General features: G+C 30.0%; 7 protein-coding genes across 8 annotated transcripts; 3 read left to right on the top strand and 4 right to left on the bottom strand.

The window, feature by feature from the left end:
- Nucleotides 1–2,680: 2,680 nt before the first annotated feature.
- Nucleotides 2,681–23,756, bottom strand: LOC123306018 (serine/threonine-protein phosphatase 1 regulatory subunit 10). Of its 2 annotated transcripts, none has more exons than XM_044887881.1 (6): nt 23,538–23,756; nt 22,847–22,890; nt 22,671–22,768; nt 21,999–22,273; nt 16,964–18,184; nt 2,681–4,378 (listed from the first exon to the last, which is right to left on the bottom strand). In XM_044887881.1, the coding sequence occupies exons 2-6, from the start codon at nt 22,847–22,849 to the stop codon at nt 2,805–2,807; spliced, it is 3,171 nt and encodes a 1,056-aa protein (XP_044743816.1). In that variant the 5' UTR covers nt 22,850–22,890; nt 23,538–23,756; the 3' UTR covers nt 2,681–2,804. The 2 variants fall into 2 exon arrangements, with proteins under 2 accessions (XP_044743816.1, XP_044743817.1); XM_044887882.1 differs by lacking the exon at nt 23,538–23,756 and adding an exon at nt 22,981–23,082.
- A 1,306-nt stretch (nt 23,757–25,062) lies between these two features.
- LOC123306020 (kinesin-like protein KIF14) lies at nt 25,063–27,376 on the bottom strand. Its single transcript, XM_044887883.1, has one exon. The coding sequence runs from the start codon at nt 27,226–27,228 to the stop codon at nt 25,135–25,137; it is 2,094 nt and encodes a 697-aa protein (XP_044743818.1). The 5' UTR covers nt 27,229–27,376; the 3' UTR covers nt 25,063–25,134.
- Nucleotides 27,377–29,376: 2,000 nt separating this feature from the next.
- LOC123306021 (protein catecholamines up-like) lies at nt 29,377–30,789 on the top strand. Its single transcript, XM_044887884.1, has one exon. The coding sequence runs from the start codon at nt 29,458–29,460 to the stop codon at nt 30,733–30,735; it is 1,278 nt and encodes a 425-aa protein (XP_044743819.1). The 5' UTR covers nt 29,377–29,457; the 3' UTR covers nt 30,736–30,789.
- A 4,051-nt stretch (nt 30,790–34,840) lies between these two features.
- On the bottom strand, nt 34,841–37,333 carry LOC123305560 (tetratricopeptide repeat protein 19 homolog, mitochondrial-like; the record flags this gene model as incomplete). Its single annotated transcript, XM_044887315.1, has 2 exons — nt 34,841–35,496; nt 36,869–37,333. Coding segments are annotated over 2 exons (1,017 nt in total), but the record flags the coding sequence as incomplete, so codon positions are not given.
- A 113-nt stretch (nt 37,334–37,446) lies between these two features.
- On the bottom strand, nt 37,447–40,165 carry LOC123302343. Its single transcript, XM_044885240.1, has 3 exons — nt 39,853–40,165; nt 38,186–38,454; nt 37,447–37,737 (listed from the first exon to the last, which is right to left on the bottom strand). The coding sequence occupies exons 1-3, from the start codon at nt 40,123–40,125 to the stop codon at nt 37,488–37,490; spliced, it is 792 nt and encodes a 263-aa protein (XP_044741175.1). The 5' UTR covers nt 40,126–40,165; the 3' UTR covers nt 37,447–37,487.
- Nucleotides 40,166–41,658: 1,493 nt separating this feature from the next.
- On the top strand, nt 41,659–47,485 carry LOC123302327 (kinesin-like protein Klp61F). The gene is made up of 7 exons (XM_044885216.1): nt 41,659–41,864; nt 41,945–42,083; nt 42,326–42,481; nt 42,675–42,982; nt 43,580–44,009; nt 44,608–46,542; nt 47,239–47,485. The coding sequence occupies exons 1-7, from the start codon at nt 41,806–41,808 to the stop codon at nt 47,374–47,376; spliced, it is 3,165 nt and encodes a 1,054-aa protein (XP_044741151.1). The 5' UTR covers nt 41,659–41,805; the 3' UTR covers nt 47,377–47,485.
- Nucleotides 47,486–49,115: 1,630 nt separating this feature from the next.
- LOC123302335 (WD repeat domain-containing protein 83) lies at nt 49,116–53,494 on the top strand. The gene is made up of 6 exons (XM_044885227.1): nt 49,116–49,234; nt 50,288–50,532; nt 51,797–52,022; nt 52,086–52,194; nt 53,064–53,222; nt 53,325–53,494. Exons 1-6 carry the CDS (start codon nt 49,168–49,170, stop codon nt 53,443–53,445), a joined length of 927 nt encoding a protein of 308 aa, XP_044741162.1. The 5' UTR covers nt 49,116–49,167; the 3' UTR covers nt 53,446–53,494.
- The last annotated feature ends 7,985 nt before the right edge of the window (nt 53,495–61,479 follow it).

Raw genomic sequence — 61,479 nt, 5'->3', positions numbered from 1 at the left:
TAATATTGTAATATGAGGGGAAATGAGTAATAGAATACGTCGAAAATTATTGATTTTTGTAACATTTCTTTCTCATGATTAGAAATTTTATTTATAACATTTAATTTCATATTTCTATTATGCTATCATGAAAAATATTATAACACACAATTTAATGCTAGACCATATTTTTGGCTATTGATATATGAAATATATCAAGGTATACTAAGTTTAGTCCCAAGTTTGTAAGGCTTAAAAAAATTAATGCTCCTAACAAAATTTTGGTATAGGTGTTCATAAAATCACTTAATCAGTCTATTTTCGGTTGCCTGTCCGTCCGTCTGAAGACAAGATAACTCAAAAACGAAAATATATATCAAGTTGAAATTTTTACAGTGGGCTAAGGACGCAAAAAGGCTAGCCGAATACGTAAATGAGCAAGATAGGTCAAGGTCTGGGGTCCGTAAAATCCATCTTGTAAAAAATGTTCCCTATAATAAACAACTTTTGTTTGAAACATTTTTTTGTAAACATCACTGTTTATCCGTGGGGGCGCAAATTAGGCGCAAATTGAATAGTTTGTATTATATGGGAATATCAGTTATGTATGTGTGACATGTGTGCATGTGAAAAATGACAGTGTAATCAACACTGCCTGTACATAGTATTTCAACAATTAACTCAGTCAATTGTTTGTTTTCACTCAGAATTTACGAAGTTTTTACTGGAAAACTGGAGGGTTTAGAGAAAAATGTTTAACTTATAAGTTAAAAATGTTTAGCTTTTACGTTCAGGAGCATTTTTTAAACGGAACCCTGCAAAAATTTTTCATTCGAAAATTACTCATGCTCAATGATGGATTTTACCGAGTCTATATAATTCTAATATAATATTCTATAGAAATTAATTCAGTAATTAATTGAACTATAAGTAGCTAACACATTTTAAAGGATAAATTCAAGAATAACAATTTTCTAATGTCTTCGCACGATATGTGTTAATGTTAGTCTATTTACAAAATAATTATTTGACCATTAGAGGTGCTAATAACAATAAAATTTAATTTTTATGAAAACAATGTTTATTTTTATGATAAAAATTGGTTGTAAACAACTTTCAGCCTCTATAGTTATTCATTTTACTAGAGCCAGACAAAAATATCAAAAATATTTTTGATATTTCTCCCTTTTTGAAACATTTTTTCCCTGTACGTTTAAACTTACACTAACAAATTAAGAATTTTGTGTAATATTTTATTATAGTTTGAATTTTAAGACCGCTTATACCTCCCAATACTTCAGCTGGGGAAAAAATTTTATAATTAAAAAAAGTTAAACCAGGGACCTACACACTCGATTGGTCTATGAACAAATTTTTCCTCTTGTGTTTATTTTTAAATACTTATATTGTTACTGACACGTACCAATATCTAAAAGTAATTTTTTTGGAATCAGTAAATTTTAAAGCACAAGAACCGTTGAAAACTCTTCAATGATTTTTCGAATGGAAAACATCTCGTTTATATTGCTACTTAAGTTCATAGAAAAAAAATTTTAATATTTTTTTACAATATTTTTTATAATAAGATGCAACACATAATACAGTTAAGCTAAACAAGTTGCATACTAAAATATTCAAAGTAAGAGAAGTCATTACACTAGGGTTTTTTATTCGAAACTTTCGTCTAATTCACGATGTTGTCGATGTATCTTTCTTATATTATTAGTATAGATTTTGTTAATACTACCTTTTTTATCATTTACACCATGGCAAAACTTCTTTATGACAAAAAGAACTTACCTATTAACTTATCACATACGAACTTTGTTGGCGGTTACAAATCAATAATTCCAATTCAAAACAATTCCAAACGTACAATGGAGTACGCTATCGCCCTTCTCCTAATTAAACAATATGAAGATATATTTTATCTTTCATGAATACGTATACATTCGACCAAAAGACCTTCTCATTTTAAAAAATGATTACCTTTTGTTTCGGACAATTTGCTAAAAAAACTTATATGATAAAATGAATAACAATTATCTCGTATCTTTGTCTAACTTATTACTGTCTGTATTAAACAATGAATCGTAATTGAAATGAAAAGGTCCCATGTGGTAATTTGATAGTTGGGAATTTCAATCTTTTAAAATAATGTTAAAATAGAAATGTTTACCTACTAAATTTTTTTATCACTCCAGGTGAAGATTTCTCACTGGATGGAAAGAAAAGTGAAGTCGATTTTTGAATTTGATTTGATTTTTTTGATGTCATTGGCCGGTATCCCGGTAGAAAATACATATAAAACTTTTTGCTAAAAGGAGATGGGACAACAATCTTTGAATGTTGTCAATCAACACAATCTGTATCAATTTTAATTTCACTTTCAAATTTTGTTATTGAATTAAGTCTAGTTTTACATTTTTATGGGTAATATTGCAAATGTGACATCAGGCAACAAGCGTATTAGTTCACATTTCAAATATCTCGAAATTCCTCGACAATTCCATGTTTTCAAATCATGTGAAATATATAATTAGAATTTATTAAAGGATCATAAAATTACGACAAACAAAAACACAAAAATAATTTTTTATAAATTGTATTAACTCTTTTATAAATTTTTAAATAGCGTTTTATAAAAACATTAAATATAGTATTTATGCATATACAATAAATTTTAGACAAATATTTACAATGACCGAGAATATAAAATATTTTATATACAACCGATTCTTCATATTTACATAACTTTTCTGTAATTACAAAATTTTATTTACACCCAATATACACTATTTTACAAAGAAAGTTCACAAGCAGTCTTAAAATGGCGGACAGTTTACACCAGGATGTAAGAATTGACACTTATCACCTTGTCTACAATAACCACCTTTTTGAAAATGTTTACATATTCCACGATTCATCCAATTTTTACCACCTCCTCCACCGCCTTTCCAATTATTTGGTGGTCCATTATTAAACCGATCAAAACCACCTCGACCTCTTCCACGCATATTACCACCACCTCTTCCTTGAAAACCACTATCGTTAAACATGCCAGGTCCTGGACCAGGTCCCCCTTGAAAGTTAACAGGCGGTCCTGGTGGGAATGGACCGTTCATGTTATTCAGATTCGGTATCATATTGAAACCATCTGGACCTGGACCATGGAACATATTTGGAGGTGGCATACCACCCATTGGAGGTCCAAACATATTTGGTGGTGGAGGTCCCATAGGACCCATATCATTTGGCACGGGACCCATTACTCGGCCATCACCAGTTCGCCAATCTCCGCCGCCAGTACCACCCCCGCCACCCATCATTGGTGGTTCTATGAAATTAGCTTGATTTGCAAATGGTGGGAATGCATTTGGTCCGCCCACATTCATAAAGTTTGGTTGTATAGGTGGAAACGGTGCAACTGGAGGTGGTGCCTGTGCTCGTGGTAATTCACCTTTAGATTCTGGCCATGGGGTTGATGTAAAATCTTTAATATTGTCAGGATTTCCAGCAACATCATCTAAAGGAATTATAACTGGATCTTCCATAGGATGATGTTCAACATCAGGTTCAGTCGGTGAATCAGGTATCATAGACTTATGAAAGTATAATGCCTGCAAAATAACTTTTTCACGAGCATATTGAATATCCTTTTCTTTACTTTTCTTCCCAAGTACCGCTAGATCTGGTGCAAGGTCAATTGGAATTAGCGGTCGCCACCGTGTACGCTCATCCATCAAATCTTCATTTGGTAATTTTCTAGACATTTGTAAGGCCTCGCGTTCACCCGACATTTCTATTTGTTTCATGTCCGTAAATGTTTTTGTTACATTCACTCGTTCCGTTTCATCCAATTCGAAGTACTGAATTTGTTCCAAACAAGCATCTTCTTTCCATTTAACACTCTTTTTAGGACCAGATTTCTTATGATAAACTAACACGCCACCAGGTATTTTAAATTCGTCCTTCATTTTACTAAAGGAAGTGTCTAATAACTCTTCTTCAATTTTAATGTCAGGACTACTAACAAATGCATCAACAACTTTTTCACTTTTATCACTCTCTTCTTTCTCCTTGTCTTTATTATCAGCTTTTTCTGTTTTGATTTCAACCGAACTATCACTTTTGTCTTCCTTATTTTCAGATTTAACTTCAGGCTCATCTTCTAGCGTATCTTTATAAAATTTAGGTGCAGTGGGTTGCAATTGAGTTGGTGATGTTGGAGGTTTTTCAGTTTTTGTTGTAGGAGAATTAGGTGGTGAATTAGTCTTGCCTCCTGGAGCCCCATCCTCTTTCGTAACACTCATCCGCCGTTTTCTTTTCTTAGGTTCTTTTTTGGTTGAAGCTGCTACCATAGCATCCATAAACAATCCACATTCTTGAAGACCAACAGCTGTAACAAAAAGAAACAAAATTTGAAATTGGATTCAATTAAACAGTTTTATAAGTAAAAAGAAAATTTGTTAAAATCAATAAAATTCATGGTCAGCGAAATATGGAAGTGTTATAAATTCTTAACATGTAAACATTGTAAACCTTTATATAAAACCTTTAATTAAAATTACACACAGGTATATTTCAATTTGTTGCAAAACTTAATTATTCTATTACCAGTGACGAATAGTGGGAAGTATTGTTCTAAAATTCTTCCTTTTATTAAATATTTTATTTAAAAAAATGAGTCCACGATTGTAAAGATGCACAAATTTTCAAAACAAGCCTTACTAAAAACATGGAACTATAGGTAAACAAATATTTGTGGTCATATTTTTTTACTTTTTCCACTGCTTCTATTAAATTATATCTGCTTAATGTAAGCCTGCGTAAATTAATTTGACTTTTTCATTTGAATAAATACCTAATTTTAAGATATTAAAATTTCAAAATGCCTCAGGGACGAATAAAATTCCGCAAATCGAATAATTCGATAGACACCAAGACTTTTCGGTTAAACTTTTGATTTTTATATTCAGACACTACAAAAGAAACATTTCATCGCATTTCCACGACGCGACGCCTGATAAACTTTCTTAAAAGATTTAACAATCTCCTACCAAAACCCTCTATTTGTGACTTATAAGTAAAATCTTGAAGCGCCTAACTCAAATTTTAAGGAAGATAATGGTTTAACTTAAGGGGAAAACAATTTTAAGTTCATTAAAATTTATTTTCTAGCCCATGCTTGCAATTAAGTTTTTTTTTACTTAAAATATTTTGTAAAGATTGGAAAACAATTCATTTTCCTATGCTTCCACCATTAACATATTCTTGTTATTATCACCGTAATTCTATTTCAGAGCGTTTTTCGATTTCTCTAGATCATGTTGAACTAGTTGAAATAATTTCGTCCAATTCGGTGCCCTACTTAAAGCGCATTATACTAGTCACTCATCAAGCTTTGTTGTAAACTAAGTAACTGTCGGTCTAATAACGATTTTGAAGTTAACATATTGGTTTGATATTCTTTTTGAATTCATTTTTTAATAATAGCGAAGTCACGTTCGGAAATTTCAACATCAAGACTAAATACACGCATATTGCAACGCTCCATTATCATAATTAATCAAGTCTATACAGTAAACACATCCGTTTACTTAACTTTTAACTCCGTCTCCAGGCCTCAATTTTGTGTAACTCTGAGACCAATCGATTTTATGGTTTTGCAAGAGAGCGCGAGTGTTAAACGCAAAGAATGGCGAAAATGCAGGGTCGGGCATTTGTAAGAATGGACAATCAATAATCATAGAAATTTTTGTGTTTACTTGAGCTCGCTTAGTATTCTCAAATATTGGGATAATTTTTTCATTCGATTAATTGATATCCCAAAAATTAATCAATCCATCTCTGCAAAAGAAATTTCAATTCAACTTAAACAAAAAGGTCGACCCCTATAGTGTTTATTCTACGAGTCCATATTTTGAATATATTAAAATAATTGAGTTAATTGTTTCAATACTCAGTAAAGACTGCATAGAGATATGATTATATCAGTGTCTAAGTTACATAATTATTTATAGGTTTTTTTTTACCATAAATGTTCAAAGTGATACTAAGGAAATTCGATAAGTTATTAAAAAAGTTATTAAGGTAGTTCCAGCATGAAATCACTTTTCGACAGATTTGGCCGAATTTTTTTTCTCGGGTTTATAATAGCTTTATTTATGAATTCCTAAAATTTCATAATTTTTGGCCGTTTAGATCGCGAGATATTTAAAGACAAAGTTCGCGATTTTGAGGGTCATGTCCCATTTAAAGCATGTAAAATGTCCGGTCTCTCCAACTATTTTTTATGATATTATTATATATTGAAGAAAAAGTAGAAAAAAATGTTTATACAATAAAATTCTAAAAAAAAAATTTAGAAATTAATTTTCACTTTCGAGATATTAATTTTGACGTAAATTGATCGAAATTGGGACGTTGGCATAATTATTTCCCATTTTAAACGGTCAAAATTTCTGAAACTTTGGGAATTAATAGTAAGCATTATTAAATTCTTAAATTTAATTTTTCGTTAAATTATGTCGAAAAAAATTTTAACCATAGCTTTAGCATAGGAACTGCAGATACCATGCTGGAAATACCTTAAGATATAGCTCTGACTAAACTTAATATGTATACCCTTGCAGTTTTTGATGATATGCACCACGGATTAAGGATAAAATAGACCGACACAAATCATCATCAAAGTTAAAAATAAGGTACAAATAATTTCAACCACAAGCCTAAACTACCTTTGGCACTCGTACTACCTTAATGGTTTATTATTAGAAATTAATTTTATTTATATTAAAATCAATAAATTATTAATTTTCGAATGTTAAATATTATATAATTATGATTAAAGATATCATAATAATAACTTAAGTAAACTTACAGACAGGCCAGTTATAGTATATCGCACCGGGTATTCATGAAGCAACGATATCTACATTTATTACTATACATAGTAACAGAATAGTTACCGCTAGTATATTTATACGTACATTTATGGGCAATGAAATTCCTGTGTAGCGAGAGTGGAGTTATAAAAAGACTTGGTTTTATTTTAAAGGAGTAGAAACTTATGTTTTTTCCCTAGCATACAGTTAGTTATAATGTGGCAGCACCCCCACATAGATACGTAATGCGTATTGAAGTTTTTTTAAAGACTATTTTTGTAAAGATGTATCCCAACTTTAAAAAGGACCACAACGCATACCAAAAAAACGTTAATTGCCTTAGTGGATATAAAATCATGATTTCGAGCCCCGCGGCTAGTTGGAATGAAGTGCAAATTGAAAGTCGAATTTACGACCACATTATCGAACTGATAATACTTCAGTTTGTCCAATATTTGTGGTAAGTGTGGTTTACCGGCATAGACTTACAACTACAGATATATCTCCCCCACCCCTCACAATAAATTATTTACCAGTGTGAGATTGTGGCCACAAACATCACACAACACGTAACCAACATGGACCCAACAAACAGGTTTAGCAAGTCACTTACTAGGCCGTATTATTTCAAAACTTGTACTAAATCGTCTATTTAAATTAATGAAATTAAAATATAATGTTAAAGTAGGTAAATTTTATTTGTAAAAGAAAAGAATTTTTTCTAGCGATTGTGAAGCGAGATATTCAATTAAGTGCATATAATCCGAGTGAGTAAGTGCACTAGTATCTTAAAAACAGTTTTTAGGAGGCATGCTCAAAAAAACTAATATTTAAGAAGACAGAGTTAGAAAAAAAAATTATTTATAAATATGCAGCTGTTTGTGTATATTGAGTACGTGTATACACACTACGTCTAAGTATTATGTACAGTAACATGACTATCCCAGGGGAAAAACTGTTCCTACTTTTTAAATCATTAAAATTAAAAGATTGTCTCTCGGAACGAACTTTTTAACGAATTTTTTTTTTTAATTTACTAAAAATTATAGCAAACAAGCTCTCAGGGCAAAGAATTGGTTTCGGTTATTATTACCAATATTACCCCCTAGAAACCTTGAAGCTTTAAGATGAAAAAATTTTCCCCATCTTGATTAGTTTCCGAAAAACTGGACAAATTAAAATGGGGCACCCTATATAATCAAAATTGATATAAATTTTTTTAATGAATAATAAGCATACTTATGTTAATTTGACAGAATAAGAAATAAGCAATAGGTATATTATGTATCTACTTTATATCATTAAAAGACGATGCATTGCGTTTAATGATTTTTAGCGAAAAAAAATTTTTTTCATTAAAAATTATCAATAATTTTGCGCAAAACTATTATTAATAATAAGGCTTTAATAATATATTGAAAATATCAAATGAATTTGTTATTATAGGTAAGTTCTTAGAAATACATGATGACTGTTCTTGGAAATGCATGTTATATAATCCTATATAATTTAGCAGGGATGGCGAACCAATGGCACGAGTTAAATATTTTGAGCACGCTACAGATGACCAAGTTCATTATGAAGGCATAAAGCATTTAATTGCGAAGGAACAAAGTGATTTTATTCTAATAAATTGACATTAACTTCGTTCCTTTTATACCGCTATGTTTTGACGCAAGCACTGACGTCACTAAAACTGCACGTTTAGCTCTTGATATTGCTTTTGAAACAGTTAATTGCGATAACATCGTTACTAACAACTACAAAGGATACAAATATTAGTACGGCTGTTAAGAAAATCACTTGCTGAGAAAAAAATTGTTTGAGTAACAACTGCTGGTGGGGCAAAAAAATGGCTTTGTAAGTTTTTTTTCAAACAGACGTAGGGCATTCGATTCTTGAATTCACAATAATCACGAAGTGGAATTTGTTTGACGCCACTCTATAGCCTCATTAAACATTTCTTTAGAAAAAATGGCACATAGATACATAAAGGCTCGCCACTCCAACTGAAATACATACAAAGTACTTCAATTAATTACAGAACCACTAAAAATGCGTTTTGCTACTGGCACTACTGTTCATCTCTTTTTTAGCGTCTTATTGACATTTTCAAACAATGAAAACAATGGACCCTATTTGGTAGAATATTCTAAAAGTGGAGAAATAGTCAAAAAAGGTTGCAGCAATTGTTGTTACTTAGATCGACAGAATTCCGGATATCAATTTGGAAAAAGCCCATATAACGATTTATTACAGTGGAACCTCTTATTTCGTTTAGCCACAATCCTCAGTAGTTCGAAAAAAGCTGCCATTCAAAACTTAATTCTTTATATCAAAATTTCTATAATTTTATTTTTTATATCATTCTAGAGTTCTTCTATAGGGTTAGTTTTTGGACAGCTCACATTTTCCATTTATAACCAGCTCATAATTTACATGCAAAATCATAGCATAAAATTCAAATTCATTGATAATCGATTTATGCGGTTTACTTGGACAGATCACTTCATGCACTTTGGTTTACCAAATCCTTCAACTGTTACATGTCTACTATGCCCTAAGATTTCCACTTTAATTCAACCTTATGAAGATCCAAAATTAATGCTGAGCTCCGGAATCTATATACATTTCTACTTTTTTAGACGCTGGATATAATAGAAATAACACAGAGGCCAAAACGTGGTCGAGTAAATTGTTATTACAAACAGCAAGTTTTTTGGGAAACTCTATAACCCATTTGAAAAATTAATTCCAACTGATATATTTTTTTTACGCGGAATCGGATTCTAGAAATCCGGGGTGAAAATATTGTTAATTGGAAATGTTTTTGAGATCTCGGGACCAATCATTATAGATTCGGCATACAAAATATAGATCAGAAATTTTGTTTACATTAACTTCCCAAATGAGTTAATGCAGTATCTAAAAAAAAAATCAAATTTTGAGATTTTTTACAATTTAGAATATTTTCAAAATTTAAACTCACAACAGTAAATATGAATAATGAGTATAAAATATGCCGTGGATGTTTATTTCAAAATTTTTTCCTAATTTATGATGATCTAAATGTCCATCAAATTACAAATTTCACGAAAACAGTTTTTATTTATCTGTCTGCGACAAAAAGGTAACGAGACAGTGGGGTATCTTCTAAATTTGAACCATAAACAAAATTTATTTGAATATTGGATTCTCGCGCACGTAATCTGTATGTGAGTCCTTTAATTAAGCGTGAATGTTTTTTGAAGAAATTTGCACAAGCAGTTTCGCTCCAGCCATAAAATTTCGCTTAAGTAAAATATATATATATAGTAAATATATTTAATTTTATAACTTTATTCCAAGCTTTTCCTTTCCTTGTGACTCGGAAAGAGAGATATCAGCATTGATTAGAATGAGAATAAATTACCGAGGTTTCTACATAGCTTACATATCGAAAAATTAGTTTAATTTTTCGAAACGTCTACTATTTTGTTCGCTCTGCCATATTTTCTAAATGAACTATTGATCAAAAAAAAGTTTAAATAATGGTCTAATTTTCTAGGAAAACATGTCAATTGCCGCGTTTTAGAAAAGTTATATCAATTGGAAGTATGAAAGAACATACTATGAGGCAAACGAAAACGAATTTTTCGATGTTGTCCGCGCGAGAAGCATAAAAATATACAGTTCATAATAGGGGACACGAAAATATTATATTGATAACTAATACAACTCAATTTAACTAACATGAATGGGTATTCTAATCAAAATATTAAAAAATATATTAGAAACTTGTATCTCCAAACATTTTCGAACTTAATTCAAAAATTATTTTTATTATTTTATTTTCACGGACACCATTCTAAATTATACAAAATTTAATTTGTTATCTCTAAACGGAAGTTTGATTTTTAAAGACAAACTGATAAATACTTATCCCGAAAAACAAATCAAAAATACGAACACAAAATTTAATTTGTTATCTCTAAACGGAAGTTTGATTTTTAAAGACAAGCTGATAAATACTTATTCCGAAAAAGAAATTAAAAATACGAACAACCGACTCATTAATTATTGGGTTTTTATTTAAGCAATCATTCTAGCTTTCGTTCCCAAGGACGTCGTTGAGCTGTGATCAGTCGGGAAATTTTTATTATCTACATTTTTCTATACATTACAATAGTTTTTATTTGTCCAGTATTCTTGTTTATTCAGGCAATTTTCATTTATGTTTTATTATAGATATATGAATGAATCGGTGCATAGAATTCGATCGAATTATTAAAAAAACTGGAAATCTTATCCAGAAAGAACTTCGATAAAAAATTCGTAATCAACACGTCATTTATAATTTTGTCTTAGTTGTGTATTCTTTATCGGCATTATAAAAATTGTTATTTCTCGAAGTAAAGTGAACGAATAAAATAGCCAAGAATTATTGTTTGAAGGAATTTGAATAATTGATATAAATAGCTAAAACCGGTCTAAAATAAATAATTTTTTCAAGGATAATAGAATGTAAAATGTTACTACAATAAACTTCAAGTGATATTCTTTGCTAATTGTTCGGTTAATATAGGTAATGAAATAAAACTGCTAAATACGCATTTTTTTAAATAAAATCTGAATAAATTTTAGATAGGAAAATGAAGAAACATACGCAATCTTCGGGTTTCGAACACAAGACCTCTGATCATTTCGACTATTGATTTATATTTCAGTGACATTTACTTTGGAGCTTCTCAATTTAATTCATAAACACCCGGTATATTTAATAAATAACTATTAATTTAATATTTTTTTAATTCCAAAATTCAATATCTTTGAAAATAATCTACAAAAATCCTATCAGGAATTATTATGATATGAATGAATTTTTATAAACTTCGGGATGCTTTAATAGTGCTTAAATAAATTATAAAGGATCCCAGGGGTAAACATCTGGAGTCCACCAAATTACGCCACAGAATCGAACCCACATGCTGAATACTGCTGAAAGATTATTGAAAATCTTTTCATCCCCTACAGTTAATTAATATATTTGAAAAAAGTGCCCCCAATTTAAACTTTCATAATTAAAGAAAATTTCTTTAGAAATACTTAACAAGCCAAACGATGAACAAATATATCCCCGCTATTCTTGACGATGAATGGATCATGAATTATTCTTCATTGCCTTGGAGCCATGGATCACGATGATAATTTTAAGCGGAGTGTTCCCAGTAAGTCCAAATAATGTTCTACATTTCGTTATAAATAACAAAATATTTTTTTATTTTATATTACAAATATAAAAAAAAAAAACTACATGTTAGAAATTAAATATATTCGTCTGTTTTTCAAATGTAAACCAATATTATCAATAACATAATGAAACTTGATTAATACTTTCTGGATTGTAAACTTTATGCTTTAAGGCTAGCTTTAAACGCCAGTCCTATCAATAACGACAATCGTTAACGTTCATAAACACATAGCGGTGGTTATTAGCAATAATATATTTTGGTAAAGATACTATTAAGTGCCAAAAGTCAATAGTTGGATCGAATCCAATCAAATGTTTAGCAACATCACTGATTACATCAGTGTAAATGAACATAAAGAAATGCTCACCAATAACCACTCACTAACATCAATTTCGATTGGTCCAACGAGTATAATCGAAACTACTTATTATTATATAATGTAAATAATTAAGATGGAAAAATTAAATTGATATTTATCTACATGAATTTTCATAGCCGAATCTTTTAAATTCTCTCTCTTAAATGTCATGGTTTTTTATATTATCGTCTTTTTGTAATGTGAAAGCCAAACATTTAAAATTAAACATTATCAAATTTCTAAATTTATTTGCAAACCGTACGTACTAATTTCGATATCCTTTACTAAAATTGTTTAGAAATTCATAAAATTTTCGATATATGAATTATTTATAAAACAATGTGAAATGAAAAAATGTGAAAAAAATAAAATATAAATTGAGAAAAATGTTACTATTCATATTTGAATATACGGATACTATAAATTACTCGAGGCTAATGCATAATATTTACAACTTTTCGAAAGATTTCGCAAGGACTTTATTTTGAAAATCAAGCATATCCAAATTGATTCATGTTGAAGAATATTATAGCTATTCAGTTATAAAATAATAGCTGTTCTCAACTTATTCATCGATTATTCAAATAAAACTGGGTAAAAAAGAAATATATACAGCATAAATGCAAGTAAAAATATACCAACTAAATTTTATATAATGAAATAGTTTATATATTTGAAATTTCCTTACTCCTTTCTTGAGAATTTATTATTCTTCGAATTACATCGTGGGAAATCTAATCCCACTGACACCAAATTCATTATATTCTTAAAAGGGAATCCCCTAAATGGACAACCCTTGCATTGTAATGGATACTTCTTTATTAAGGATTATTTTTTACTTTGAAAACAATTTTACATATTAAAATTTTATTTATAAAGCATTATGTAAGAATAGCTCAAGTAAAATTAGTGATCCCACAAGAAAGGGGCCGTCCATAAACTACGTAACACGAATTTTATGCTTTTTTGACCCTCCCCTTACGGTTCTTGCCACAGGTGATCATATTTGTAAATCCCCTTCCCTGTGACGTCACATACTTTTCAATTTTATATTTAAAAATAATTAAATTCAAGCAGAAGTTTCAAATTTTTTATAATTATCATTCAAATTAATTTTTAATAAAATAAACAAAAAGTCAAATAGCGCGTAAGGTATCACTTCACTCGAGTTAGTGATATTATTTTAGTTTACATATAAACTTCGCGTTATATTTTAAATTTTAACATGTGACGTCACAACCTAACTAAAAATCACATTTATATATTTATTACTATGATCAATCTTTCCGTTCATTTCGTAAATAATTTTTGCCTGAATTATCCGTTCATAATATAAATGCAATTATGAATTAAATTTACCTAAATTGTATTTTGAATAATTAAAATTTAATTGATTTAATTTTAATTAGGCTTATTAACTTTCTTCAAAACATAGTATTAGATATTTCAGATTTTATTGCTTATGAATTGAAATTAATATTTATACAGATTTATTTGAATATGTCATCATTTCAATTAGAATTTATTGAGACACGAAATTTACTAACAATTGATTATTTTTTCTAAAATTCAGCATAATTGCAATACAAAATAATTTTTAATTCGAATCACCATATTTATACTAAATTATATATTACAAACCAAATTATTTTTTGATTCATTTGAATATGGTAAGTTAAGAGGGGGTTTAACCAATACGTTTGATAAAAGATAACACTTCCTGCAGTGTCCCACTACTACCTAGCTTCAACATAAAATGATAACTTGGTTTTTTTCTGTACACAAATCGAATACAAAGTTGGGCAAGATATGGTGATCATTTTTAAATTATTTCTGCAACGTTCCCACTGGATTCGTTTGGACACATTTTATACAAATTTTATTTTTAATCAATTTCAATCACAAAGACTAGATCAAAGAAATCACGATTGTTCGATATGACAAATATAGTTATCATTTTAAGCTATATTTAGTGATAATATGGACATAGGAAGCCACCGAATACAAGTAGGAAACTTTTCACTCATCCACGATTCTCCAGAAACGTAACACATTAACTGCAAATACATTATTTGGAAAGTCTATTAAAATTTGGTAAAAAAGGTCCGAGAAGCCCAACAAAGCGACGGTATATCATCTTACACTATACATTGTATCCATACATGACCAAAATGACAATGGCCTTGATGTGTTCGAGATTCTTTTTTCTGAAACTTTCAAAAACTTGAGACAGTATTTGCAACATATTGTAAGTATTGTAAGTTTTAATTCAGGCCAAAATCCTACCATTCAAACATTTGCTTTGATATCCTCGTATAGACAATGTGGGAAACTACGAACAGACTGACTAATTTTATTGTAAAACTAAGTACATGCTTATTCATACATGTGCAGTTCTAGCAAATAGAAATTTTTCGTTCTTTCAAACTTTTTATCCGTTTTTGTTCTTTGCAATTATCTTCATGATTGACTGACTTTCGGCATGCATATCCGCATGTTATCCATTTTATAGGGTAACAAAATAATTATTTAGTGCGGTACTGGGATTTTTTTTATCAGCCACTTATCGATTTGATCATTTCATTCCAACTTTAGCTATTTTATAATAATAGCATCTTACTTTTTATCATATCCTTTATAACTAGGATTTATAAATTTTAAACATCTGGTAGCACATAGAAATTTCAGTAATAACTCAAAATAATAATAAAGAGTCCATTTTAATGATTTGTTTAAACATTACAAATGTTTCATACAAACAAAATTTATATTAAAATTTAAATAACTTTCATCGTCTCTTAAAACGTCAAATTTAGTTTTTTTCTAGATATTTCGCACTTTTTTAATTTACAGTGAAATTCGTTTGATAAGTTAAGAGAAACCGATCGTTCATATATAGCGTTGTAGCATTTCTGACGGACGCACAATAATAGCCCAACAGCAGACTTCGCGACTTAGGACTTCAATAATATGAGCTTAAGAGATAATTAATTGTAATTTTTGCCTTTTATTATGCGAAAGGTCAAGAATTGACAATTGGCGCATATGAAAATCAAGGTTCTTATCCATAATTATACGAAATCTAATCTTATTATGAGTTTGTCTGTTTAATATTGAAACCTGCAGAGGCTGTTAGCTCCTCAAAGAGATTGGCTTATTGTCTTCTTCTATAAAAAAACATATTTTGTTCGAAATTTGCAGTGGATTAGATGTTCATTCAAAGCTATCGCAGTCAATCCGACATATGACGACTTATTGGCGGCACACATTATAGCCTCAAGAATTTCTGGCTATGGATGCAATTGAACACGTATTTTGCGTCCTGTAATGTGTCTTCTACTTTATCTCAACAATCAAAAAAAACAGACTGCCGAAGAATGGTGGTAGTTTTTTCAACGATATTAACTAAAATTTCAAGATGTTTCTATCAACATTAATGAGAACGTAGGTACGAGGCCAATAATGACATATTTTTGAGTTATTCGACTATCGGATTGCCATTTTCACAAAGTGAAAACGGCTACGAAAATTTCAGAGCTATACATTGTGATTTATTCGATTTTTTTAAATACTAATCGATGTAGGCAATATACATTACATATTTGTAAGAATTTCGTAGAGTGCTATTAATTATCGTGAATGGTAAGTATTATTTTAAAGATTTACACATAATTAGTAGAGAAATTGACAGTAATTTTTACATTACTTTTGAGCACGGTTCTAATAATAAAACGAATTTCACTGTGTGTTTTTAAATAACGGAAATTATGTTTTTTCGTCGAAGTTTGGTTTTAAATCAAGTTTCAATATGTAAATGAGATTATGTTAATTGATATAAAGTGTGTTGTTTCTCTCATTTTTTTTTATGATTCATTGGTTCACGATTTTAAGCTATTTAACAAAAGGACGTTCGAATATCCTTGAAATAAATCAATGATTTACATTGATTTCATAATTTATTAATAAAATCCACTTCATAACTTACCAATCACCAAAAATAAGTAATAAAAAATGAACATATCGAGAGAGTTGTTGAGCACCCTAGACAGACACACACTGAGATGAATTAGTGAACTATATATAATTAATAAAAAATATTTAGAAAAAAAAGAAGGTAATATATTCTGAAAAGAATAATTCAATTAACATCAGATGATTTTGTACTTGTGTTGAAACAAACAAAAAAATACTGTGTGTCCATTAATGTCCTATATTAAAAACTTCCTTATAAAAAATAAATAAGTTAAAACCTGTAATTATGTGTAACTATGAAGGTAATTAATTAACAACTTTAGTTACGTGTAAAAGAATTTATAACACTTCCAATATTTAGAAAAAAAATTGAATAATTTTTTTACGCTGACCACTTTTTTTCACTTTTTAAATTGCACTTTATAAAAAATGTTAACCAGATGATTGTGTCTTCATCGATTAACATCAGCTGAATACAAGTGTACCCTGTAAAATAGAAATAATCTTAATATCAAAAATTAATAACAAATACTTACGTTTTGGTTTTGGTGCAATTAATTTAATACCACCAGGTCGCTCTGGTGGTATATCTCCATTAACTAAATCGACAATTTTTGGTCGTTTTTCTGGTGGATGTGATACACTTATATCCTTTATTATATCTTTTGGTGGAGATGCACGTTTAGGTGGTGGGATTTTACTCCGTTGCACAGGTCTTGGTGGTGGTGGTTTCACTTCTTCCTCTAATCCTGTTGATCGCATTTTTGCATTGAATACTTTAACGGTTTTCGGTCGTGATTCTGAATTATGTTTACGATTTTCGATTGATATTGATGGTTTTTTTACTTCAACCTTTGGTGGGGGATCAGCTATCTTTTTATCTTTTTTATCGTCTTCACTTGATTTTTTAGGAATTTTACCTAACTTGCTTAAACTTAACGGTTGTAATTTTGCTAATGTTGCTTTATCTTTCTCTGCCTGTTTTTCCTTGTTTTCTTTAGAGCTACTACTACTAGATTTGCTACTACTACTATGTGTACCATTTACTTTATGCTTAGACCTATCTTTATCCTTATCCCTACTCTCTTTTCTATCTTTGTCCTTACTTTTATCTTTATCTCGGTCCCTGTCCCTATCTTTGTCCCTACTTTTATCCCTGTGTGATGAACTACTACTACTAGATTTTCGACTACTACTACTACTGCTAGAACTTGATTTACTAGAATGTTTGCTGCTTAAATGCTTTTTGTCCTTATCTTTATCCCTACTACTATTACTACTACTACTATGAGATTTCTCTTTCTCTGGTTTAGTTTCACTGGAAGGTGGAGCATCTGATGATGTTTCATCCACTTTGGCAATAACTTGTTTACCATCACGAAATGATATTTTATATACAGGGGGAGAAGATTCAACTTCAACATTTTGATCTACTGCTTGATCTATAATAACATTTGAAGCTGGTTCAGTTGTAATACTGCTATTATTGTCAACAACTGTTTCTGATTGTGTAGTTATTGTTTCAAATGAACTTGTTTCTATGACTTCAACACGTTCAGTCTGTGTCTCTGAAGGTTCATTAATTGTCGTTGATGATGTATTACTAGATGATGAGATTGTTTGTGGTAATTGAACACATGAGTTGGTTGATTGATATGAAGATGCATTTAAAATACAATTATTGCTGACTTGTTGTGTTTCACCTTTTACGACCTTTAACCATTGTTCTACAAGTTTACTGGCTAGTACACGAACACCTGAAATTTAATGTGAAAATAATATTATATAAGAATTGTATGTAATTTTATAATTTAATAAATTACATACAATTAAAAAAAAAATTGAATATTAATTTAAAATAATTTTCTGTACTTTCGTATGATACATTGAATTTTGATTTTTGCGTCAGGAAGTCTGGTAAAATTTTTAATGAATGATTGGACCTCGAAAATATCTTTGAATTTAAGGAGGGCAACCAATTATGTGCGAGAAAACTGATTTTATGGTAAAAATAACTCAAAATAATATTTCCAACTTCTTTTTTCTTACATTATGCAGGTTTTGGTTCAAAAATATGAGAAACGAAATCTATTGACTGATTCGCACACTTGCAGTTTTCCGCAACTCTTTTAAAGAGGTTATCAATATTGAGCGTTTTTCGAAATATTGCACCACAAATTTAGGACAAACTTTTTTTTATTTACTAATTTTAAGCTGTAAACTCTCGATTAAAATGTTTATGAAGCATCTACATAACAAAATGAGAATATTCATTAAAGAAATTTTCGAAAATTTATATACTTATCTAATTTTTTGAAATGTTCAAAAACTATAGCAATATTCGCAAATTCCTTTGAATTCTTTTTTTTCATTTTATTAAGTATAGTTTTGTTATTGCTTATTCTGCTTAAATTCTTCAAGCTTTGGATTGTTTTTCAACTCTGCGAGTATCTCGAAAACGGTTAGGGGAAAAATCCCTTAGGATACTTTAATAACACAAATTTAAAATACAAATTTACTAGAATTAAGACTGCTGCAATGCCCGCCCTAAAAATATTGAACGAAGCTGTGTCAATTTTTAATCTTGGTAACTTTGAGATCGGGGTTCAAATATATGAGTCAGTCAATAAATCTTGTTTCTCCTTTGATTTAAATTATAGTTTCAATATATATGGTGAATCTTGGTTAACTTTTTTGCTTCATTTTATGAATAGAATTTTATTCAAGGTCAATTTAAAAAAAAAAATAATAATAATAATAATAATGTTATTAAGAAATATTAACAAGCAGGACAGTCTTCTTTTTCATTTAGTGATTTTTAACAGGCTGGAATTTCATATATGGTTCCAGCCTGTTGAGTCTTTACTTTTTATTTTGGAAAATGGAAAGTTTTTGAAGAATTGCGCCAAAAACTTAAAAAATATATGTAATGGGTTTTTTATTATTATTTTTATAAAAAGAAATAGATAAGTATAAAAATGAATTGATACTACATTTAATAAACAAAGTATCTAGCGTCCGATAAAATCAAAAATTAAAATTTTCCATGAGTTGGAGGACGGGCGGATTTCAAAATGATGTGCCAAATTACTTAATAACGTTTTTATTTGAATAATAAAAAAAAGAAAAGAAAAGATTATTAATCGATTTAAAGTTACAAAACTAAAAAATGGTTTAATTACGGGAAGGAAATTTTTTTCGATTTGCTATGATATAATTCACTGATGAAAGGAGTTGTACACGACGACTTTTTTTTTTAATAATATTGTGTAATAATCGTTTTTCACATAAAAACAATTGAGTTCACCTTTGAATTTTAAGATGGCGATCAATCCTTATGAAATCCGAAAAAGGAAATAAGGCATCTAGTATTGAAATTTTACCGAATTTTGTTTTAACCCAAACTTACTTTCTTTTTTAACGAAAAATGCTTTATCATCATAGGACTAAAGTAGCATTTTTAATGCTATAAATTTGTTCCCTTCATATATTTAAACTTTTAAATATTGAATCATCTTCGCAGGTTTTTTCTTCAATACTCAATAAAGGAAGGGGGAGATTTATTGCACTTAACATCAAAAATATATTTGTACAAAATTTTATCGTTTTTTTTTTTTTTTTTTTTTTTTATAATATAAAGACAATAATTGAAAGAAAGTTATTAAGTCTTTCAATAACTGAAAGTTGGTACACACTACCCAGACCTTGAATTGAATTTGTCAAATTTTATAAATAAATAAAAAAGCACGTACGAAACCACCATTATAAAACATTGATAAACTATTAGTGCAATACGTTTAACATTTATAAAGGTTGCCCTAACATTAACGCAAGATATAATTTTTATCGAAAATATAGTTTTGTAATTAAAAGTAATAAATTTATTATTGATTCAAGCACATAAACATATGGTTATGAATGGAATTAGCAAATTGAAATCCCAAGATTAAAAATCCAACGAGGTTAAATCTTATGATTTAGTCAATTATGATTTAGTCTTTCAAAATTTTCTTAAATCTTTTGATGAAGTAAAATCGCATATCCGGACTATGATTATCACAAAAAATGCGAGCTGCACTTCTTAAACTTTCATTATTTTAAAATATAGCTTAAAATGGAAGCCCGCTGTTTTTTTGTGCAGTAATCCATTTTTGACAAACCCTTAAATATAAACTGTCGTCATCTTTGTTTTTTCATTATCAAAACAGCACAAACGGCGTAAAAATCATATCTTACGTTAATGTTAGTACATCCCATTTATAACTTTTTATTTATCACAAAATGTATTTGCAAACCCACAGAACTTATTCTAAAAACTAGCGAGGTTATATAAAATTGATGAGTTGGGTTTAATTTAAACTTTTTAGTCCAATTTTCGTTTCGTTCAATACTTTAAAAATAGCGAAAATTTTTACTTTTTGAGTATTTTTAAAATTATTAACGCTACTTTGAATTAACGATTTTGTGGACAAACGAAATTTTTTCTTAATTAAACTAATTTTATTTTCTTAATTTCCAAAAGTAAGGAATTCTTAAATTTTAAAATTAGTAGTTAAATTTAATAATTCAATTCACAACAGTATCTAATCTGTAAAAAATCTTCATTAGAACCAATGATAATCAAGACACTAGTTAACATATTTTAATGTGTCTCATAATTAATTTAACTACGATTATTAAATTTGGAGAAGTTATTATCAAATTAATTAAACAGTGGCTTCAATATAAAATAATATTAAGGTTAATTTATATCTAAGGCAAAAAGTTCAAAAATTATTCCAAGAAAATGACACGTTTCTACAAAACAATCTAATTTCTAACGAAATTGTGAATCATGAATGTAGCTTGAAAATATTTTTTCCTAATATTTCTGAAAAGTTTGTTACGCGAAATTAAGATTAATGGATTACAGACAAAATTAATTTATTTACTCCATTGTCCGTTTTCTTTATTATTTTCATAATTTTAAGCATTTGAGTAAAATATCCTTTAGCAGCATACCATAAACATACGAGAGAAATTTAGCTAAGAATGTGTCGCGAATACAAGTACAAGTTTACATAGTTCAGTTAGGCACATTAATCTTTTGTGTTCATAAAAAGTTTTTCAGTGTATATTTTATCTGACATTTTTTGAGTTTTTTTTTATTTTTTAGTAAATTAAAAAAGTTGAGCTCAGTATAAATAATATACAAATTTCCCAGTAAATATACTTGAAATGAAAATAAAATTTCGAAATTGTTTTCCCTGAGAAATAAAAGCTTTACAAAGTGTAACAAGTAATTAGTTAATTTTTATAAGCCCCAAACAGCCTAACTAAATTAATTTAAAATAGAAAACGACGAAATTCATAAAATTGTTCAAATTTGACTTCAAAAAACACAATAAAATATATCATTATGAAACATCCGCGGGGATACCCATACATCTTTAACAAGCGTTTTACTTATGTGAAAATTTAACAGTAATTTTGAAAGAGAATGTATGTTTTTAAGTTATTGAACGAAATTATTACAGAAATTATCTCTGAAAAAGCACAAATAAAAATATAGTGGAAAATAAATGTACATACCTTCTGGGCCTCCTTCTTTTGACAATCCTTTCACCAATTTTGGGCAATTATTTGCTTTTAAACGTTCAACATCCACTGGACACATTAACATTAATTCTAAAAGTTCACCTACTAATGCCCAATTTTTGTTCATTATACCATTGGTAAGCCAAACATGTGTTAAATTCCATCCTCCGGCTGACATAAATCGCCCTAAAAGTTCCGTATCAGTATTTTTCAAAATTAAAATGTAGACACATTTACTGACGAGATTTTTCGAATATTTTGTCATTAGGCTGTAACCAAAAGAAAACAAAACATTAATTTATTAAATTTTACAAAGAAACCCGTTTCCCACGCAATGACCTAGTTGCCTGGATTTATATTTTTAATTTGTTCATTTTCAGAAAAAAAATAAAAATAAAATTTAAATTATCAGAATTTGTTTAATTATAAAATAACTTCGGACGAATTTTTGATTAAAAAAAATTTTCTCATATTTTTCTTATGTATTATTACATCAGCTTTTAAAAACTCCATTACTTTTATATCTTATCAAGGTCACGGAAATTGAACATCAGACCCACTTTGTTAACAAAGCCTTGATATTTTTTAAAATAGGATAATTAATCGATTATTAAGTTAAAAAAAAATTTCTAATTAACCAGAATTTTTAAAATGAATGAAATTTACCTTGCTAATCGTACAACTTCATCTTTTGATCGAATCCCTCCATTGGAATTCAATAAAACTCCGAGACAGGATAACAGCTGTTGAGGATCTATTCGGGGCTGAAAATAAATAGAAACCAAAGTAAATTAAGGGTACAAAGAACCAATCGGCGTATATTCGTATATATATGTACTTACCATATTGATATGCAAATTATTAATAGATGCAATGAGTCACAATCCTAAAAATAGTTTTAAGAAAAGAAAATCAAAAAATCACTTCTAACACTCTTTCTAAGTCAATATTTTTAAAACACAAATAGGAAATTTACATGATTCAATTTTCACATTGAAAATCCACCTGATTTAGTAGTTCATATATGTAATTTATATTACTACACAATATTATTTAATTACTAGTCCTAATTTATAAATTTCAATCCTTAATTTTAATTTATTTTATTTAAACCTTATGCATGCATTCAAATAATAAAGGAATTAAGGTTGTGGGAATTAATTTAATTAATAATATAATAAACTTTTCATTATATTTTTATAAATATCTTCCAAATATGTCGTCCTTGTAACAGCATTAGCGATAATGCGTTGGCATCTACCTAACTAGCCGGATATACTGATACCGGATATTCACACCCTACTCTACAAATGCTACGAAATGTTACGTTCATATTCCTTTATTAATATCTCTTATTTATATTGCCAACTTAAGGAATTTATTACTATTCACGAATAATGTCCTATTCTACTAATTCGCCTTTGTCACTTTATCACCAAAAATTTTATTTTCTTATTTAACTATTTTATTTTGAATATCTATAATTTTTATAAAAGGATTCACAAAATAAATGATAAAAATAATTGTATGTACCCATAAAACTCCATTTCAGAAACTACTCCCAGATCAAGGTCTTTAATGGTGCTTGCAATTTATTAAATTTATGCAAACTTGACGCACATTATTATCAAAATATGACAAAATTATGAAAAAATTACGAATATTACAATTTGAATATAATATAGCAATAAAAATATTAAAAGAAGAGATAAACTCGATATTTTTAATGTCACGAATCAAAGCGATCTTTGTTTTACGAATATACGTATATGAATAATGATAAATGATTATAATATAAAATAATCAGTAATACCAACAAAATATTAATGCCAAAATGCTACGAATTAATGGCTGCTACGATATAATTTTCAGAATAAAAATTTAAAATACACCGCGAATCGAATTAAATTGTAAATGAGGTACATGAGTAAACTATTTTAAATAGTAAATACATATACCATTTTTAGATCTTTTTGTATGAATAGCTTTTGTATATTTCTCTAAATGTAATATTTTCGAAACTAATTAAATAATTTAACAAAGCAAAAATAAAATAGTTTGGGATTAAGGTGACCACAGCTAATAATCGATAACACAGACATGTGTAATTTCAACTAACAAATGGAATTTAAATTTGTTTTTTTTTTGTCGCGAATTTAAATTTGAAGGCGAATCAGACCAAATTTCTTAGAAATTTTATTTTCAATATTAATATATAACAAAGTATCTTTTATTCGCACGAAATGATATTTTCTCCCCTCTGGGCGGAAAGTATCAGTCCCGCTGTGCCCCTCATCGTTTAAAATTTGTCAATTTTGGATCTCCTGTAAACTACTGGCCCCCTCTCCCGATTTTTTCTATTTTGTAAAGACCAAAATATCACCAAAAGTCAAACAATGTAGCCTGTACCATAAAATAAAATAAGCAAAAATGGCTCCTAATCCGATTTTTTTCAGGACAAATATATCTTACCTATAACACAGGAACATTTGACCAGGAGTCCTTAAAATAAGAGATATTGAGAAAAACCGAAAATTATTTTTTTATGAAACTTCGTATTAGGTACCTAAAGCAAAAATTATAAATTCATAAAAATAAGAACTTCAAATTATACAATTTAAAAAAAAAAAAACTTTTATTATAAAAATATAATAACATGTACACATATAAAAGACATTTTTTATATTAGTTTAAAACTATTTCTTTCAGTGAAATTAAAATGAGGTAAGAATAGAATTCAATGCTTTCTAAAAGAGTAGATTCACGGGTTTAATTTCAAGAACAATTTACACGAATACAAAATACGATACATGAGACAAGATACAATTTATACATTTTTTTTCCCGATTCTCCAATTTTATTAGAAAAGCATTGAAACAGATGAAGTAGTTAAACAGATAAAAATAAATAAAAGTGTACAAAGAGACAAAAACTAATTATCACACAAAAATTACAAAATTAAAAAAAAATATATCAATTTTTTTTAATAGTCAACACATAAAAATAAGTGCTAAGAAAATATACAAATATTCGATAAAATTTCTTTTTCGTAGTTTATTTGAGAGTTGCCTCGATTGGAATTAAAAAAAGAAATTGCAAACGATTCAAATATTTCAAAAAGAGATCTGGGTTAATTTAGTTGGTCCTCGTTGAAAAATGTCACAGTCTTATGTTTACGACGGGAATTACTGAATGTCATACTTAAATTTTGCACAGCCTCATTTAGCATTTGTAAAGCATCAACTTCATTATCATTTTTCGTAAATTTCGAAATTGCTTTGCTACATTCCTCTAATTGTAAAATATACTTATAAATATTATCTTGTTCTTTCTTTCGAGCTGCTTTCTTTTGAAAACTATTATTAAATAATGTTTTAATTTGTAATGATTTCAATGGAGAATTTGAAGCACTCAATATTGTTTCAACTTGCTTTAAAAAATTTGAACCAGAATACTCAGATTCCATAAATGAGTTTGAATTCGAATTGATATTTTCCTTACAATCGTTATATCGTTCAATCGCTACGATACTTTTATTCAAATCATCGATTTGATCATTTGAAATATTTGTATATTTTTCTAAGTACATAGAAGAATTTCCATCTTCTTCGTCATCTGAATATGATGATATTTCACTTTTTTCGATGTTAATTATGCTAGTGCTAGTTAGAACTAATTTTTCGCCATGTTTTAAATCAATTTGGTCATCTAAAATTGTTTCATTTAATTTCAAATCGTTTACAACAACAAATAAACGTCCATGAATGTTCTCAATAATACATTCACAACCGCTTGGATTATTGTTTTTCGGTTCGATAGTTTCTTCAGGAAGAGATTGGGTTGAAGCACAACTGGTATTTAAACTAGATCGATTAAAACTTGACTGGCGTAAATATTCCTGTTGTAACGCACGTAATACTTCAACTTCAGCTTTTAATTCACGTATTAAACGATCGTTTGGATCTTCATTGATACGGACACGATTTACAATATTTCTAGCTTGTGAGGCATAACGTAATGTGGATAAAGTCTCTTCTAAATGACAACTAGCTGGTGTTATTGTTGCTAACATACTTGTACGAGAATTACCCCCTAAACTTTCTCGTAATAGCCATGTAAGTACTGATTCTCGATAAGGTACATGATTTGTTGATCTACGATCCGACAACGCGGCTATTACTTTACCCAACGCTAATAAAGATCGATTTATATAAACACCTTGTCTTAATCGTTCTTCGTTGTTGGTAATACTACCAACGCGTTCACTGCCAGCTAAATCGACGAAACTAATTTTACTTCGTTTACTCACAATTTCCGGATGATCTTTAGGAGCGGTGATATTTAACATAATATTGAAAATACTATGTGAACGAGATGATTTTTCATTCATCGTCGTTGAAGCTGTTGTTCGTAAACGATTTCCTACTTGAATCCAATTTTGTAATGATTGATACGAATTAACTTGATATACATTTAAATCAACCACATACGGTCCCCAAGTAGGATGTTCTCGTACTTTTAATGGAGCACTACGTCCCACGCTTTGGTCGGATAATAAATCATGAATTTTTTCGTTATATATTTCAAAGTAACTCACTTCAATGTCTACGGATAATGCTGAATCCAGATTTTGAACACAGTCGAATAAATCCTTACAAAAACGGGGTATAATACCTGCATCGGTTGAATCATTTTCATTGCCCATCATACTATAGCTTTTACCAGATCCTGTTTGACCATATGCAAAAAGACATGCATTGTATCCTTTAAAGGTTTCTTCAAGCAATGGTCGACCCACTGATTCATAAACTTTTTCTTGACTAGCGAACATATCATTTTCGGGATCACATGACCATAATATATCGTCATAATGAAAACAATGACTTATTTCATTTGTTAGATCATTTCCCGTATAAATTTGTACAACTAAATCTTTATCCTTCACCTGAATTGCATTCATACAGCCTGGTGTATTCATTTCTCGAAGAGTCATTGGTCGTATACGTACAGCAACACTTAATTTACTAATTTTACCCTTAGACAATGGTTGTATTTCTTCAACGTCCACTCTTTTAAAACATTCTGGTGTTTTCGGAGTGCTGGCTGGTTTTCGTGTACTCCGAGTTGGTGTTCCAAGCGATGGAAATACATGAGCATTTTGTATTTTTGTATATGATTCTTTATAAATAATTGAATCACTTGCATTTTGTGTTATTGGCAACATATCTTCAAATTTATTCAAAACTTTGTTGATTTGAAATGTTTCAATTTTTATTTTTGGTTTTTTTCGTCATTACTTAACAATTTATTCCTCAAACATTTTTTTGGATTAATTTAAAATAATATTTAAATGTATACGTTAGGTTTAATCTAAAAACGTCAATGATAATAATTTTGATTGGTTACTTTCCCTAACGGCTGCTTTGTCGTCTGACAACTTAAAATTTTTAAATAACCCTAAGTATATACATATGACGAGAATGACTGATGATGGAGCGTACTATTATAATTTAGAATTAGTTGTTCAGTAATTTACTATTTACACCCGTAAAATTACTGACTAATTAATTAATTGGCTATATAAAATTAAATTGAAATATCGATTAGATCAGACTACTGAGTATCAAAATATGAAATGATAATAGAAAAGCAAGGGATTATGGGAGTGAGTATAAGATTCACTCACAGTTTCACCCACGGACCCTGCGAAGATGTGGCAAAAATTATCTCAGAACAAATCAAGTGGCTAATTATTGTTTTTACATACATATTTAGTCGTATAAAAAAAAAGTGTTATTATAGAACATAGACGCAGGCCCGTGCGCAGGAATTATCCAAGGCAGGGGTTCAAACTGTTTTTTAAAAAGTTAATTCTGTGAGGTACAGAAAAAACTTTTCTAAAACTCTGTGTACATCAACCTCTACACCGCGATGTACATTGAGCGAGGACTAACAGTTTAGCCGATCTTCAGTTATTGTCAATCTAAAGTATGTTTTGAGACGACGCAAGGTCTGAACAGAACAGGAGCGTTCATTCGTCGCTGTTGTCACATGCAATACTGCCAGAACGTGAATTGAAGAATTTAATAGACATTTGGAAACGCATATTTATTGCAAATATCGAGTGCTTCGAGTGATCGTACGTGCGTACACACACACACACACACTTCTCCAAATTGGTGTTAATATCTTGTCCTAACCACGAAGCGTAATTTACTTCCAATACTCGAAAGTTAAAAATTTGATTATTTTTGTGTCTAAAGGTACAGAAAATGTTCCTCGGCGCTAACCTGTTTTTGTACCATGTAAATATGAAATATATCAAGGTGAGCTAAGTTTAGTTCCAAGTTTGTAACGCTTAAAAACATTGTTACTGCGAACAAAACTTTGGTATAGTTGTTAAAATCACCTAATTAGTCCATTTTCGGTTGTCTGTCCGTCTGTCTAACAACACGATAACTCAAAAACGCAAAAAGATATCGAGCTGAAACTTTTTAAGCGTGTTCAGGATGTAAAAAAATGAGGTGGAGTTCGTAAAAGAGCGACATAGATCAATTGGGTTATTTTGTAAAACGTTAGACATATAACAAAAGTTTGAATATAAATTTTCCTTATAAAAAATAAACAACTTTTGTTTGAAACATTTTTTCGTAAACATCATTGTTTACCCGTGAAAGAGCAATTTAAGTTAAGAAACATTATATAGTATATGTATACAGGTATTGTATATAGGTACCTGCACTACCTGTATACTGAAGAAGTGAGAGAAAAGTTACTCTTATAACTTTGTGTGTAAGAGTGGCTATCTATCTTTACTTACACGACGTAAAAAAAACGATTGCGTAATCATAACACTGTCTTTACATGGTATTTTAACAATTAACTCAGTCAACCCTTTGTTTTCACTTGTTATAATAACAATTTTATTATATTATTAATTTAAAGGTATATATATGGGAATTTCGTTCATTTACTACCCCAGTCTTCAATGGGGTGGAGTTAGCACGGGCCTGGGTGTTTTTTGGTCCTGGCGTTAACCCTGTGATTATTTTTGAAATTATCGTGCGCCATGTTAAATCTTTTGGATAAACCATGGAATGTATCAAGCGTACCGCATACTAATTTATCGTTTCTGTACCTTTATCAACATAGTATTTTTTTTCGTTTCAAGGAAATTTTAATCGACTTGAGTAAAAAATATAATCTATTGTATATTGTTCAGTTAATTATTGAGTTAAATATTTAAATCGTTAAAACAATACATATAAAAAATATTGCGTTTTCGATATTTATCAAGGTTACCTTTTTAGTGACTATCATTGTTTTGCTACTAAAAATATAGGGTTTTATTTTATTTCAATCATACGTTTGTCGTAGTGTGACAACACAACGTATGTTTGACGTTGTAAATTTTGGTATTGTGAACATATAAAAATTATTAAATGTAGAAAAAATGTTGACGAAATCAAATTTTAAGAAGTATTTAGCATCATTTATATTTATTACTATATTCCTAATAATTTTTTTAGACCTACCAATTTTATGTCATAGTTTATGTAAAGATGAGAAACCGGCATTTAAATATTCAAAAGAAGCAAATGCTAACATTCCCACAAAAAGTGATCCCCTCGTTCAACGTAGTGTCAGTGATGTATGGTTCTATGCATTAGGTTCTACGTTTCTTATAAGTGTTGCACCATTTTTCATATTATTTTTCATTCCATTAGACGGCACAGAACAGAAAAAACCTTTGTTAAAAGTGTCGCTAGCGTTTGCGTCCGGTGGTTTGTTAGGTGATGCATTTTTACACTTAATACCACATGCGACTATGTCCCCAGACCCGTCAGGAGGACATACACATTCGCATTCACATTCTCATTCGCACTCACACGGGCATTCACATGGAGATGAAGAAGGTCACGCGCCACATGATATGTCTGTGGGTTTATGGGTTTTGGCTGGTATCGTCACATTTTTAGCAATTGAAAAAGCAATGCGAATGGTAAAAGGAGGTCATGGACACTCACATTCCAAAATTCCGTCTGGCTTAAATAATAAATCAAAAGAACAAGAGGGAGGGACTAAAAAACTTACAGAAGCTGTAGACGATGGTAAAAAAACTGATTTACAAGCAGGAATCAAACCAGAAAGAAGCGATAAAGAAACAACTACTGACGAATTAAAACCAACTCCACCGACAGATTCAGAAACTGCTGGAATTAATCCAACTGACACAGATGGTAACCAAACTTGTGTACAAAATGCTGAAGAAGATATTGCAGTAGCTGGTTATTTAAATTTAGCTGCTGATTTTTCACATAATTTTACGGATGGATTAGCTATTGGTGCATCCTATTTAGCTGGTAATAGTGTGGGTTTGGTAACAACATTAACCATACTCTTGCATGAAGTACCACACGAAATTGGTGATTATGCAATTCTAATACAATCTGGATGTTCTCCAACAAAAGCAATGTGGTTACAATTAACAACAGCACTTGGTGCCATGTCTGGTACAGTGATTTCGTTATTAACTCAAACAACAGATACTGAATCAACGAATTGGGTTCTACCATTTACAGCTGGTGGTTTTATATATATTGCATTAGTGTCTGTTATACCAGAACTTTTAGATGATTTACAACCGCAAAAGTTTTGTCAATCTATATTAGAAATAGGTGCGTTATTATGTGGAGTATACATGATGGTTATAATTGCCGAATACGAATGAACTTTGTGTATAGATATACATCACAATTAGATTAATCAACAAATTGTTTTTATAATTATTTGTTAATATAATTTCATTTTATTTTTATTAAATAACCTTCTTACTGCTTCTCTCTGATTCATTTACTTTCTTTTTAATTTTTTTCATTTAGAAAATGGCGTGTTAGCAGTTCCCCGATGTCTAAAAAAGTTATGAAGTAATTTTTGTCAAAGTAATAGACCTTATTCATGAAAAACAGAAATGATTTTTGATAATTTTTTAAGAAAATATAGGTCGAGTAGAGCCTGTAACTCAAAAATTACGCATTTTTATACCATGCATATATGAAATATACATAGTATATTAAGTTTAGTCCAAAGTTTGTAACGCTTAAAAATAATGACGCTAGGAAAAAAATTTTGTCATAGGTGTTCATAGAATCACCTAATTAGTCCATTTCCGGTTGTCCGTCCGTCTGTGGACACGATAACTCGAAAACGAAAAAAGATATCGAGCTGAAATTTTTACAGCGTACTCAGGACGTAAAAAGTGAGGTCGAGTTCGTAAACGAGCATCATAGGTCAATTGGGTCTTGGGTCCGTAGGACCCATCTTATAAACCGTTAGAGATAGAACAAAAGTTTAAATGTAAAAAATGTTCCTTATCAAAAATTAAACAACTTTTGGTTGAAACATTTTTTCGTAAACATCACTGTTTACCCGTGAGGGCGCCAATTAGGCGAAAATTTTATACATAATATGTGTACAAACTATACACTAAATGTCGGTCGGTAATGCAGAAACCTATAAAGTCATTTACATATGTACTATACTTTATTAGTTATGTATGTGTCACATGTTTGTATGTGTTATGTGATAAAGAAATCAACACTGACTATGGATGGTATTTCAACAATTAACTCAGTCAATTGTTTGATTTCACTTGTTAACAATAAAAACACTATGAAGAAAATTGTTAAAAAGTCACAATATTTGAAATATTTTAAAACGATTTTTTTCCGAGCCATAGTTTAGACTGGGAGTCACATTGTTCTACTTTTGTTTTGGCTCCAGGCCAATCTATGCTTCAAATTAAGTACGGGGTGGCTTAATTTAATTCGCCTGGTTCGAAATACGTGGAGTTCATGCCTTGCATGCAGGATGTTTGATTATTTTCATTTTTTGAAAGTTAACCAATATTTTTCGAAGTAAATGATCCTTGCACTTAGCTAAAGATCGAATCGGAGTAGAAATAGTTTTGTTCGACTCACCTTAACAATTTATTCTATTTTATTAAATTTGGCAGCCATTTTGAAAAAATGAGCCTATATGACTATTTCCGTCGAAACAAAATTTATCAAATCGGGTGAAATTTCTTTTTATAGTTTCTGAAAACTACAAATGAAGTTTCAAAACTGTAACCCAAAGTGCAACATCAAAAAACGTACCGACCGGTCTGTTTTCCCATGAGAGTCCAAATTAGAGAACTTTAAATTTCTATTCTTTCTTTCGAGCAGAACAGGAATTCAAAATATTTTAAGTATGTAACGCTTAGAAATATTGATGATACGAATAAATTTTGGTATAGGTGTTCATAAAATCACCTAATTAGTCCATTTCCGGCTGTATTCTGCCATTCAATTTTTATACCATTTATATACGAAATATGTGGAAATAAATATATTAAGTTTAGTTCCAAGTTTGTAACACTTTATGGCTTAATTAATCTATTTCCATTTATCCGCGTGTTAACCGTCATCATGATAACTAAAAAACGAAAAGATAACGAGCTGAAAATTTATAGCGTGCTCAGATCGTAATGTGAGTTCGTAAACGAGTGATTTAAGTTCGTAGACGAGCTATAAAACGGCTTTATAACACACCCTCACTCTTCTTCGCTGCCTTCAATACAGCGAATAAAGTCTATAATTACGCCGAAGAAAACTGAAAACTCGGTGTTATAACAAAATGCAATACTATGATGAGAACAATCAGAATTTTAACTCGCTTTTATGTTAGGATTTTAAAATTTTTACAAGTTCCGAGTATTACTTTTTTCAATGTGTCAGGTAAATCAACTTTTAAATAGAGGTATATGTAATAAAAATAACGTTTTTTATTTGATTAGCAAAATATATTAAATTTTATTATTACAAATTACATAACTTGTACCAATTTTTGGTTATAAATACGTATTATTTGACTAGAAATTGTTCACAATTATTATGTGTGAAAGTAACTTAGTCTCAATAATTCCAATTTTTTTTATATTTCTTTAATCTAAATATTTCTCAGTCGGAAAATACTATGTGTACCAAGTATATTAATGTATTATTGACTTCGATAGCTCAAACCTTGATATATTGAGAATTCATTAACCAAAATTTTTGTATTTCTACACAAAATTTTAGCATTTCAATTCTCCGATGTTATTGAAATTGAATTTAGTACATTACAAGATATTGGACTCCCCGTAAGAAGCATGCTATATAAGAATAGTAAAATTTGAGAACATAACAAGTGGTTCCATACAAATGAATGAAACTACATATACTGGAGAAAAAGCATATAGTCCACCAAAAACATTTTTACTTAAGAAGCACAATATAAATTGATAGCAACAAGTTTTTGATCAATACTAGTTTATATTATGCCACTGTAAAATCCATTAATTCTCGTTATCTACTATATTGTGAAACAGACTTACTATACACTCCGTTTAAAATCCAAAGTGTGGCGATTCAGAAATCGTTCTCGTAAACTGGTAAGACATAGAGGAACACTTTTATTAGAAAATTGTTAAATGCTTTTTATTGAAACGTGATTTTTGTCTTGAAATCAAGAAATGTCTACCTACATAAAATAGCGGAAAGGGGAGACTGTAGAATTGCCAGAACCAAAGTACTCTTGATAATAACAGCTAGGAGCTGAATTCGCATACAAACTTTTAATCTTCTTAACCCCAGTAAGAGATAGTGTGGAGGAGCTCAAATACCAATCGTTAAAAACATGGATTTGAAATGAAAACTTTCCAGGGAACAAAAATAAAATTGTTTGGGAGGCGATTAATTCCGAGAATGGTGAAACAGATCACAGCTACAAAGTCAAGGAAATACTATTGAATAGTGTCTTAATTAGGGATTGGCATCAAATATCAAATAGATTTAAATTAGTATTAACAGTTGCGCTGCGACAATATTCATTGATTTTAACAAGGCGTTCGATTGTATAAATCATGAACCTCTTTCATAAAAACTATAATTATGGCATTTTTTTATAATTTACCCAAATCTTACCTTGTCGAACTAAACCAGATGGCCTAAATGGATTATTCTCCATTGCAATTTTTAGTATCGCAAATTTTGTTCAAAAATTTCAAATTACTTTATTTTTAAAACAGGGTAAAGTGTAGATTGATTATTCCACATTGAAATTTTACCGAGAATTGGTCAAAAGAAGATCAACGATAAATTATCGACAATGATAATGCCGTTTTTTATCGTTTCTCATATAGGATTGGTTTTTAAATAATATTGAATGACTAGATTTGTTCATTACTTAAGGAAGAAGTCGAACGGAAACATCTAGCAACAAAATTAACACGTGTAGCATGTTACATATTTCCTTGTTGCCTCAAGGGAAACATATGTTTTTGGTACGTAGTTACGCTGCAGTTGCGGTAGCTCTCTGTGCGTTTATAACAAAACTTTTGAACAAAAATTGTATACAATACACAACAGCTACTGAACTATACAAGTAATCACGAGGATGTGGAAATAAGACTCACAAGCATGCCTCGTATTACCTTTGAGTTGTGTACAAAAAACACTTTTTTAGCGAAGTTGTATAAGGCAAGGCGAGGACAGTCGAGACACCACTATTATCATCTCCGTAATATCATTCCTCGCCCGACTTCGTGCTACTTCGCGATAGTGTGGAGGCGGCAATAGAAATTATTGATTTTGTGCTCTAGACAACTTAATGAAATAGTTATTGAAATAAATATCACAATCTTCTAAATAAAATTTTATTTCGAGTATCGTACGATACTCGAAATAAAAAAGTACTTTTCGTGGTATTTATTTCAATAACTATGTCTCAACTCGAAGTCAGCAAAAATTCATCCTTATATAAATTTAATGAAATATTTCAACCTTTCTTTCTTGGAATTTCTTTATGTTCTATGTTGAACAAAAAATATCTGTATTTACAAGTTTGAATTTTTTTTTCATTATTTACTATTAATTTTACTTTTTACATTATCTAAGCAATCACTAGCTCTTTCTAATAAATTATTATCATTACTTGCTTTAGCAAAATGCCAAGCTTCTTTACACATTTGTTGAGAGTCTTTATACAAACCTTTTTCCATTAAAAGTGTTCCTAAATTATATTTTAAAACACCTGTGTAACTTTCATTACCCGATATTTGAATAAGGCTTAATGATTTCTTAAAATATGATTCTGCATTACTTAAATCACCAGCACGCCAATACGCTGAGCCCAAATCATTTAACAATTTGATTGATTGATTACTGGTAATTCCCAAGACTTGAACACAAATGTCGTATGCTGATTTAAGACAATCGATAGCTTTTTTTACTCGGTTCTGGGTTAATAATAATTGTGCATAATAGTCGTATGATATACCACGCAGTAGTAATGAATCATTGTCTGTTTTGTGTTCTAATTTATCTATACACCATACGTAACCAATTTCAGCTTCCTCTAGGTATCCCATTTGAACATGTACATTGGCTACTTTTAAACTAATATGAACTACCTAAAATATAATCACTGATTATTTCACAACAGGTCTAAGCTAGAAATAATTAACAATTGATTTTTTCAAGGAAAATTACCGGGAGTAATTATTTTTCGTTATAATGCATTTGGTAATTTAAGGTGAATTTAATTTTTAAACAAAACTTTTGATATTAATATACAAGTTTTAGTATTTGAATTTTTAAAACTATTCGCAACATTTCTGAGCCCATGATAGCCAGAAATTATAAACTTCAGTGTTTTTATACAATGTGTCCAAGAGATTTTGAAGCACCTGTACCATTTCCGGTTAACAGTTTAATCCCAATAAATAATTCAAAATTTTTAATTTTAATGAATTGATCGATTAATTCAAGACGATTCTTAGCTATGTTCGATGGAAATTAAATCAACCTAAGATTCTTTTCCTAACTGTGTATTGCAACTTGGGATCTGATGAAAACGCGGAAGCGCCAGTAAAAGTAACTGATAGATTTCTATAGAGTTAATTAGTAGATAGATTTTTATGTAGTTAATTTTTAAATGTATTACGTTCTCTGATAGTAAATTTTTTCAGATGTAGACATTTCGCCTAAATAAAATCCATGAAAAAATTTCAATCAACATGAAATGGAGACCAAATGTATAAAAACCAATATACCCAAGCCAGCGAAGAAAAGGCAAAATTTAGCCGTGCGCTCATGGGTGAACTGAGATGAATCAGGTCAGAGTAGAGATCCCTTCCCCCTTGAACGTTGACGTATTATCTGATTTTGTTGGCTATAAATGTGTTTATGCCAAAATACTAATTATAATTTCTAATTTTTCCCCCTTTAGGTTAAAAATTCGTGTTTTGTCTTTTCTGGGACCAAAAGCTGAGTAGGACCACTGAACTTCTTGCAGTCTTGCATTGGTATATATCAATAAGGCAGGCGGTTTATACTTTACACTTAAATTATAAATGATATAGAATATGGTTACATGTTACACTATCTTTTCGTTTCCAAGTAGTGTCTTCAATATATCATCGTTGGTCACATTATTCTAAATAGAAAGATACTGAATTATGGAAATATTAAGAAAATACCAAAATCTTTTGTAGGCTTGATTTTGATCGATTTTTGTTACATAGAGCTCTAGAATAAATCGGATTTCTTATATCCTTCATAAATATATACTAATGCAAGACTTCCAGCACACGATCAAAATTTTTTACTTCTTGTTTTTATGTACAAGGTCAATTTAATCAAAACGAAATATTGTAGCACAACATTTGACAATTTAAAATACTATAAAATCATTTTTCCTATTCCAACGAAAGTATTGGGAACAGTCTTAAAAGTATAAAAATTGATATTTCATTATAAACTTCTTTAAAAATGTCTAATTACTTTTAAATCGCCTTCTTCGATTCCACTTTGTAATAGCCGTTGCATGACATTTACAAATAAATTTTTCGCTTTCATGGGTTCATTACGTTCCATAGCTAAATTAGCCATTAAATCATAAATATATGTAATTGCATTTTGATTATTTTGTTTTTGTGCCATATTTAACGCAATGTGTAAAAGTTGTTCAGCTTGAGAATATTGTTCGCGTTGTACGCAAATAATGGCTCGCTTCATTGTCATAACAATTTCCTCTTCTGGATTTAATTCTTTTTCAGCTCCACTCAAAAAACCCATCAAACTAAATGCTAGAATATTTTTAAATATTGGTAATTCATTCTTTTGAAAATAATTATGTCTTAAAGCCAACTGTTTGTCATATTGCTGTGTAAAAGATTTTTGAATTTGAACGTGCACACTATTTCTTATTTGGTTATTTAAATTATTTAAAAATTTTATAGTAGTAAATATTTTTTTAAACATTTTTATTTAAATTGAAAATAAAATTACACAATATTAACAAAATAAATAACAGTATAATATACTAAATAAATTTATGTTATATAAAAAGACATTTACAAATTACAGAAAAAAATGCGGGAAATACAATTATATTATATAGTTAGTAAGAGCATTCATTACAAGCATGTGTATCTGAATCATTTCTTTTATTTTTATGTATTGGACGTTTTTGAATACCTCCAGCAGCACCACCCACACCAGGAGGAATACGTGAATTTCTATTTGTGGGGCAGCCAGGGGGACATCCTGGTGGTTTTGTCACGCATTCGCCACAGATTTGTAATAATATATTCTCTTTAATTAATTGAAAATTAATCATTATGTCTTCGAGGAATGCACATGGTCCACATCTATAATTTTTTAACATAGTTTTTCATTCAAAATAGACGAAAGATGCGTACGATTTTCTAAGGTGTAAAACAAATTTTCCTAAGTGAGGAGGGTTTGCGATTCCCCCATTTCTGGGATTTAGCATTAGAATCTCAAATTAATTTTTTCGAAGAAAATGTAAAACCAACTTTGAATATGTAGCATTTCGTTGTAAGCACCCTAAAAAATTGTAAGAATAATTTCGAGCAAGCTAATTTTAGAAACACTATATTTCCTTAAAATTAATTTCCTTTGCTGTAAAGCGTTATTAGAAATTGGCACTTCGAAAATATATTAATTTATATCAAATTTTTCGAATGAGATCGCAAATAAGATTGTTTTGAATGACCCTTCCTCATATTCTCAAAGATGTATTCTTATGAAGGCATTTTCAACTGAAAACAAAAATATAATGTGTTGTTTACTTACCGGAGAAGAATACGGAAATCAAGAATACAAGTAGCATGCAGAACTGATATTAAAAACATTGAACTTATAAAATAGCTCCAAGCAAATATAGCTTCTGGCATACTAGTAACTTCTACTATTCTTCGCGCTAAGCATTGAAAATGGCCCAGTTTTTCAAATAAATGACATATTAGTAGACCAGACTTTGGTAAAAAACACAAGGCCCAATTTTCAAAAGGAAACCAAAAATCATTTAAGGTGTATTCTAATATAAATGTGGCCATAATATACTGTGAAAATACAAACAAAATAATTAGTTTCCGTCGTTAGTATTCCGTCCGCGGTATGGTTAGGTTAGCGAGTTCGGTTCCCGCGGTCGCGAAAAAATTTATTTAATTAATAGTTGTGATGGACTGGTGTAGTGCATGGTATATGCATGAAGGAGGTGCACTCAGTCTCTGAAATTGAGGAGCTCATAAATGAAATTATCAGCGGAAAGGTGGTAAAACACATATGGTATCACAATGGGCTCTATAGCCTAAGTGTGTCCTTTGGGGACAGCCAATATAACCTAACCTAACCTAGCCTATGCTAATTATATTTAAAGTTAAATTATTTTTAGTTTTTGGATTGTTAGATTAGAGAAAAAAGGTTCAAGTGAAGACTTCATAGGATAATACACAGATTTCGAATTTTTATTTTGAAGGATTAAACATGGCGATTATAAAGAACGATGGCTATCAGATCTACAGTACTATGGACACAAATAATAAACCCGCCGGTATAGACGAACCAATCGATGTACATGAAAGCAAAGTAATTTTCGATTCCCGGGATAATGACAATCATTAAGGAGGGATATTCGCTTTTTCGTTATCTTTTTGATTTGAAACTTTTTTTATAAAATCAATATTTTTTCGACTTATTGCGTTAATTAAGGATCACAAAGGAATTGCATCAATAATTGAAAAGAAAATTGATAATAATGAATTGATGACACAGTATTCGATGGATTCAATAGTAATAAAACGAAAAATATTGTTAATAGATTTTAAAAAAGTTTGTAGAGATATCTATACAACTTTGACAATAGGTAAAATTAAATAGAAGTAAACGATAAGGGAGGTAATCGCGAAAAACAGACTAAAATAGCGAAATTTGTACATTCCTTACACAATAGCCAGAATAATTTTGCTTTTACAAAAGTTTTAAGAGATAGAACATTTAATTTAGAAGAGAAGTTTTCTTTAGTTTTTCTAGTAGAATGAACCATTCTGGATATCTAAAAATAAACGCGTTTCGCGGGATAGTGACGCCCGTACCACTCAGGAGACTCCTAAAATCTGATATTAAGCTTAGTATTTTCATAATTAGCTACCTATTGATGGGATTATAATAAATTTAGTATTCAAAATAATTACGTTTATCTATCTTTGGCAATGCCATACTTTTATTTATTTAGTTTTGTTTTAAATATTTAGACAAAATTATTTAATAAAAAAGGTTATACACCGCCCAGGCATGCGGTGTAACCTTTAGCGATCATGCAGAAGATATATTTTTATCTCCAAGCACTATTTACGGACCCTGATTAACACGATGATACATCTTAAGTCTCAAAAAACTAACGAGGAGTGTTTCAACAATACCCTTCATTTTAGATTATTCTTAAAAAACACTTTGCGAACCTGATATAAATGATCGATAAACCAATGTAATTCTCGAAAACATTTGGGATATAATCTTGTATCTAATATTAATATTACAACTGCTATTGCGAATAATACACTTGACATTAAAGGCGCTTCACTATTATCATAATCGTCAACTGATTTCCCACTGGATTTCGAGCTGCCACTTCCACCACCACTAGGACCATTTATGCCTTGAGGTTTACGAAAAATGTAGAATCCTGACAAATTTAGGATAAGGGCCAAAAGAACCGGGGCCAGTTGGGCCATTTTGCTAATACTATTTCGAATAATTTAAAGTAAAATTTTAATATTTAATAATTGTTTATTTATATATCATAATGAAACCTACTTGATCAATTTTTTGAACAAATGAAGAACATTTCAACAAAGGCAGGTTTGGATCTATCCAGTTGAGTAAGATTTTGAAATAAATGTACAAAAAAGAATCACATGGCGTAAAACCTTTTCGAGGAGTTTTATTTTCGAGTTATAGAAATATCGACATTTTCAATTGTGAATAATGTAAATCTTTAATAAAACTTCATCTTTTTTTTACTACAGAGCATTTTTTGCTTATGATTCATTGTTTTGCCGATTTCTGAATCTATTTTGATTACAAAAAGTTTGATTTGAAAAGATCTGAACATTTCAGGCGCCCCAAGAAAGTTTTCTATGTTATGTATCTATGAAATTTCACATCTTTGAGCAGAACGGAAAATTAACTGTGAAGGTGCGATTTCATGGTGTCCTTTGACGCTAGCTTTCCAATTTGATCACATAGTATAATTTCGATCAGAATGCTATCTTAGCGTTAATTAACTGAAGCAGAAGCAAAGCAAAATTATTTTTAGCTTTATCGCTACTTTTTATCTAGATGGCACTCTGATCAAAATTATACCCATAGAGGTAATACATATAGAGGACGCGAGGGATCTGCTAGTCTGGAAGTGGGTGCGATATGATGAACAAGAGAGCAGTTGCCTGTTTGTTCCTCTGTGTCCTTGTCATATTTATATGATGCATAGAGATTTTGTGCCTGCTATTATATTTGTATTATTTTTTGTATGTAATGGACAGGGATACAGGGGAACTCACTGGCAGTCTTCTCTCTCGCTACGCATATCGCAAGTTTCGGGCCCTCGTGATCTCTATGTATGTAAACTCTTTGATCATACCATGTGATCAAATTTTACGCCAAAAACTGGCGTCAAGCGTCACCATGAAATCGTAATTCCTTAATAATTCCAATACAGTATGCAACAAGCCGTAAGTAGGATCTGATGCGACCCTTGAGATCCACACGAATAACTCTACAGTATAATAAAAAAAGTTATAAAAAAATAAAAACTCGATCAACTCCATACCATTTATTCGTCATGTGAAAGGACTGAAGACCACAGATTATAGTTATTAATTTAAAAAAATTATAATCTGTGCTGAAGACTGAACATAAATTTAAACGTTGAGAGTGCATAGTGAACTCACCCTATTGCATTATACTTATTAAAACTCTTTAATGAAAACAAATACATGCGCAGTATTAGCGTTATTCAAAAAGTTAAAAATATTTAGGCTGTACATGTTAAGACTTTGACTATTTCAACCTAAATTAATTATTAAACGATAAGTAATTAAGATAATATAATAACATTTCGAATATAATTAATGTGCAAATAGTTTTAAAATTATTGGATTTCTATAGCATGTGCTCTAAACAAGCACTATTTTGAAATTAAAAGTTTTTAACATAAATAGATATTTCAAAAAACTGATTTTTAAATGTTGTTGTAACGGATAAATTTAAAAAAAGGTGACAGTTGTGATTTCTTAATCATCAAAACTTTTAACTGTAAAATATTTATATGTGTGTTGTTGTTTGTTTTAACTCAAAGAACCTGAACTGAAATAATAAAATTTTGTAATAATTAATTATTTGAAGAAGACAAAATGAATAGTAAAAAAGAAAATAGACAAAATCAACAGATTCAATCATTCGTAAGAGTTCGGTTAGTTTTTTTTTAAATTTGTTTTACTATACAATTTGTTTTTATATTCTTTAATTTTTGTCAATTTTGTAACATTATAGGCCTCTAAGCAGCCAAGAAAAGGAACAAAGATCTCACAACGTTATCGATATACCGACGAATCGGGAAGTAAATGTTCGTCAGCATTCAATATCAAAAAAATTTACGTTTGATCGTGTATTTGGCCCAAAATCTACCCAGGTAATTTTTATTTTTAATTCAAATATTTATTATATATACCTATTTCATTCTGTGTGTTACCTGAATATTTCGAATCTAGATTACGAAAAATTTGACCATTATACGATGTTATAAATTAAAAGACTTTTTCACAAATTGAAAATATTTTGTGCAATGATAATAACTTATTTATCTTCAACTCAGTGTATGTTTGGTGTTTAAAAATTAACGTATTTTTCTAAATTGATCTTTAATTTTAATAGCTTGAATTATATTCGGTGGTTGTTAGTCCATTAATACAAGAAGTATTGGCTGGTTATAACTGCACAGTATTCGCTTATGGACAAACTGGAACTGGAAAAACCTACACGATGGCGGGGGGTTCGGAAAAAACAACAACTAATGGGTCATGGCAAAATGTAAGTATATTTTGATATCTTTACCATTCGCGGAGAAACAAGCCAAATTTTGATCGAAATGATAGGATATTTGATAAAAATGTAACTGGATACATGGGAACCTTTTTTTTAAATCGTCAAAGCTGGAATTTAAGTTAAACTGAATATAAATGGGCATCAGGATCGTTATAATTTGCTTTCCGTTTTTATTTAGGATCCAGACGCAGGTATTATACCTCGTACTTTAAGTCAGCTATTCGATGAATTAAGATTGTTACAAGTGGAGCACACGGTACGAGTCTCATATTTGGAGCTCTACAATGAAGAATTATTTGACTTGTTATCGCCAATCGAAGATTCATCTAAAATCCGACTTTACGAGGATAATGTCAAGAAAGGATCAGTCATTGTTCATGGATTGGAAGAAGTCATTGTTCATAATAAAAACGAGGTTTACAAGATTTTGCAAAAAGGCTCTGAGAAACGTCAAACTGCTAGCACGTTAATGAATGCACAATCAAGGTATGAATTATCTGAAGTACTCAATTAATTATTACCGGGGGCGTAGAAACCGTCATATCTGTGGTAGAAATGATATGGACCTCCAACACCTGCTCCATTTCAAAGATGATTTATAAATAAAATTTCATCTCTAATAAATCGGTCGATATAAAATCTATTTGATTTTATTTGCATCAATATTTTGAAAAAGGCCCCCTCAGTACTAGTTCCGTTACTGCTTATTATTTATAAGTACAAACCAACAAAATCGGAAAATATCAAGAAATATAATTCACCAGTAACATAGAGAAGAAAATTACAAAAATCGCACCATTGCGATATGTTTCTTTTTAAATGAACAAGATTTTTGTAAATTTTAAATCTTAATTACTCTAAAAACACCAAAAACAGAACAATTTTGATTTCGATTTGAATAAAACTTAGTATCCAAAAAACAATAATTTAGCCCGAAACTCTTAAAATACAAATTATTACCTGACTACCGCAACACCTTATTTACCCCAATGCTAAACAAAAAGTGGGTCTAAGACAAATTTATGGATTGGTTAGTAGTACCTTTCTAATGACTAAAATCCAATGTTGTTTTTTTTTTTGCAGTCGATCACACACAGTTTTTTCTATAACTGTGCACACCAAAGAAAGTACGAACGAAGGTGAAGACCTTTTAAAAACCGGAAAATTAAATTTAGTGGATTTAGCTGGCAGTGAAAACATTGGTCGATCAGGAGCCGTTGACAAGCGTGCTCGTGAAGCTGGCAATATCAATCAATCTTTATTAACACTGGGGCGTGTAATTACGGCTTTAGTCGAAAGAGCTCCACATGTGCCGTATCGAGAGTCCAAATTAACTCGACTTTTACAAGATTCTCTTGGTGGGCGAACAAAAACGTCTATCATTGCTACGGTATCGCCAGCCACATGTAATTTAGAAGAGACGTTAAGCACTCTTGAATATGCTCATCGTGCCAAAAATATTACAAATCGACCAGAAATTAATCAAAAATTCACGAAATCTGCTTTACTTAAGGTAAGACTGGAATATTCACTTTTCCCTATTCCTAAATTTTTTTCAGAAAAAAATGGCAAATTGAATAGAAGAAAATTGGTTTAAAATTAAACTCTATTTAAATAATAAATTCATATTTTGAGTTTCATCCATGCTGTAAACAATAAATATTATAATTTTTCTTGGGTGCTTGAACAATTAAAATAATCTAGGTGTTACGTTTAAAATTTTGCAACGTTTCGTTGGCCTTTATTTCCAACTTCAAAAATTTAGCTCGATATTTTTTATTTTCTTTTCTTAAATTTGAATTAAATGTAATGAGTTTTGTTCTTCAATTACTGAAATAAACATCTAAATTATTTTAATTGTCCAAGTACCCAAGAAAAATTATAATATTTATTAAATAATAAATCATCTTAAAAACCAACTTAAATTACAAGTTCGGAACTTGTATTTTAATATAGAAAATTTAGAACTTGAAATTTCAAATTTTGATTTGATAATATTTGCATTGAAAACTAATTTTTGTCATAACAATTGCCCATTTTATTTCTGAAGAAATTCAAAAGTAATAAAAACTTGTATTTTGTAACTTTATTTAGAATTTTATTTCATTCAGGAATATACGGAGGAAATTGAACGATTACGACGTGACCTAACTGCAAGTCGATCATGTAACGGAATTTATTTAGCACCAGACAATTATAATCATATGGTTAACGAAATCGAAAATTACGCACGAGAGTTAACTGAAAAAATTAACGAACATCGGGCAATCAGTGATGAATTAGAAAAAGCAAACGATATCTGTACACAGCTTAAATTAGAGCTAACTGAAACTAAGGTAAACTTACTTGAGACCGAAAAAAAATTAAAAGAAGTGACAGCGATTTCAGAGGAGGAAGCGCATTTAGTTGAAAAATACAGTGAAACTGAAGCGAAATTAGGAGATCAGGCTCGTACACTCTTAAACGTTGTCGAAACGGTTACAAAAGATGAAAATAAATTGCATGATAAATTGGAACGCGTGAAAATGATTGAGTCGAAAAATATAACGGAAAGAGAACGATTCCAAAATGTTTTCAATTCAAATCTGTGTGAAATGCAACAAAAAATTCAAACATTTTTTCAAACACAAAATAACTTTATCGAGACTCATGTCTCACAGAACGTTGAACACATCAACTCTAATAAATTCGAAATGATTGCTATTAAACAAATTTTAAACGATTTATTTTCACTCGGAACGAAATTACAAAACGATTTACGTGAAACGTTAAACGGAAATATTGAAATGGATGAAAGGTGCTCCGATGAGCTGAAAAAGATTGTTCAGGATAAATTTACTCATAGTTTTTCAATTGTAAACGAATTGTTAAACACGAAAATTCTTCCTTTATTAGAAACATCAATCGCAAAATCTGATAAAAATGTTGAACAAATTCGTGATAATCAACAACAATTAATTTTGAAATTCATTGAATCGCATCAAAATTTTGATAAATTATGTTTAAATATCGAGCAATCTATGAAGTCAACATTTGAGAAATTCTCAGAGCTTTATGGGAAAAATATTCATTCAACTGCAGTGATGAATGAAATCATTCAGAAACAGAAACACGAATTGGATGAAATGATGCAGAAAATCAATTCGATGAAAGAATTTAATGAAAATCTTGAAAAACAAACAGCTAATGTACATGAAACATCTGAAAATATGATTCGACTTTATGAAAATGGTTGCGACGATGTGAAAAATATTGGAAAACAAGCGATTTTTGATTCAAATGAACGATTAAAATTAAATGAAATGCATATTGTAAGGGTATCGGATGATCTAGTTCTAAAAGAATGTGGTTTACATGATAATTGTAAAGAGCTTCAAGAACATCTGACAGCTGAAATTGACGAACTAAGAAAAGTTTTCGATTCAAATATTCAAACAGCGCATACAAAAATTATCGATAAATCAAAACGCAATATTGAAAAACATGAACTCATGAAAAATTTAACAATTAAAATCGATGAAAATCTATCAAATTTAAAAACGAATTCAAACAATTTACAAATCACGTTCGAAAATTATCATGAACAAGTGAAATTATCATGCGATTCAAATATGAGCAATTTAAAAGAAGAAAATGTAAACTTTGAGCAAAAAATTTGTTCCGATGTGAATGATCGTAGAATTGAAGTTGAACGATTTTTAACAGAAGATATTATTTTTGACGGTACAAAACCAACGGGAAATACACCGATCCGTAAAGATTTTATACCATATCCAAGATACTTAGCAGCTACAGCACCACGGCAAGTGATTTTGGAACGCTTTAGAAGACGACGTTTAGCTGATAATTTGCAGTCAAGTGATGCGCTTGTGAATGGAATTGCTGAATCTAACTCAAATATCTCCGCCGAAGAGGATTTGAATTGTTTGGGGTCTGTTGAAACTGTCGGATTGGTTAAAGCATCGTCTACAAATGATTTATGTAACACAAGAGAAGAGAGGTGTAAAGCAGATTTTGCTACACCCAATCCACCCAGTAGTCACAGGGTAAGTTAACTAATATTATTACTGAATGTCAATCCTGTTTAGTTTTGTTTGCCCCCTATCTTTCGTCGCAAGTATTTCTAGAGATGTGTCAATGGCATAATACGAGTACGTTGATGTCTGGCAAACACCAAGGCCTAAAGATCTATTCTGGTGGAAAAAATATTTGAAGAAAGAATAAGTCTTAAAAAGTCTTAGGAACTCTGAATTTTTTAATGTTTTTGGACTGTCTAAATCAGACTTAATAAGTCTGGATAACTTTGAATTAGACAGTCCAAAAACGTTGAGAAATTCAGAGTTATTCAGAATTCTTAAGACTTATACTTTCTTCAAATTTTTGTTCACCAGGGTAAGACCGAGAATGACTAAACATGTTTAAAATTAATCGCAGCAACTATTTTCTTAAAGTTGATTCATGTTTTCAGATGTTTCATATACATGAACTGTTTGTTTTTCAAGATTTTCATTTAATTATTTCATCGAATTAATTTTCTACATCATTTCATCCAATTCGTGTTTCTGTTTCTGAATTATTTCATTCATCACTCCAGTTGAATGAATATTTTTCCTGTAATTCTCTGAGAATTCTTGAAATGTTGAATTCATTAGATTGTTTGATATTTAAACATAGTTTTTCAAAATTTTGATGCGATTCAATAAATTTTTAAAATAGATTGTTTTTTTTTTTTATTATTTCAGTTATCAAACAAAGAAAACGCTAATGTTTCATTACTCAAATCAAAATCAGCAACACAGCTTCAAAGAGTTTCGGATAATAATCCAGGATCACGTGCAGTAACTAACAGAAGAGAAGTACTTGGTCCCTTGGTTAATTAAAATGAACTTTATTAAATTTTATAAATATTGTAAAATAAAAATATTATTATTTTTTAATGTTTAAGCGTATTCTCAAAGTTTATACGACTTTACATTTGTGACTTTTTAAAATGTACTTTAGATTTAGAAAAATATAATATTTAATATTCAAAATAGCATTTATCTTTTATTTTTGTTCCTTTTACGATGTTTTTTTTTAATGTTGCGACATTTTTGGTGTGCTTTTTAATATGTTATTTCTACACATTTTTACAATTTTGTCTTGAAAGGCATCAATGATATTTAGTTTTAGATCATCTCTGGATTGAAAGTCATTACCGTAGACCTTTGCCTTATAATATCTCCAAAGAAAAAAGCCCACAGCTTTAAATAGCAATGTTTATGCGATCGATTCATATCTGCTTTACGAGGATTATTCATTGCTAAACTGTTCAAATATCATATATTTCTTGATTTTCGTTCGAAACGTTTTCATTTCCTGCCACATTTCAAAATACCTTATACAATCAAAATCACTGATTAAGATTAAATGGTAGTTCTATTTGATAGTACATTGAATTTTACGACATATCGGTTTTAACGACTAACTAGTATTACAATTAGTCGTCTTCATCTACAACGACCAGTACTATTGGCTATGTTGAACATTATTCACTTAATCTTAGTGTTGTATTCACTTTTTTTGAACCTTAAACACCGTGAGGCCTTTTAAGTGGAGGACCAATTTAATTTTAGCGATGAAGGCTCCAGCCTAGGAAGAAAATTTGTAATTTTTGTCAGTTGAGTAGTAAAAACCTCACTATTTTTTATTAATTATAATGTTTCTAGGGGCTTATTAATTGGTACCTAAAACACTAAAATTATCCATCTCCGGGGAAAAAATAATCTGGAATACAAAAGGGTCAAGATGGTGAAATTTTTATGTTAGTTAAATTCAATTCGCTTATGGTGACATTTCTCTGTAAAATATTTATTTTATTATATTTTTTAAATATTTACTATTATGTCTGTGTAGTATTTTGTAACGGTTGCACGGCCGTTATGGAAGTTATTTGGCAAGCGTCAGAAATTTTTTTAGTTTTACTTTATTTTACAGCAGTTTTCGGGAATAATCCCACACTTGATTTCAAATTACCGTCATACTGCCAGTCTGCGGCGTCTACCACTATTTTTTCCATGAAGGTTATAAAGAAGGAAAACGATCGCAATAGAAAATATTGTCCCCAAAATATGGACAAAATAAGTGAGGCGCTGGGATCGCTAAGTTGTCTCATTAAATGCGGGCTGTTGTGCGCTAATATACTACTTACCGACGACAGCGCGGTTGGTGGCTGAAAAATGAACTATAAATTCTACAAATTTTCAGGGACAGGTGCGCTAATGCTTTAGCACGTAGCGATCGTTCTCCTTCTTTATAACCTCCATGATTTTTTCCATAAAAGTACATGTTGTAACAAGAAAATTGCACCTGAGTTAATTCGGTTAGGGTCCACTTTTTTTCCCGATTTACTTCAACCCCACTCCTCTCCGAAACCGCCATAAAGTTTTGTGTGTCACTATTTTTCTCGATTTAATGTATTTATGCCATAGATAAATTTATGCATATTCATTATGCTTCATGGTTTAAATAATCAAGCGCTATAACGAACCTAACGCATAACTTTCTAAGCGCCATAACAAACCTAATGAACAAACCTATAAAATATTCAGTATCTGTCAGCTGTCCCACCAATTGACATTAGACGATATGTCACTTTTTTAGGTTAAGAATTTGATAAATAATTTTGAAATATGAATTTATCATGTACAAAAACTATTGATTGTAAACAAGGAGCAATAAGGGCTGTTAGATATAATGGTAAATACTCAAGTAGTTTCGGTTTCAAAATAGGAATATGACGATATCATATGGACTCATCTCCATTTCAATTTAAAAACTACCAGAAATACATAAATTGCAATATCAAAATTTGCGTAAAATGAACTAAATATACGTAGAGCCGAAAATCTTAGCACATTATATGTGATTGTTTTTATATTTGGCCCAAAAGCTGCCATACGACGGTAAAATAAATATTGGTCGGTATTAATACCAGGTTGCAATATGTCGATAGGCAACCTAGCTGTTATATGTGTTCCTTTTATTAAACCATGTTTAATCAAATTTTTACAGCGTATTTTAACAATCAATTGCAAAATAAATGCTCAATTATTTCCGTCCAATGTGTAAAGGCTTCTCCCTATTGACGCGGTAATTACGCTTGATGACGGTAACTAAACTTAAGTCACACACGTTTACCAGGACGTAACGGGAGTGTTTGCTGCGCACAATGCAATTGAACCTTATAATTCACTTCAAGGAAACTACACAAGCGCTACTTCGAGATAATCAATCAGAAACCATGTTCGCTGCTGTAACACGGTGGTAAGGAAGTGTGCTTTCTGTTTGTTACCATGTTTACCGCTTGCCTTCAGGTACCGCATTAATGTGAAGTGGAACCTTAAGTTACTTCAATGTAGCAGTATTGAAACGGCAGCAGCGAAAAAAACGTAATAATAAAAGTACTGTACCAGAAAAGAGATTATCATAATATGTACGATCTATAGTCTTTAAGCATACACAATATTTTTTTTTCTGAAGCAGAAAAGTTACAATTATTTCCAGCCTAAATTGTACATTCTATAAATAATTAAACCTTAAGACACATAAACAGCTAAACACTATTTAATTGTTCTTATGATGAAATTACATTATCTGGCACAATAGCGACATTTCAATTTCCGTGAGCGAAAAAATAGCACTGTGTTTAAAGCCGTACTGCAAAGTATAAATTTTTGTAATTAAAATTAAGGAGGAGAGAGGGTTGGAAGAATCTCTAAGAATATACAATTATAATTTTTTAATTTTTAGTTGATGGTAATTATTGTTTAACATGTGGCTCAGATAAAAAATTAAAATTATGGAATCCTCAAAAAAGTTTATTACTAAAGACGTATGGAGGTCATGGAGATGAAGTTTTGGATGCCTCTGGGTCATGTGATAGTAGTCATATAGTTTCTTGTTCAACAGATAAATCTGTTATACTATGGGATGTAACAACAGGGCAACCAATAAGACGTTTCCGAGGCCATGCTAGTGCAGTTAAATGTGTTAAGGTGTGTATTTTAAAACTTTTTAATTAAAAAGCATTAACTTGAGAGGATATAAAATAATATGGAACACTTATTATTTTACTAGGGTCATTATATCTTAAAGAGTCTGTACATTTAATTGATAAACTTTTTTTAATTTATTCAAATGATAGAGTATTAAATTAAAGTATTGATTTCTCTCTATGTTTCCGAGCAAAACATATTTTTAAGGAACTCATTACTGTCCTAAATGATACTAGGGTATTTTGCATAAGGAATAGATTAATCTCAAATTCAAAATTTTGTTGATAATAAATAAAGTAAATAATACAAACAAAATTGGATTAAAATTGTAATTATTATTTTTAGTATATTCACTTTTCATTAAAATGTATCAAGAAGTACCATTTTGGCAATTTTTGTAAACTATGTATGTAATCTTAGTAAATTTTGGTTATACTTTTCAAATTTATGATCAAAATTAACCTAGCTCTAATAGGTTACAAGAATTCAGTGTCCTGATCCCGGAGTTAAGCACATAAGTGATGACTAACGAAAAACTAACATCACAGCTGAAAAGAATGACCCAAAATTAGTGGGTTTCAAAAAAAATTCTAATAAGATCGGATCAAATTTGTTTGTATTATCAAAAAAATCGAATTTTTTAACTTGATGACGTCATCAAAATCCAAAAAAATTAATTTTGCTCCATCAAATTCAAATTTTATCCAATTTTGATAAACCAAGTATGTAATCCTATCAAATTTGGGTTATATTTTTGAAATTTGTGATCAAAATTAACCTAGCTCTAATAGGTTTCAAGAATGTGGAGCTCTGATTCCGGAATTACACATAGGTGATAGCTAGAGAAAAACTTGCATCATAGCTGAAAAGAATGACCCAAAATTAGTGAGTTTCAAAAAAAATTCTAATAAAATCGGACCAAATTTGCCTGTGTTATCAAAAAAATTTAATTTTTTAACTTTATGACGTCCTCAGAATTCAAAAAATTTAATTTTATCACAAAATTATGATATTTATAATATTGTAAATTAATTCCTTTTACTTTATTCTTTACTATATTTTTGTTTTATGTATATAACAAACTTTTTGCTTTGCGCCTCAATTTCTATTGCACCGGTGAAGGGTGCCTCCTTTGCCACGCCCTAGTTACACACCTGATATTATGAGAAAGAAAGTACATAAAGCTTCCATTCATGACAAATATATTTAAGCATCTTCATCTACACCGTGCTCCGAATTTTCTAACGTGACATATATTTTTTAGTTTAATGAAGATTCATCCATTGCGGTGTCAGGTAGTAAAGATAATACAGTAATGTGTTGGGATTTAAAATCACGAAATAATGGTCCATTTCAAGTTTTAAAGGAAGCTAAAGATTGTATAACGTCGATTCAAATATCTGATCATGAAATTTTGACGGGATCTGTTGATTGCAAAATTCGAATATATGATATTCGAGTCGGAAAAATTATATGTGATTTTCTTGGAGGTAATAAAATTAAATAATTGATACTGAATATATCTGATTTAATTTTTAATGATTGTATTCCAGAGCCTATTACTTCCGTAAATTTTACAAAAGATGGTCAGTGTATTTTAGCAAGTTGTGTCGATGATACTCTACGATTGATGGATAAAGATACTGGTGAAATGCTCGGAGAGTAAGAATTTTATAGTCTATTGAACATTTAACTTAATTTTGGACTTGAAATATTGGTTATTTTGATCTTATTTTTATTCAATCAATTATTTTTTTTTAAAACTTTCAAAAGTGACATAAGGTCATAAGCATAACTATGGAACAATTTCTTGTCTGCTATGACCTTGGAATAGTTGTCTATCCTTGTTATTTTTCAAAAATACATTCAAAGAATTTCGTCCAGATAGACTTATCAAAATTGATGTAATTTCAGATACCTACATCTCCACGAAAAATACAACCCATTCGAAAGTATAGGCTTTTAACATTTTGAAAATGTAGCTCAAAAGTTACTATCATTCCCTACCGCTTTATGCCGAGTGTTGAAAGAGTATGCAAATTAAATTAGTACCGAGCGCAAAAATTATTTTTCATAAAAACTGATATTACTATTGCCAAGCTTGTTCTTTTGTCTAGAAAAAGCGCTAGTCAGCGTTGCTATCTTTCTAACTTGAATAACTTTAGAAGCCAGGTGGTGGTAGTGGTAGTAGTGGGGGAGAATGAGATGTCCTATTTCCGGCAATGGACGATTTTACTAGAGCTTGGCAAAATTTTCTAGGCATTTAATGATGCATTTCTTCTAAATGTAAATCTTAACTCTGTTGTGACTGTAATTAAGTATCATTTATATTTTTTAGACAAAAATAAAAGGCACAGAGTAAAACGAAGCACTTCAAAGAATAATTCCGCTTAAATTGTTATTTATTTAGGAGATATGGCTCGTTAAACGCGCATAAATTTTTACCAGCTCTAATTGAATCTCCCCAATTGATAATTTCACAAATTAACGTATAACATTTATATGATTAAAAAAAGGATTATTATTTTTAGGTTCAAAGGACATACAATGAAGGATTTTGCAATTGAATCTATTGTTAGTCAAAACGATACTCATGTAATGTCTGGATCAATTGATAGCGCTATTTATGTTTGGGATTTAGTTTCGGGAGTTGTTACCAACAAGCTTATTCATCCTAAAATTGAAAATAGGTAAATATTTGTTCCGAATTGTAAAATCACAGTTTGGCTGAAATTACTCGCAAAAAGGCAATCGATTGAAATTTTAGAAATTATATTTATTTTAATTTTTAGATCATATAACGTAATATATTCGTTGCATGGACATCCTAAGCGAAATGAAATTTTAAGTGCTTCCGGAAATTTTATTTTCATGTGGGAACCAGAACATCGTTCAGAAGAACAGAGTTCATAATTTAAGACTGTTATTTAATATTTTATCAATAATAATTATAAGTATCATGTATCACGAATTAAATAAATTTTTTATTTTATCACCTTTTTGTCCATTATTTTACAACTCCCAAACTAATGATCGTACGCTGATAATCGTAACTACGAGTCGTGCAATGTATATGCAAGATAGATTCTAAACTTGAGATTATGAAATATCCAAATTCAATTAGAAAAATCTTTATTAAAAAATTACTGGTAGTAGAAATTTGACTGCACAATCATAGTGGATTAGCCGTATAGCACGAGTAGCAAATGCTACAGACCCCGCGCAATTGAGAGACATTTGGACCCTGAAAAATTGTATGTATACCAACAAATTGGTACGTCCGACTTAATTATTATATTTCGAATCAAATTTGAATGAAAATTATCGGAGTAGGTAAGAAATATTCTTTGAAGGGATTCTAACAATTAATGCAAGTGACGTCCAGATCAGAGCTCCGATTCATTTTTCGATGTAGAGACTGAAGTTCTCTAAGGGAATGCATTTTGAAATTTTTCAGTCACAGATCTTAAATGAGTTTCAGTATATCTTTCTTATAATGATTACTTCCATGGTAATATCTTTAATAGTTATGTATCGATTTTCGATATCGAATAAGACCTTTGTTTATTACAGACTACTTTGACCACTCAATACTAACATTATGGTCATTGAATCAATAACTCCCACATGGCAATTCAAATCTTATTGCTACGAAAAATGCCTTTCGAAAATTCAAAATTTCAAAATAATTAATATAGATGGATTAAGTAAATAAAATTCATATTTTAATGAATTTATTACTCTATGAGGCATTAAACAAAGACTTAAGCATACGTGTACAACTTATCTAATAGGTTTGTCGGGAATTTTATCGCCCACAACTTTTATATTTCATCAATAAATGAAAATTAGGTTACTATTTAGCATTTATATAGTTTTGTGGTTTGGCGGTTACATAGATAGCAGCATTGTAGAGAGTACCATGTAAAAGAACCAAATTTAAATGAATGAAACATGACAAAAATGAGTACTATAATGGATACATAAAACCTTTTTATGTTCAAATAAAACGCACATACTTTTAAATAATTAAATATGGATGTCGTAAACTCGTAAAAATGAATCATGTGAAATTAATAAATAAAAGGTTCTAAAAAAATACCTACACAAAACATAGTTAAGCCAACCAGCCATACATGCATGCAGCAATGACCAACAACTGTGTATAAGCGAGCTAGTACCAGCAGTCAGCACTGTCAACAGCTCTAGTCGCGGTTTGTTGCCCGTCCGTTTAAGACACGTGGGGTTCGTTACCCTCCTTTTTGTCTTTGTTGCTGCGCGTCTCTCTCTAACTGAGAGCCAACTCATCAAATATCTTAAGAATTTCAGCCGTCATCAATATTGTGTGTCGTATCAATTTTGTGATCGAGTTCCACATTTTTTTTTTTTATTATACAAAATATTTTCAAATAATAAATAATTATGGTGAATATTTTTCATAATATATTAATTAAAGTGTACTAAATACCCTTTCGTGGTATTTATACGCATCGAATATATTTGCAATATTGAAGTGTCATATAATAAATTAGGTAAACATTTTTTACTTGATTTGTTGACATATTTTTAAGTGTTTTTCAGTAAAATTTCTATGAACGGTGTACAAAATTTAAGTTTTCAGTTTGAAAAATATGTTTTAGTGTACACGGCGGTGTTTTTATTTTTCGTGTTACTTTTTTTTATCAAACAGTGTTGGGGAATAAAAAATTTTATTTTGTAAAATGTCATTAAAACGTCAAATTTGAGTAGGTTTTTAAATTGAAATAGCCGGATCGTTTTTTTTAGTGGTGAATCAATACAAGTTTTAATTACTATTTATTTTTTCATATTTCTTTAAATAAAGTGAGTGCTCTCTGCTGTAAAACTACCAGTGATAAATAGTTAATTATGTACGTGGCATCTGATTGTATTCAATATTTTTCTAGTGATGAAAGTTGATCTTTGACGACCATTGTAATTAAACGTTTTTTTTTTTATTATATTATATTTTGTATCGGTTAATTTAGGGTATAAACGGAGAGTTCATGGGTATGCTCAAAGGTCAAAATATCATTGTTTCTATGTTTCATCAAGTAGGGAGCTATTCACCATACGGTAACATATTTTTCGTGTTTTTCATATAAAATTTAAATATTTTATGGTGGATTGAATTATGGAATATGGGTTTTTGTATGATATTAATGTTGTTTTGTGAGTTGAACCTGTCATATCGAATTAGAATGTGTACCTATATGTCTATACGCCCCCTGACGAGCCTCTTAAAATTTTTGTTATAAATATTATAATTAATAATCATTGCAAGCAAAAATTTTCTATTATTATTTTTTTCTACGTACAAATTTAATAATTTTCTCAATTTAATTTCTTATGTTATAATAAACATGGGTTAATCTAATTTTAACCTAAAAACATAAATACATTTTCGATATGTTTTCGAATATATTTTAATATTGATTTGTATTACTTTATTTATAGAATAGTTGTATTAACTGATTATAAATTATTCATATGCTTATTTTAATTTTTAATTAATATTATTCAATTTTTTTTCTGTATGTTTAATTAGTGACAATTATTATTCTTATCATTCATAACTACTTTATTAGAGTAATTAATTATAGTTATTCTTGATTTAAATAAAATCTTATTAAAGGTGTTTAACGCTCCAATTCTATTACAAAGGAGTTCTCCATTTTTAAAATTCAAAGAAAAGTTTAGATTGGCAGTCTAGATTTCAAGAAATTTTCAGAAGATTATCCTAGAAAAATATTAAATTTAAAAATAACATTATCTCTTGACATAATTGCTTAGTTTTTTCACAATAAAGAAAAGATTAACAGTATATAGGCGTGCGGTTTTGCAGTTTTTTTTAAACACTATATTTTTTTATTGTATAATCTTGGGTATTAACTTAATTTAATCTTTTTTGGTCGACTTGAGGGAACAATTATTTTTTATTTTATGGTTCTTTGGGAAATTGTTTCTCCTTCGCCACTCAATGAACGCAATAATTTATAAAAAACCACACGTATGCAATGTAACAGATTTGACCACTTAGTACTGTAAATAAAACTTGATTTTACTTATTTCTTGAATCTTTTTGAAAAAAATACGCCGATCTGAAGCCCTTTTTTGAACTAAAATAAGGACAAGCATGTTTTTCTTAGTATTTGACCGAAAATTTGTATGATGTTTCCGAAAGATTTGATGACCGAAAATTTGACCGAATGTTTCTATGTACTCCCCTTTTCTGTGGATCATTTTAATCTATTAAGGCTAGTATTTGAGGTGAAATGCACTTTTATGAAAAAATCCTAAATTTGATGATAAATACTTAAGTTGATGATAAAACAATACCTCTGTTTCTTCTTCTTTTGGATGGGAAACACGGCGTTATTAGATTTTGAACCGTGAATTGGAACTAAGCAGGGGTGGTCTGGCCATACGAGAATTTCCGGTGAGCCGGTTTCCTCAGAAATAAAATTCCGATAGCTCAAAAATTAAAAAAAAATTTTATATTAAAATTTATCTGTGTATTTATTTGCTGACAATGACTCATAAGTTTTTTTATCTGCCAGCTTTTCACTATAATTTTAAGCGTCCGCCGTGCCTCTACCTTAAACTTCAACATTGGGGCCTTATGTTCTGTAAACGAAAAATCCCTATAATTGTAGATTACAGTCTATATTATATGATCAGTAAAATCCGTTTACCTTTTTTTTGCGAGTTTTTTCACCTATAGAATGCTCAAAAAAGACGGTTTATATATAATATTTATAATATTAATATTTTCATACAAATTTCCATCCCATATTTCACTCTTTTAGGGGATGAATTTCGAAAAATCCTTTCTTATGTTACACCTACAGTATAAAATCAATATCTTCTCGAAATTCCAAACTTCTATCATAAGCGATTCAGGCTGAGCGTCGATATATTAGTCGCGACATTACCTGTTCCCCTCCAGATTATTTTCCCTATCTGAAATGGTTCTGATTTTAAAAAATATACAAAAATAATCATTTAAAAAATATCATAAAAATCGGAGCTGTCATTGGGGAACCCTAAGAATGGCTATTTTATGTATTCCTTTATACGACTAAAAGTTCCAAATGATAAGGTTTCTGATTATTTCTGAGGAATAGCTATACTTAAATTAAATGCAATTTCAGTAGACAAGTGGGCTAACAAAATTTGATTTAGTAATTTACTAAACGAACTATGAAATTAAAATATCTATAAAATTAAAAATTATTAACCAATTTACTTGGAAAGTAGGAACTAGATTCAAATAATATATAAAAATGCATTTTTATGCAATCATTTATTATAATGGAAGTATATGGACGTATTATAATTTCATTGTGAAAGTAAATTGTGAAAGTTAATACGAATTTACGAATTCTTCTAAATCGGACGTTAATTTTTAAACTTTAATACCTCATATATATGAAAAATATATCAAGGTATATTAATTTTAGTTCTTAGTTTGTACCGCTTATAAATAAATATTGATGATACGAAAAAAATTTGGATATTAATGTTCATAAAATCATCTCAATAGTTCATTTCCGTTTGTCCGCCAGTCGACACGAGAACTCAAAAACGAAGAGATATCAAGGTGAAAATTACTTATGATATAAAAAGTGAGTTATAGTTCGTAAATGAGCAATAAACATCACTGTTTACTCGTGAGAGCGCAAATTAGGACAAAACTTTGGTGTCCATTTTCTCCAAACCTATAAAAGACAGAGAGTTGAAAATTTTCATGTAACTAGTAGTGTTGTGAAAGATTCTCGAAAAACGAAGAAAAGTTAGTTAGAAAGTACTTTCGAAAATTTCATCAATATTTCTAAGCGTTACAAGCTTGGGACTAACTTAGTATACCTTGATATATATTTCATATATACAGGGTATAATAATATTTCTGTTTGGAAATTTAGGCCATTTACTCTTACTTCAACTTGTGGGTAGAGAGTGTAACACCGTTTTGTACAATCGACCTCAACTTTTACAGAACAACGCCGGTATGGTATGGTATGGTATGATATGGACGTTAGCGGGCCATGCTCGGGCATCGCGCCTCGAAGCAATGGTTCAGAGCACCTAGCCAAATAGACCCTTGTACTCTATCCCCGCTACGCTTTTCAGTGGCTATTATAACCAACTGATGTACTGAAACCCAGGATTTGCCTAGCGCTGAGTTTCCTAATTTCTTCTGGTTCGACTATGGCCGGACCAAACCATTTCCTTCGCTGCTGTATGAGCGCCGGGCAGTAACAGAGAAAGTGGATCGAAGTTTCTTCTGAATTTTCTCCGCATCTGTCACACGCGGGAGATTGTCTTTTTCCAATCTAATGTTGGAACTTGTTCAGGTTATCATGCCCTGTGAGTAACTCTACGATGACTCTAATATCAGCTCTGTTTAGTTTCAAGATCTCCTCGGCTCTGTTACCTACCGAGTTTCCTTCACCCAACAGGCTTTTGGAGATTCGCCCTCCCTCGTAGCTGGTCCATGCTTTTAATTGTTGGTTTTTCAGATTATCTCCTAATCTGTTAAGACCTTCTTGGTATGGCATCTTCGCAAGCTTTTCTTGAGTGGGAGCCATGGTGGTTCCCAGTTTGGCCAGCTTGTCTGCTCACTCATTACCGTTCCAACCAGAGTGTCCGGGGATCCAGGTAATATTGACTTTATTGTGTCTCGCCAGGTTGTTTAGACTGTTTCTAGTCTCCTTGACGAGTCGCAATGACTCTGTACAGTTTGATAGCACTTTAACCAGTCCGTGGAGCAATTGGTAGAGGCATACGTCAATCTGATGAACAACGCCAGTATACATGACCTAAATTATTTGTTGATCGTCTTAATTTAAATGATAACATTTTTGAGGAAAGTTTTTTATTTTATTCGTAAATTTTATTATTTTTTAACTCGTTAACTATATGGGAAATTCCTCAATAAATTTCTCTGTAATATAAAAAAAATTGTTTACAATAAATTTATAATGGTTTTTTAGTTGGGATTTTCCCATATAGGGCGAAATACTTTGAAATGAATTAAAAAAACCTTGATTTAAAAATTATTGAATTTATGAACTTATATAATTTTATCTGGCTGCGGTCTCGTTCACATTTATGTATGTGTGTTAAATCCCCCGTAATACTTCGATTTTAGATTGGACTTAAAGATTGAATTTATTAATTTATTACATTTCATAATTTAATAATATGTGAATGTTGGGCCTATGTTCTTTGAGAACTTTGCTGAATCTTGTTAAAGGCTCATTCAATTCCTGGCAAAGTCTTATTTTACTCTGTATATATGAAATATATATCAAGGTAAATTTAATTTGGTTCCAAGTTTGTAATGCTTAGAAATATTGATAATGCGAACAAAATTTTGGTATAGATGTTCATAAAATTACCTAATTAGCCCATGTCCGTATGTCCATAAGTCTGTCTGTCTTTTTGGAATCACGTTAACTCAAAAACGAAAAGAGATATCGAGCTGAAATTTTTATGGCGTACTCAAGATATAAAAAGCGAATTTGAGCTTCGTAAATGAGCAACATGTTTAAATATAAAAAATGTTCCCTATTAAAAAAAAAAACCAAAAGAAATTTTTGAATTTTTTCGTAAACATCTTTGCTTACATTAAAGGGTGCAATTGAGGCTAGAACAAAAGTTTCAATTTTCTCACAACTATGCAAGATAGAACGTTGAAAAGTTGTAGATAGTTGTAGATGTTAAGTCTATTGATTCTAATTTCATACCAAACCTGTCGGACAATTTATACGGGGGGAGGGGGTTGGCAAATAGAAAAATAATTAACGTCTGGTATTCAACACTATCTATACAGGTTATTTCAACAATTAACTAGCCAATTGTTTAATTTCACTTCAACTTGTTTATACAACTGACAAAATTTTACTTGTTTTGGATTACAATTGCCTAACATAACTAGAAACTGAACATTCTATAGGTGAAGGAACTTTGAAAATCGGTTCAGTAGTGAACTCAAAAATGAATTCATACAAACGTTCATCCCATATTCCACCCTTTTAGTGGGATGAATTTAAAAAAATCCTTTCTTATGTGACATACAGTATAAAATCGATATCTTCTCAAAATTGCAAACTTCGATATATCAGATACGTCGATATATCGGACGCGACATTGCATATCCCCCTACCAGATTATTTCCTCCGCCTGAAATGTTTCTGATTTTAAATAATATACAAAGAATCATTTTGAAAAAAATGATCAAAATCGGAGCTGTTATTGAGGACTTCCTGAGAGTGACTATTTTAGTATTTCTTTATCCGACTGACTATAACTTCAAAAAATCGATTGTGAAAAACAAATTCCCTTTATAATTTTTGCTCGAGTTTTTTAACAGTTCTACTACTTTTCAAATACCACATGAGCATAACAAACTGATAGATTCTCAAGTAATTACTAATTAATTTTGTTTATCTTGATAAGAACACATTACTACAACACATACGTTAACAGAAAACCTGTTTTTTAGTGATATTCAAACGGTCTTTTTGAATACCAAGAATTTTATTGTACCATTTGGAAATTGGGTTTTTGTGTGATATAAAAAAAATAAAAATTCAAAAAAAGGATACCTAGTCTTTGCTTGGTGACAATAGTTGTCTGGTTTAATTGAGTTGGAATTTGACATTGAAATTTTTGCTTAAAGAGAAATTTATTGACAACTCTATACTCTTCAGCTGTACAAATAAAAATTTATTATTATTCTTAACGAGTTATAAGAAATCTAACAATCCGATTACTAGGCTTTTTCTCCGAAATCATTGAGTAGTGCTTACTTAGAGTTTGATTATGTTATTTTTAATGATATTTCATTTTCTATTGTAGACCTCATCTTTTTCTAGGAAAGTGTCGCAATAATTATCTTTAAAGATTCTAACATTTTTTGTT

The sequence above is a fragment of the Chrysoperla carnea genome, chromosome 1 (genome assembly GCF_905475395.1).
Source record: "Chrysoperla carnea chromosome 1, inChrCarn1.1, whole genome shotgun sequence".
Taxonomy (NCBI): Eukaryota; Metazoa; Arthropoda; class Insecta; order Neuroptera; family Chrysopidae; genus Chrysoperla; species Chrysoperla carnea.
The sequence above is the reverse complement of the archived record's forward strand: the minus strand, read 5'-3'. Positions and strand labels throughout refer to the sequence as shown.

Bases quoted from the DNA above. Each gene is read 5' to 3' on its own strand.
- LOC123306018 (XM_044887881.1), bottom strand. The intron at 22,274-22,670 runs GTAAATTTCATT...TTTTGGTTACAG, and splicing joins GAAGTTGTACGATTAGCAAG to CCTAATGACAAAATATTCGA. The intron at 4,379-16,963 runs GTAAGTATTTGT...TTTTTGTTACAG, and splicing joins AATTGCACCAAAACCAAAAC to CTGTTGGTCTTCAAGAATGT.
- LOC123306020 (XM_044887883.1), bottom strand. From the start codon at position 27,228: ATGTTGCCAATAACACAAAATGCAAGTGATTCAATTATTTATAAAGAA.
- LOC123306021 (XM_044887884.1), top strand. From the start codon at position 29,458: ATGTTGACGAAATCAAATTTTAAGAAGTATTTAGCATCATTTATATTT.
- LOC123302343 (XM_044885240.1), bottom strand. From the start codon at position 40,125: ATGGCCCAACTGGCCCCGGTTCTTTTGGCCCTTATCCTAAATTTGTCA. The intron at 38,455-39,852 runs GTTCGCAAAGTG...GTATTTTCACAG, and splicing joins TTATCGATCATTTATATCAG to TATATTATGGCCACATTTAT. The intron at 37,738-38,185 runs GTAAGTAAACAA...AAAAAATTATAG, and splicing joins GATTTCCGTATTCTTCTCCG to ATGTGGACCATGTGCATTCC.
- LOC123302327 (XM_044885216.1), top strand. From the start codon at position 41,806: ATGAATAGTAAAAAAGAAAATAGACAAAATCAACAGATTCAATCATTC. The intron at 42,482-42,674 runs GTAAGTATATTT...GTTTTTATTTAG, and splicing joins CTAATGGGTCATGGCAAAAT to GATCCAGACGCAGGTATTAT. The intron at 46,543-47,238 runs GTAAGTTAACTA...TTATTATTTCAG, and splicing joins ATCCACCCAGTAGTCACAGG to TTATCAAACAAAGAAAACGC.
- LOC123302335 (XM_044885227.1), top strand. From the start codon at position 49,168: ATGAATTTATCATGTACAAAAACTATTGATTGTAAACAAGGAGCAATA. The intron at 49,235-50,287 runs GTAAATACTCAA...TTTAATTTTTAG, and splicing joins AAGGGCTGTTAGATATAATG to TTGATGGTAATTATTGTTTA. The intron at 53,223-53,324 runs GTAAATATTTGT...TTTAATTTTTAG, and splicing joins CATCCTAAAATTGAAAATAG to ATCATATAACGTAATATATT.